The sequence below is a fragment of the Hypomesus nipponensis genome, chromosome 2, assembly GCF_054491055.1.
Source record: "Hypomesus nipponensis isolate SF chromosome 2, ASM5449105v1, whole genome shotgun sequence".
Lineage (NCBI taxonomy): Eukaryota > Metazoa > Chordata > Actinopteri > Osmeriformes > Osmeridae > Hypomesus > Hypomesus nipponensis.
The window spans coordinates 7520670-7592758 of record NC_140362.1 but is presented as its reverse complement, the minus strand read 5'-3'; the positions used below and the strand labels follow the sequence as shown (position 1 = coordinate 7592758).

The 72089-nt window shown below is 41.5% G+C and overlaps 2 protein-coding genes and 1 long non-coding RNA gene across 4 annotated transcripts in view; 2 read left to right on the top strand and 1 right to left on the bottom strand.

Moving 5' to 3' along the window:
- The first annotated feature begins 5706 nt into the window (after positions 1 to 5706).
- Positions 5707 to 11217, top strand: elovl4a (ELOVL fatty acid elongase 4a). Its single transcript, XM_084704031.1, has 7 exons — positions 5707 to 6001; positions 6991 to 7073; positions 7214 to 7401; positions 7752 to 7832; positions 8530 to 8701; positions 8902 to 9029; positions 9307 to 11217. The coding sequence occupies exons 2-7, from the start codon at positions 7007 to 7009 to the stop codon at positions 9625 to 9627; spliced, it is 957 nt and encodes a 318-aa protein (XP_084560157.1). The 5' UTR covers positions 5707 to 6001; positions 6991 to 7006; the 3' UTR covers positions 9628 to 11217.
- Positions 11218 to 21932: 10715 nt separating this feature from the next.
- Positions 21933 to 56313, top strand: LOC146300631 (uncharacterized). The gene is made up of 5 exons (XR_014729426.1): positions 21933 to 22720; positions 52914 to 52980; positions 55598 to 55782; positions 55901 to 56015; positions 56176 to 56313. It is a non-coding gene; the product is annotated as an uncharacterized LOC146300631 (long non-coding RNA).
- Positions 56314 to 71032: 14719 nt separating this feature from the next.
- Positions 71033 to 72089, bottom strand: part of echdc1 (enoyl CoA hydratase domain containing 1) — a 9180-nt gene continuing 8123 nt past the window's right edge. For both annotated transcript variants that reach the window (XM_084704022.1, XM_084704024.1), the window contains exon 6: positions 71033 to 72089. This exon is cut by the window's right edge and continues 570 nt beyond it. The gene's annotated coding sequence lies outside the window, so the exon portion shown is untranslated.

Below are 72089 nucleotides of genomic sequence, written 5' to 3'. Positions count from 1 at the left end.
ACTGGAAGGCAGAGTTGTGTTATATTTTATGAACAGCTGCTTAACCAAGGGAAATGCATGCAGGGAATCCATGGTCTTCACTGTATCATCAGGGAACCGCCGAACCTCTTCCTCCGCTATCCCTCTAGCAGCCCTGTTACTCTTCCCAAACACAAAGAACTCCTCACTGATTCATCACTCTCAGAGATGGTTTTCATTTCAGCTGCAGGAGGTCCCCTGGATTCCAAAGATGCCTCCTCCTGAATCATTATTTTGCACATATCCTTTTTTTCCGGAGAGAGCTAACACCAGCAGTGTTGGGTAACGTTACTTTTTAAAGTAACTAATTCCAGTTACTAGTTACATTCCTTGTAAAGTAACTAGTTACGTAGTACTAGTACTTAGTTACTTGCTGTAGAGAGTAAGCCGTTAAGTTACTTTTGCGTTACATTAAGAAAAGTCTTTTATTTCTAAGACAATTCACCTTGGTCACTCTTATGCCCAGAAGGCACATTTAATGGGTTGACCTCAGCAATAGCAAATATTGTACTGAATATTCAGTGTCACTCGCATATAACATGATGAATCTTCATTATACAGCAAGAGGGATCAAGGTAATAATCCACTATAATGAAAAGCAATATTTGCATAAAGAAACTAATCAATAAATAATGTTGTAAAATGTCAGGCAGAAGTCTAGTTGTTAGCTAGCTCTACAAGGGCTAGGTTTGAATCTAGGAGCAAAACGAAGTTAAGCTTTAGCTAGGAATATGGTAGCAAAATTGTGTTCACTTATGTACTGAACCAGACTATTTTACTTACTATAATATAACCCTAAACCGAAACCACTGAACGATACAGCAACACATCACACAAGCTTGAGTTCAATACATTATTTAATGTGTAATAATATGTAGGCCTGTACATGCAAGTCTTAAATAACTATTTAGCTGGTCGGCTCCATGACGCCGGGTAAATTGGGCTTGTGAGATTGCGCACCAACAGAACGAAGGGGAACCCACCTGTCAAGCTGATTAAGACGTTTTCGTAGGTACCTAGCGAAAAGTATCCTCAACTTTCCTAGACTTTTAGCTACATACTGAGTGCTCTCGACCAAAAGACTAAAGTTACTCATTAAGTTACTCGTTACCTAACAAAAGTAGTCTGACTACTGTAACGCGTTACATTGTAACGTGCTACACCCAACACTGGTCACCAGCATCCACACAACGCTCTTCTGGCGCTATACCAGCGACCATGGACAATTACCAACGTTTACTCTAACGTCATAGATAGCGTTGGTAATGAATAATCGATGATCGATTAATTGTCATTACGAATTCATTTGAATAAAAATCCAACCCTAATGAATAATTGTTGTATTCCCACGCATTATGAGATACAATAATTGTTGTATTCCAACATTTTAGCTACCTCAATGACCAGCCACCTCCCCTGGATTCAAATCCCACAGACTGGTGGAAAAACAACGCAGAGATACCCAAGACTGGTTAAATTGACACAGTGCAATCCATGAACACCCGCGACTTCCGTTCCGTCTGAACAAGTTTTTTCAGCTGCCGGACTGACAGTGAATTGACTGCCCCCCAAGGACACAACGTCATTTGGTACGGCGGGGAATCAATCCGGCAACCTTTTGATTATGAGCCCAACTCCCTAACTAACTCCTAACCCTCCCTCACCGCTCAGCCATCTGACTCCCAAAAACACATAGATGGGCCTGTGATAGGTAATGTATGCCCAGGCAGTCCATGATGACTAATATACTGATGTTTGTTAGCCATTTCTCAGAACCAACAGTAGGCTAGCCTGTAAGGTAGCTATAGCCTACTTTTCGCTAATAAGTTGCCACGACTGTCAGTTCAAAACAATGATCTAATATGGCATAAAGCCATGTTTTGAGTCTGATGACCAGTCAACTTTGCTCATAGTTTTACGTTAAGTAGAGTAGGCCAAGTTAAAACTCAATTGTCAAATAATTGGGCTTCCGCCAGCGTTGACTAGCCTGACGGTTAAACGGATGGAAGTCATTAGACTGTGTTTATTTAAGTTAGTGCTGTCAGTTTAACGCGTTATTAACGGCGTTAACGCAAACACAAATTAACGGCGTAATTTTTTTTATTGCACGATTAACGCTCTTTTTGGCCAAGCAAACTTTGTAGTTTTTTTCACATGCTGTTGCAACAACTACCGACGTTAGAAAAACTACAACACCACACCGGATATAGCTAGACCGGAAACAAAACAACTGGCATGCCACACATACTTGTTTGGCTTGCGAGCCGGCTAAAGAGTAGTAGCAGAGCCCGTTTACGGATATTAGACATTATCTGGTAGTAGGCTAACGTTTTGAGTGGATGGTGAGCACGAGACGCCGAAATGGATGCCAATAAGATTCTGAACGGTTTACTTTTAAAAAGTTGCCAAATGGTTCCATTGACAAGACCAAAGTGATCTGTGTGTTTTGTTGTTGTAAACTGAGCTATCATCGCAGCACGTCCAGTCTGAAATACAACTGGATGGCCAAGCACACAGCTGATGCAAATTCTCCGCCCCCTCGTCAAAGCCAGGCGATTGCAATGTTGTTTTCAACAAAAAAAATATTTGCACGAAGCAATAGGAACCACTTTTCCATGTTGATAAAAGCATTCAAATTTGAAAAAAGAATGGGACCAAAATAAATCAAGGGACATTTAGAATATATAAAAATGTGTGATTAATTGTGATTAATTGCGAGTTAACTATGACATTAATGCGATTAATTGCGATTAAATATTGTAATCGTTTGACAGCACTAATTTAAATATTTGCCAATGTTAATCTTATTTATTAATTTTTCAAAGGTCTATGCTGTAGCCAGGCAGTGATGCGTTGTAATCGCTACCTGTTAATCAGTCTGATGGCATAATGCGCTGTGAAAAATAAAGTTGACTACAAAATGGCGAATTTCCTTAATAAAGCTATTTTTGAGAAATATCAGTCCTGTTGTGTGCGTGTTTGACCTTAATGTGTAGGGGGTGATGGGTGGGGGAAAAACCATGAGGGAGTGGGGGGTGACATCATGCCTTAGCAAATAATTGATTCATTGTTCAATAACGTTATTAATAGTCGAACATGAAAACTTCTGTAAAGTCCCATCTCTAGTCATAGAACGTTGACCAGAACAATATGGTGTGATGGGGCCTTTAGCTCCTGTGATTCCCACACAGCAGTAGTCTAGTAGTTGGCTAGTGTGAAGGAAACTTCTAGCGGCACATTATGGATTTGAATAGTCACCATGGCTGTTTCAATACAATTTATTTAGTTTGTACAAACTTAAGTTTAACAGAGTACTCTGGACCCGTCATAGCAAAGGACATGCAAGCTGTAAGCTACAGATCGTTCGAAAGAGAGGTGAAGAACCATCACACATGCACTGCTTTACTTGAACTTAGAACAAAGGATCTACTAAATGTTCAATCAATCAATATAGCGGTCTCTGTGATTGGCCAACTCTACTCAGTGACAATTTAAGACAAACTCAAGCCAGTGTCCCACAGTCCTTTGATGTAGCAGCTCTCTCTCTCTAAAAGAAGGAGATGGTTAATGATACACAAACAGGATTTCTGACCTGGCCATCTCCTTGGCCAAAAGGTTAGAGCAGCTGGGTCAACTACAGGGTTGGGTTATCCAACAGAGCGTCAGCCTCTTACACGTCACTGTCTTTAACAAAGGAACTTATAGATCACTGCTTATAAAACACATACATACATTGTAACTATGTCCTAAAATTCCATTACACTGGCTAGCTCAGTACAATTTACCGGGGTCAGCTTCTCCACGCAGGGCTCTTTTGAATTACCCATTCAAAAGAACCCAGGGTCTTTTGAATTACCAATTTTTCCCAAAATCATTGTAAATCTTATTTATGTTTTTGGGGGCATATTTTCAGTCAGCAGATGGCACTGTTTGAATCGGGATTCCATCTGAGATAACAGTGATGTTGTTAGAATGAGCTTGTTTCAACGGGGGTTCTTTATTAATAAATGAATCCAATATGAGTAGGTTAAATGCTCGGAAATATCACTAGAAGGGAAAAACTTAAAGGACGTATAAGCCATTTTGTTTTACAACAGATTGCCCAATTTCTTCATTTTGATGCAACTTTTCAACTGAGGCTGCTATCCTATATCACAATTCCCTCTTGCAGGGGAAATTAGATGACATTAATTTATGCAATCTTCATAAATAATAAGTATGCATTTTTATATAAAAATATACAGAAATATTAGTTGTAAAAATGTCAGTTAAAAAACGGACCCTTCTGCAACTGACGCAAGCACACCACACAGAAATTGTACCCTCACTAGTTTAACTTTGAAATGCGTGTGTTCAGAGTGTAAAACAGACAGAGACCAAGGTCTGTTCCGTAGGTCAGAGTGTAGAACAGTACTGTGGGCCAGGGAAAATCAAAGTGGTGATTCCTGTTCCGTGTTGTTCATAGGTGTGGGTTTAGGGGCGGACAGAATGAACATGTCTCTACCAATATTATGCACAAGATGCACAATGCCTCACACAGAACAGAACTATGCCCAGAGCAGGTCAGATTGTATACAGCACTGGAGGTTGGACTGATCTGTCGGTAGATCTAACAACTCTGTCAGAGGGCTGTTGTCTGAGACTGTCTAAACGGTATAGCCCACAGGGACACATCTCAAACAGGACAGGTCTGCCTATAGAATAAGGTTCTAACCGTTCTCACAATCCCTGGGATGCCCCACTCGGTGCTGAGTAGCCTGTGGCTATGCAGGCGTCCCTCCTGATCCAGTTTCCTGTCCAGTACGTCAACGCCCACCACACTGGGGTTCATGGGATTGGGGTACTTCCTCATCGCCGCCTTGATCACTGTCTCCCATGGATAGCTGATAATGGACAAATCATGCAAGAGAATGAACAATTGTCATATCTGGATATGATTAGGATGCAATTAACTAATAGACAATGGCTATTTGGCTAGCCTCTTTGACAGCCTAGAGGGAAATGCAACATTGTACCATTCGTCTCTTGCTCTCTTCTCAGACTCAGTGACAGCTGTTATCATACAATGCAGCATCAAAAAAAAGAAGAGTCTTCTATGACATTCAGTAAATGTATCACGTTTTACTTCTACTCGTGTAGTAAAAATATGATCCATAAAAGAGACAGTAGTGCAGGTCAAGCTTCCCCGCTAAATGAAAAGTGGCCTTCAGCTAAATGACAATATTATAATTATAATTTAAACAACAGTACAAGAAACCGTTCTGATAGCATTTATGAGGCTATTTTGAATACTTTACACTGTAAAAACGATGCTGATCTTACTAAGTGCCCATGGCAGCTAACCTGAAAACATGTTCCGTGCTCCAGATCTTCATCTTGAATATACAGTAGGCATATACTGTCGATCCTTCAATAATGTAGCATCCAAAATATCTTTCACTTTAACATCCCGTTTACTGACAGGAAAGGCTTTTACACAGCCTTTTGCGCGACGGAGTAATCAATGGAAATATATCAATCAATCGTCCGAGGGTTTACGGCCTTATATCCAAATGTGTTCCCGCATATCAATTCTACGTAAGACTGCGCAAAATAATACAGCCCACAGAGCCATGTAGATAGAGAGTATAAGCCATCGGCAGGGTGCAATGTATGGAACACAAAAATTTCTAGTACAAATGCCGGTAACAGCGTAGTATCCTTGCTGCATCCGTCGACTTCAGTGCGCATGCGTACACTCACCACATATTCAGGCATCCATCAAGTGTCTCAAGCACCATAGGACGCAGTAAAGAGGGTTGCGCGGTCCCTCTGTAAGGGATTTATGAAATCGTGGGATATAAAATTGCTAATCTGTTTGAGTCCATAAAGTTGCGTAATAACGTAGTTCTATATACTTCACTATACTCAACACTAAGGAATATTTTATCCGCATGACCTTGCACTGAATGTCATTATAGAAGGATTGTTATCTGTGGACACGGTAAGATGAACAGCATCTTCATTCAATGAAAGTAGGTTTGGCTATTAGTACGCAAAAGGAATTTCCAGTCTTTTATTTCCGTTAGGTGAATTTGCTTGATTGTTTCATTTCGAAGCATTAATTTCAAGTATAGGCTCCATTCTAATAGGATCGAATGATTTATCATCGAGGCATACGGGCCATATGAGCAATGCTATGTTGCAAAACGTAAATCAGTCGCAATCAAAGTATATGAAATACATTTGACGAAAATAATACATGAAATTGTGATTTTTTTTGTTATGCATCCTCTTTATCATAATTACGTGGAAGGCTTTATTCATCGAATATTATCCAGCGCTTGCTGTGGCAGATGCTGGTGCATCGTGCATCGGTGGGCAAAAAGAGGAGGCGTCATTTTTTAGGATGATTAAATCACGTTGTATTATCTCGGCCTATACGGAGGGTTGGAGGGCTATATTGGAGGGTTTATGCATCTGTCTGGCACCTAATATACAATGACCTGTTATTATGTGAAGTTGAAAAAGCCTTGTACCGCTGAATGACGGTTACTGTTTCGTCAGCTTTGGCCAAAAACCTGCTGACACATGCTCCTTCTCTTCATGTGTAGCGTACAAGGACCTTTCCTTGGGGCTCCGCGGATATCTCCTTGTCTGTTGGCCTATATTTAAAGGCTATTGTCCTGCATCTGGCCTAATACAGAATGCTCATTACATTTTATCCAATATTTTCCATATACCAGTAATGCCATTAATTGGTAAATTAGTTAATTACATAATATAGGCCTAACAGTTGATTTAAGGGTTAGGGTTAGGCAGACATTATTCACACAATACACAACCCTACCCTTCATCTAAACGACATTCAAATTAAAACATTTTAAATGTACCTCAGCAATGGAGAAGAACAGTCACAGAGAAAAGAAGACAGTTAATCTACTTGGCTGTCGTCTGCATTTGACTGACTTCCCTTATAATATCTATCTGTAGGATACTGGCCACAAACATGGAGATTGTCACACATCTCATAAATGACACCATTGAATTCTACAAATGGGGCCTAACCATAGCAGGTGAGATTTGTCAGAAGGATGTGTGTGTGTGTTTGTGTGTGTTTTTGCATGCTTGTAAACATGCATGAAATTGAATGAGAAAGACTGAGAAATAGAAGTGAAAAAAAGAGTTCCCAATGGGGACATTCTATGTTCAACAGACAAGCGGGTGGAAAAATGGCCGCTTATGGACTCTCCTCTGCCCACGCTGGCAATCAGTTCATCCTATCTGCTCTTCCTGTGGTTGGGGCCCAAATACATGAGGAACCGCGAGCCTTTCCAGCTGAAGAAGACCCTCATTGCCTACAACTTCAGCATGGTCTTCTTTAACTTCTTCATCTGTAAAGAGGTAGGCTTATCATTGTCCTCAAGGCCAGAATTCACAAAATAAGCATCTCAATAAGCATCCACCTCTTGTCCATGTATCTTTTTCAAAAGGTTTAATCAAGGTAGATTAGTTCAATACTTTTGTTATTCACACAAACTCTTTTTTGAAGAGAAGCCCAGTGTGCTTAAAAAATAACCAGGTTTTGAACCTTGCGAGACCATAGTATCTTCTATAAAACTGTAGCTTCAGCAATATCCCTGCAAAATAAGCGTCCATTCGGAAAGACGTTTCTTTCATCATGAGTTAGTTTATGTTTAGTCTAATGTTTCAGATTGCAGTTTATATCAGTTGTGATTGTGTTCTATTTGCAGCTCTTCATGGCAGCACAGGCAGCCAGCTACAGTTACATCTGTCAGCCAGTAAACTATTCCGACGACCCCAACGAAGTCAGGGTGAGTATTTGTAAAAGAGGTTGTTTGGTGACTATGTCTGTTTCACTGAAATAAATACAGATGATGTATTTTTTACACTTCATGAATGGTAGTTTAAGAACTGAGTGAGATACTGTTGCCAGTGCCCAGTGCCTTTAACTGTAATTGGTTGAGGCAGTCTTGGATGCAGGGTGACCAAAATGTTAACCTGGATTGGATAATAACTAGGTCATGCAAGCCAGCTGGTCCAATCAGAGGCTGCGAGGATGTAATTAGAAACAAGTTGGTTTGGAAAAGACATGGAGAAACATGATCAGATGCCATTTGTCTAAACCAACCCTGCTATGAGATGCAGGTGGGGTGGGGTGTGGTCATTTTCTCTTCACTTCATGACGTTAACCCCCGACACATCATCTGTTTTGAATGAAGGCTAAGAGGTGAGAGATCATGTTAATTGAGTCTACAGACAGTTAAGATGTACTGTAACCCCAAATCAACAGCTCTCAAGTAGCAGATTTAGATTTTCTTTTTTTTGTTGGTACAATTCACTGAACAGGTTCTCAAATACTCCAAAGTACCAACATATTTCTTTACGGTTCAGTTTTGGTATCAAATCACAGATTTTAATCAATATGGACCAACATAGAGGCCAGAATCTTGAAGGTTTTGTCAACTTTTCCCATACCGCTTAACTTTTGCTCTTTCTTTCTTGAAACAGATAGCAGCGGCGCTGTGGTGGTACTTTGTGTCTAAGGGGGTGGAGTACCTGGACACAGTGTTCTTCATCCTCAGAAAGAAATTCAACCAGGTCAGCTTCCTACATGTTTACCATCACTGCACCATGTTTACCCTCTGGTGGATTGGTATCAAGTGGGTTGCAGGAGGGCAGTGTGAGTACATCACTTTTTTAATCTTTTCCTGTCAGGGTTTACTGTACCGTTAATGGTATGACACCTAATAAACACTGGAATTCAAAATAAAACATATTAAAAAACCTTTTAATGCATGATTTAACAATTATTTAATTTAATTAAATGTCGTTTTTACTCCATCTCCTTTGCTTATATTATCATCTTTGTTGCTCCTATAGCATTCTTTGGGGCACACATGAATGCCGCCATCCACGTGCTGATGTACCTGTATTACGGTCTTGCCTCGTGTGGGCCGAAGATTCAGAAGTTTCTGTGGTGGAAGAAGTACCTCACCATTATCCAGATGGTATGAGATCTGTTGTTTGCAGAATCTTACTGAGTCGGATACGTTCACAAACCTCCAACCTGCTATAAATGCTTCGTTGTTTTTTTTAGTAACACAATGATGCTGTAATGTTTACACAAACCCTGCTGAAGTTCATCATTCATGAGTCACGCAGAATAACTGCTGGTAATTACAGTATTACTGTAAAATAGCCTATGTTTCTGATAATCGGTTCCAATTATTGACTGCAATTTTCACTGTATTATTTTCTGCCAAGTAATGCGTTTGTGTGCTTCAGATCCAATTCCACGTAACTATTGGACACACGGCCCTGTCTCTCTACATGGACTGTGATTTCCCCCACTGGATGCATTACGCTCTCATCTGCTATGCCGTCACCTTTATTGTCCTCTTTGGAAACTTTTACTACCAGACCTACCGCCGGCTGCCTCGTCGCGACCGTGACAGCTCCAAGGCTGCCAAGGCCCTTTCTAATGGGGCTGTTAACGGGCTGAGCAAGGTGGCCAATGTAGCGCAGATGGCAAACAAGGTGGATGACAAGCTGGAGAAACAAGAGAACGGGAGGAGGAAGAGGAAAGGGAGGGCCAAGCGTGACTAGAGAGATGAGAGAGGTAGAGAGAGAGAGAGGGACAGAGAGAAAGACAGAGGAGAGAGAGAGAAAAAGAGAGAAAGAGATGCAGGCTGGCTCTGACTGGTATGGCTGTTAAGAGAGCTGGGGAGTATGGGACCCAGTAGTGTGTTGGGAGTTGAAGAAACATGGATGTTGCTGTGTGTGAGAGAGATGTCTGTGTCAGTTATCTGTTTCTTCTCATAACATAGTGTACAGCTATTACAGTTACTCTCTGGTATGGGAAACATGGTTCCTGTCTGTCCAGTGGTACTTTGCAGACTTTTTTGGGGGGGGATGTCTAACACTTTGGGTGTGTTTATTGAGATTGTTCTATGTGCAAGACATCAAACTGAATAAACTCTACATGGAAAACCATGTCAGATAAACTAAATTAAGCACACCGAATATTGCTGAAAGGAAACTTAATTTGAACTTCAGATGAGAACTGCTGTGGAGAAAGGAACACCACAGACCCATATTCAGTTATGACAGTTAGTCTTTGGGCTTTATATGATGTGTCAGTGTCAGTGTCGTATGTCTTTTTTTACAGAAAATGTCTCACAATAATGTGGATAATTTTTTGTCCTTGATCAGGTTTTTGTCCATGTGACATTTTGCCTATTCTATGCGATGCCATGAACTGAGAAACGGAGAGAGGGAGAAGGAGACTGAGACAGAGACAGGCAGAGTGGACAGATAAGAGAGAAGGAGCAGAAACATGCCCGTCAGTTACCTTGTGAAAATACTGGATAAATAATACAGTTTTATTTGAAAATGTCTGTGACCAGTTATTTTCTAATTACTCAGTAATAAAGTCAATCATGCTGAAGATTTCACCTCTTTTTATTAAAACACAACAATTACTTCTTAAACAAACTTCTCAAACTCTTCTAAAATCGATCTATGAAAGATTAGATTGGAATAGAACATCATAGAATATGATCTCTTTTCTGAGCTAAATATTTTTACATCGTTTCTATCTTCCTTGAGACGTGTCCCTATCACTGATGAAAGTTTCAACACATTTAAGTTATCCAACAAACCGTGTTATCCAACAAATATATTAGAGGTTTCTTTAGGTACAATTGCAAATTAAAGCTTCCGTGGAATAGCAATGTATCCATAGCTACAACAAAGATTGGTTATCCTCGACCCATAAAGAGTACAGAACAGCTGAACAGTACTCTGCTCAGTCTGCTGCATATCAATCAATTATCTATCAGACAATGTCATGAAATGTTATTGGATTTATTTTGTATTTTGGTTGTTTAACTGTAAATAAATACTATAAGTGTTAGTTTGTGTGATGTCCTTCAACATTCTTATTTTTTATTTGATTTTAGAATTGTACATACAGGATAATAAATGCTGTTAATATTCTATGACATTTTGTACATTGGGCATTTGGGAAAGCATACTTGTCTTAGGGAGACAGCGCATTTCTCTGTAAAACATCTTTTTTAGATGATCATAACTTCTTCAGACTCCAATAACAAATGAAAACCAATGCCTGTCCTTTTGTCATTGTGTTGACTCTGTTTTACACACATATGATGTGATTGTAACTAAGACAGTTTAATGTAATGTGTATCATTGTATTAGTTGGAGTTAGGAGCACAGCCAATCTTCCAATCCCAGTTGCATCACACATCCAGATCCCCATCCATAGATGACCATATGAGTCTCCTGCTTCTCTATGATACTTGTTTGTTTCAACTCTTGCATCTCATCCTCTATCCTCCTCCCTACCCCCTCTCCTGCTCTCCTTCCAGCTATCCAGGAAGTTCTCTGGTTTTGTTTTGGATGACTGATAAAAGGGTCCAGAGGCTAAATGTAAAGACAAAAAACACAAACCATCTAACCTATTTGCAGCTGGTCATTGCTATACTTCTAGTGAACACTTGATGGCATGATGGTCACGTGTTATTCTCCATTTCAAATACATGTAGATCTTTGAAAACCTTTATTTTATTTTAAAATACCTGATACTCACAGTTTTTAAATGGTATTTTTTTTCATATTTTATAACCCCAGTCAATCAGACTAACTCTTATGATAATGAGTCTATTAAATGATAAAATTGATAATCAGCATTACAAATCTATAATTTAGGCCTACGAGATGTTTTCTGTGGTCTAGAGAGGGCATCACTCTCTCCACCCACTCTTTCATTTCTCTGGCCAGCTTTCACCAATCATGAGCCTTCTTCTTATCCCTCTCTCCATCCATCCGATTAGTGCAGACAAAGGTTTCCATGGTAACAGTACACAGCTGCTGTGAGTCTAATGAGGCTCGGCGCCTCCCTGCACCAGGATGAGCTGGCCTCCACGGGGGCAAGAGAAAGAGTGTGTGTATGTGTGCATGTTTGTACACTTGTGTATGAGGATCTGTGTATGTGTGCTTGTGTGTGGTCACACAGAAGAGTTAATGAGTGGGTGTATTCTTATGGTAGAGGAGGGTATAAAATGCTATCTGTTTTAAAGTTTTTATCCAAAGCAACACATTCCTAATCCAATACAAAAGAGCAGAAATAACATGCATCCCATTGTTTATTTACACGTGTTTGATACTGTAATTTTAAAAAGAAACAAATTTGTATCTGGAGAGATTTTTTTGCTCTCATATGAAATAATTTGATTAATCGCAATTAAATATTTTAATCGCATGACCGCCCTACAAAAAGGTATATTTAATTCAATGTGTTTAGAGGGTGTCTGATTTTTCTATCAATAAAGTAAAGGTCTATAAAAAAAGGACCTCAACCTACGTAGCCTATTGTTTACGTCAATCATGGCGTGTCATTTTATTTTGATGAAGTGATGGATGAGGGAGCTGCTTACAGTTTCTCAGTTGTTAACACACAAAAAGCGCAAATTTGGCACAATTTGCAAAACCTTCAGTTCATGTATAATTGCTCAACCCAATTTGGCATTACTTCACACTCATCTAGCCTGGTCCTAACCAGACCCTCGTACATTTAATTTGTACAGAGGGTCTGGTATTGCCCCATTGACAAGCGTTAACTTCCTTGAAGGTGGATCCTCTGTTGAAGTTTAAAACTATTGGATCTGCCCAGAGCCACTCTGATCTGCCACAACCAATCGCAAGCGTTCGTCTTAGCCAACTCCTTCACCACTACTGTAACGGAGCTAACTGCCGTAGCTGGAAAATCTAACTTTTCCCGAACCCCGTGGGGAGGAAGGCTACAACATCATGGCCACCTACAAAACTCAGCAAGGAATGTTCTTGCTCCGGCTTCAACTTATGGAAATTCGGCAGCATTGCCACAACCGCAGAATAACTTTGCTCGCATCTTTCTCCGCCGCCATTACTGAAGTACTCCAACTAGTGCACGTCATCCTTCTCAGCCACTTCCTCTGTTCGCTGATTGGACCTACAAAATTTTTTTCTTCTGAAAACCGACTTCAAAGTCAAACTCCCAGACCTAGTACAGAGGGAAAATCCAAATTGAGCAGAAGTACGTAGGAGGGCAGAGCCAGGCTAACTCATCTCCATTAGACTCTGACTTTCCTTCTTTACACTCTGATGTCAATAACACATCACCTTGTTGTCAAAACACTACACACAATGTTCAGTTGCAGGGTTTTTCCTGCATAGAGAACATGTTGGCGCGCACCAGGGATGGAAATATTTTTTTTTGTCCACTGGCCACTGTGGCTGGTGGATTTCAAAATCTACCAGCCACTCAATGTTTTTACCAGCCACTTTCTTGTTTTTAACTGACAATGTGTAACTGCATGTGAACATTTATACTAGGCTACAAGATCTACAATACTTAAGCAGTTAATTTAATCTCAAGTCTCAATGAAACACTGACACTTTCTCTTTCTCTCTTATACATACACAAACCACGAACTGATATACATTTCATTAAATGAGTAGGGCAGATTAAACAACAAACTAACCCCCCCATCCTCCCCACTCCCAGTACAATTTACTTCTGCTCATCAGAATCAGATTCTCTGAGGTTTCAGAGGTGCTTTACGGCCTTGAGTGTTCTTCTTCCACAACAAGGCAAACCGCACCCCGACGCGAAACAGAGGAGTGTAGCTTTCCCGATAATGACAACGGCGTTCTGTACATTATCTTGCTTATTACACAGCTACTTGCCCAAAAAATAACTGAACACAGTGTATTTTTACAATTTGTTTGTACACAAAATCACCCGCATTTGGCTGGTGCGAATTTCCATCCCTGGCGAGCACCAAAGCCGTTCCAAGCGCCAATGACAAAGCCAGAGCGCAAGGCAAAAAAAAAAGTCTGCATAAAAAAAAAATTAACACAAATTAAAACAAATTAAGCAGTGTTCATCACGTGTGCAATGCATGTCAGCGAAAATGTTCTCTATAGTATGTTTCAAGTAGGCTACAGCTGAACCATCGTTCTGTTTTGATCAATAGTAATCGAGTTGATAAGCGTGTCTGGCTGATCAATACGCAACTGTGAGGTGCGCGAGTGGCCACTAAACTGTCGTTCCGCTGCGAGTACGGGCCCTACGTGCACGAATACACCTGTACAAATGCAAATTAAATTTCCACTCAAAATGCTGACAACGGTTAGCCTGTCTGCCAGCCCAACAAAAATTTGGGTCGGGAAGTTGGGTCTGGGGAACCTCGGATGGGGAAAAACCATGTCCGGACAGGAGCTGTTCGGACCAATCAAATTGTCAGGGCGGGCTTTATACAATGATGGACAGATGATCAACAGTAACGTAATCAACCACGTCCAGTGGCAGATCAGGGGTGGCAAGGGGTGGCAGCTGCCAACACAATAAAAAATACTGCCACCCCAAGTTTTTAGTTTTTTTTATGCATTTAGCAGACACTTTTATCCAAAGCGACTTCCAAGAGAGAGCTTTACAAAATTGCATAGGTCACTGATCATAACAACGAGATAGCCACAAACATTGCGGGTAGCCAAAACATTGTGCATACATTGTGAAAAAACAGTCCCAAAGGGAAGAACCATAAGAGCACTTAGTGAAACAATTTACAATTAAACATGAACCTTAATCTTCCCATGGAAAAATATTATTTGTACATTACAGAACATTTAAATAAATAATATTAATGTTACTGTTTAATTTAAACTACAATATTCTAGCCTAATAATTGACCATAGGGAGTACTGTACCCCCCTACTCTGGGTTTGATTCGCCTCCAGGAGGCCACCCAACAACTTCCTTCTGCCACCCCATTTCCACCCCAAATGAATATCTCTAGATCCGCCCCTGGCCACGTCACCAAAGAGCGCTTGGGTTTAATTTGTTTTCAACAAACAATATTATTATTACGTTGCTCTGATTGGTTGTAGGTCTATCCAATTCAGCGAAGAGGCATTTGTTTTACGAGTTCGGTTGAAACACGCCCCATACTCACAGCCCAACGGAGAGTTCTCAGACTCATATTCTAACTAGAAAATGATGAGTATGACAACGTCAGGCTGGACAAAAATTGGTTTACGATTTGGAATGGTAATATTGATGAAGAAAGTGTTTTGTCCGTCTCTTCATAAACGGAGTGACTAAGTTCAGTTGAGTTCTGGATTTTAATAAGTATTTATCAATCTGCAGATTGATAAATCTGCAGAAAACCAGACCTCTGACAATAAATGACAACACAACACCAGGCTTAGGTCTCAATCAAGTCTCTCTCCACTCTGAAGGACAGAGGACCATCTTTTATAGGGCACAAGAATGTAAACATAGATAGTGACAGTCAGGCAGTAATGACGTTACAACAGTCTCAGAGAAAGAGATTAACAGCTCCCAACACATGACCACTCAAACTACAGAGTTCATAGTTGGAGCTCTCCTTGTAGTCATGACAAGGACCATTTAGCCAGTACTTTCTCCTGATCTCAAACATCTATTAACCCTGACACATAGACACAATCTACTCTTATTAATAGCAAGCTTACATGAGAACATACTAACTAGTATCCAATGACTAGTTCTCTTGATAGATATTAGTGAATAATGTAAGCACACAGGAAATCTAAATTTCTTCCACAGTCCCCCCTTTTGACGTTTAACGTCAACACAGCAATCATTCATCAACTGTTTACCTGGGGCCTGCTGTAGTGCCTTACATTTCACAAGTTTCATAACATTTCAATACCTTAACAATCAAACAATACAGTATCTTTTATTACTCACTACAGCATACATGATTATAGGATTTGAAGAAGTATTAGGTAGTACCCAATCAGGTGAAAAGGTACAAAGTCAATGAAGTGAATAATGTAAGCACACAGGAAATCTAAATTTCTTCCACAGTCCCCCCTTGCTCGTATGCACGGGGGGAAACCTGCTGCCACAGTATCTAAAGAAAAAACTCACATAGGCGATAGGCCTCTTAAGATAACCATGCTGCAGGGTCAGTACACCCTGGTGTATTCTGGCAGACCGAGAGCTGGCGCTTTGGCCAAGGCCTGCTTAAGAGATACAAATGATTTATCAGATTCAGTTTTCCACAACAAATGAGTATCAGTCTCCTTCCTTTTATCAAGGAGAGGTCTAGCCAACACAGCATAATCAGGGATCTACTAACGACAATACCCGACTGAACCTAGAGTTGTTTTGGTGTTCTAGGCTTCGGTATCCATCGGATGGCCTCCACTCTATCAGGCGTCAATAGACGCTCTGTACCTTTGAGTGTATGGCCCAGATACTTGACCTCCTAAGACCATAACTGCAGTTTTGCCTTTGAGGCCTTGTGGCTCTTCTCAACCAGTGCCTGTAGCACAACAATAGTGTCCTGTTGGCAGGAGGCAAGATTCTTAGAACATATCAAAAAGGTCATAAATATACTGCACCAGAGTAGAGCCGGCTGCTAAGGTGACATCCTGGAGCTCCTCTCGTAATGCTTGACTAAACAACGTAGGTGATTCAGTGTACTCCTGCGGTACAACTGAAATGTATAGTAGACCTGGCGAAACGTGAATGCGAACAGTTACTGGCTCTCTTCTGCAATGGGAACAAAGAAGAAAAGCAACCAATAGTCATTTACAGAGCTAGAAAGTAACAGGGTTACTTGCTAAGTATCGTAACAGAGTTAGGCACAACAGGATGTATAACACAGGCATTACCATCTTATAAACCTATAATAAACTTCCAAGTATTTGATTAGCCTTAAGGGATCAAATTGACCTAAGTCTACCTATGACTCCTTGTTTCAACAAAGCATCAATAACTGGGACAATACCTTCCCCTACTTCTCTATCACTAGCATACTGAGGTCCGGTTTTCAAGAGTCGTACTACAAACAATGATAACAATATGATTAGCTTGTGTGGACCACAGGAGCTCAGGCCCAGCTTCTAGCAAGGCCACATCTGCGGTCGCTAAAATCTCTGCATTCCACTGCTGGGGGATGTGTATGGAATTGCTAGGCCAAGTGTTCTTTATCCTAAGGAATAGACAAGAAACATCAGTAGTGCATATCATTTCGGTTTAGTTTGCACAACAAATTCCTTTCAAACAGATTTATTCGACACCCCATAGTTGAAAAAAATAGAACTCTAACCTCAAGGATTTCAACCAATTTTTTTCTTTACTTTAGAGGATTCTAACCTCAGGGCCTCTAACCCTATTTTTTAGAGGACTCTAACCTCAGGGCCTCTAACCCTATTTTTTAGAGGACTCTAACCTCAGGGACTCTAACCCTATTTTTTAGAGGACTCTAACCTCAGGGACTCCAACCCTATTTTTTTTTAAGCATATTATTTTCTTTCCGTAAGAAATTCATTTGCAATGTCATTAATTTCTCAACTTTCTTTCCTGCATTCTCCTGCATCAATGTACAATTATGTTTGACATAATCCATAACCATATCAACAGTTTTTGTTCTCCCGATGTAGAACCTGTTTCTTAACTTCTACCTGGAGTTCAGGAAACAATCCACATATGAACACTTTACAAAGTGGCACGGGGAAGCAGTTGCTGTAATATCAGAACGTTTTTTTTATTTTTATTTTTTTTTACATTCTAGTAAGTCTTTCCAGATAATCTTTAGGATCATCATATTTTCTCTGTTTGCGATCATACACTTTGCTCCAGTCAAGCAACACTCCTCCAGTATTACTACCATTAAACACCAACAGAAATGTATGCTTTATGTTTTCTCAACATACCAGGCTGGAGTTCACCCTATAACCCTTGATTCAAATCAATAAAAGTAGGTATGTTAGCATTGATAGCTATTTGCAAATCTCTTAGAAAATGTTGCTGGGTCCTCTCATGTCAGGAAATCCCTTTCCTAGCTCCCTCAGCTCAGTCACTGACCATGGGCGATAAAGGTACAGAAGCTGTCATACATCAGGGCCTGGATGAACCATAGGGTTCATTGATACCTGGGGGTTCAATTGATAGTTACAGGCCTTCCTGAATAACCTCACCAATCATATTTGTTATGATATGAACCTCAACCTTCTCTTGTAAGTACTGTTCTGGCTGTACCTGACCCGCTGCTTCCCCTAATAATGCATTTTCCCTGTCTCTGGCTCTCCTCTGTATAGCCACAGCTATAGCAACAGCTTCATCTTCATTTTCGGTAAATAAGCTACAAATCTTAGGCAGACTCTCTTGTTTCACTTGAGAATTAAGCTACCTTCAGCCTGTTTCACAACTACTGACTTCTCACAATTAGTTTTGGCCCTGTTCGTCTGTTCAAGCAACTTCATGCTAACATGTTCAAGCAATGTCTTGAGTTCCCTCACTCTATGACTTTGTTCAGTCTGATCACCTTTTAATAATGACTTTTCTGTTCATCTCGTCTCTGTCTGAATAGACTAGCATTCTATCAGAATCAGTTTTAGCTTGATCTGACCTTACTTTCTTAAGAAAATGCCACATTGTCTCTTAGATTCAGTTAACCATATCAACATTTGCCAGCTTTAATATTGTTTACACGTCCGACTTGTTTCCTTGTCTTTCAGAATGGCCTTTTAAACTCCAATATCTTTACATCAAACGTTTCCTCCAGCGGAAAACAATGTCTCGAGTCATGATTAATCCACGCATGCAATCTCTCAATACTTGAAACTGCTTGAATTCCATGTAAATCACACATATATCGGGCTGGACTAACAACGTCTCTATCGCTCCCATACTGGAAGCTAGATTACCCATACTGAATTACAATGTATCTGAATACAAAGTATCTGTAACAAATCTCATAAATGTAGGCTATGTCACCAACTTTTATGATTTACTGCAACAAGAATCACACAGCACTTTAGAATAGTCGCACAATCTGGTAGCACTGTAAAACGGTCACAATATTAAAGGTGACATGACATGCTGTTTTTGGATGCTTTTATATAGGCCTTAGTGGTCCCCTAATACTGTATCTGAAGTCTCTTTCCCGAAATTCAGCCATGGTGCAGAATTATAGCCACTACAAGTAGTCCCACAATCAGCTTTCCTCAGAACGCGCTGTTTCTGTGTCTGTAGCTTAAAATGCTAATGAGGAGGAGAGGGGCGGCAACATGCGCTAATGTTTACAACGGATGTATCGCAATGGCTCGTAGCCCCCGTTGCTGTAAGATGCATCAAATTTAGCCATTCTCTTCTGATCACCCTGGTTTGCAGAGGTGCACACTCATTCATTTCAATGTGGGGAAAGGCGGATATCGCGAGCCATAACACCAACAGCAGAACGGTTATCCAAATAACAAAGAAGTGTACAACACTGGCGTTACAGCGTTTGTATTCACACACACACTTGATGCCATCTACCTTTACATTAACGACAGTAACTCAGCTGGCTCGTAGCCCCGTTGCTGTAAAATGCTTCGAATTTGCCCCTTCTCATCTGATCACCCTGGTTTGCAGAGGTGCACACTCATAATAATTTCAAAGAGGGGAAAGGCGGATATCGCGCACGCCATAACACCAACAGCATAACGGTTATCCAAATAAAGAGGTGTACAACACTGGCGTTACAGGGTTTGTACGTTAGCAACAGTAACTCAGCTGTTAGCTGCAGAGCTAATGTTACAGCCACATTCGAAGGGTATGGAAACAATGTACAGTAAAGCAACACAATTATATAGCGTTAGTTAACTTACTTGTCCAAGTTTTGTAGCTTGACCAAGGAGATTTAGTAATGATCCAGAATTTAATTTCAGCAAGGCCAGCTTTGTGTTGGCTCAAGTTGAGGAAACAGTAGTGGCTGAAATGTTTGGCGGAGACATGCAAAACTTTGGGAAGTTGTGTCGGCGCATTTCCAGTGAAAATAAAATTGAGATATTGGTTGTGCAGAGGCTTGGGTGAAGGAATTAAATAAAGATTTGAGCTTGCATTTGTACATTCAAGCACTGAGCAACTGTTGTGCTTCGTTTGTTTGCTCGCCATGATGTCTCTCCAGGAAAAACCGATATCGCACTTGCCCTTGCACGGTGGTACTGTAGCTCAGTTTCTCATGGGCGGGCAAGATGATCTGGGCGGGCAAAGCAGAGAGAGGGGAGGTAACCTTTCTCGTATCTACGTCACTTGGAGGAGATTTTCAAACAGAGCGTTTGAGCCTTCATTTTGTCAAAGGCGGAGAAGAACACCCAGGGCTTTGTTTAGACCTATCGAAAATTCTAGCCACTGGGGGACCAAAGGCAGGCTAGGGGAACTCATATTAATGTTAAATAACCTCATAAAATGAAGTTTTCATGTCATGTCACCTTTAAAGTATAAGAGAACTACAACATCATGTGGTTGTGAACTACAAATATGGCCCTTTTCAAGCCAAGCTATCCTCACCCTCCGGGCGCTCCATCATGGGACGCGCCTACAGAGACCCAACTCTTTGGGAACGTGCATACAATTATCTCCACAACTCCGTTACCTCATAAGTAACAAAAAAACACAATTTGTGCTTAAAAGAGACGAGTTAATTCATAAACTGTCTGTCTGTCTTTCCCTTAGTATTTGATTGTGTCCCTCGCTGATCATTAAATGCCAAGCTTGTCAGTTAAAAGCCTAACTGTCCCTTTACATTGTCAAAGTATCCCTAACTTGTATAAAACCACTTTACCCTTAAAGTTGGTCTCTCGCATAAAGCCTTTGACCCTAATACATTATGACCGCCCACCTACTGTGCTTGGTCTTAAGAATAGCCCAAAACAAAACTTAATACAGTTACAATATAAACAAAAATAAAAGTCCCAATAAGATCTCTGTTCAAAAGAGAAAAGCCCAACACAAAACGTTTTACAATCCAGTTCAACTTAATACAATTCAAACAAACATAATATCTCTGTTCAACTAAAATTTTCAGCTGTAAACATGCATAAAAAATAACACATACCTTTCCTTGTTTGGTTCACCCCTGGTCTGTATCTGTAAAACCATAACTCTCTGTTAACAGATCCTTTACCTCAGATCAAGAGTATATGGTCCGTATTCTCTGTTAACAGATCCTTTACCTCAGATCAAGAATACAGATTCTGTTACATACTTTTTCAATACTTCCCGCGACCAGGGTTCTTGTACGCTATCAGAGTTTGTCAACTCTGACCTAGACAAAGTAAAAATAGCAAGTCAACAAATGACCCAAATTTACTAAACCAAAACTCTAATATTATCGTCCTCCTGTTGAGGCCTAGCAGACTCTAGTCTGCTAAGACCAGGCTCCCAACTGAACGTCACAATAAAAGGTTCTTAAATGGTTTACGTTACCAGCATCGCAGAGGGACAGCAGGCGCACCAAGCATAAAGCAGTCCATGAATGGGGTTTTGGAAAAGGATCCCCTTACCATTTTCTTTTGTGCACCACGGGTTCTGCTTTATACTGGTGCCGCCGTGGGTCTCTCCTGGATCTGGTTCTGCAATCCTGCTGCTCGACAACGCCAATTGATGAAGAAAGTGTTTTGTCCGTCTCTTCATAAACGGAGTGACTAAATTCAGTTGAGTTCTGGATTTTAATAAGTATTTATCAATCTGCAGATTGGGAGAGAAAACCAGACCTCTGGGGGAGTCACGTGGGATCGCCGAGTAAGATGGTCGCACATTAGAAGCTATCCAGAAGCCCCACCGAATTAATATCAATTCATCCGTTTATTTCTTCATATTTGTTCATATTTTTTGACGAATTTTTGTTTGAGAATACTCCATCGTTAATTTCAACCAATTTATACCGACTGACGCACAGAAAATATAAACTATGGCTTCCTCCAAATACTTCAAGTCCACACGTGGGAAACCTGCTTCCAGTGACCCCAGTGGTGCTAGCCCAACACGAGTTGAGCAGGATGCTAGCCTGGAAACCCTTTTTGCTGAAGTGGGTAAAATTAGCGCCACGCTACATAAGGTCGCTTCAGATGTTTCAACGATCAAAGAAACTACTGCTGAACTAAAAAATGTAGTAAACGCCATGCAAGAACGGCTGACTGAGGTCGAAGGCAGAGTATCGGACATTGAGGACACTAAGCAGCAACTGGTGGGCAACAGCGAGCTACACGACAAGCGCATAAACACCCTATGGGACCGTGTGGAGGATCTGGAGAACAGAAGCCGTCGTAACAATGTGAGACTGCTAGGTCTATCAGAGGGTCTCGAAGGGGACAACATGGAGGCATGCATTAACAAGATCCTGTCAGAGGGGCTGGGCTTGGACGTTGACAGTGAGTTCGAAATTGAAAGAGCACACCGCTCTCCTGGATCCCGCCCGACTAACGTTCAATCGCCGAGACTGGTCATGATGAAATTCCTGCGTTCTACTGCGAGAGACAAAGTTCTCAAAGCTGCTAGGGAGAAAGGTGGAGCAGTGTGGTGTGGATGCAACATTTCCCTTTTCCCAGACATGACAAAGGAGCTAGCTGAGAAGAGGAAGGCCTTTTCAAAGGCGAAGCAACTGCTCCACCAAAAGAAGGTTAGATTCAGTCTCGCTTTTCCGGCGACACTAGGATTTACATGGAGGAGGAGGAGCAGAAAGTTTCATGATGCGTCGGAGGCTGTCAAGTTCATCGAGCAACAAATGACTGTGACGGAGCACAAGGTCGGAGACAACCCGGATGGAGAATAAAACGATGATGAAGATCTGCGAAAATAACAAGGAGAATGAGAGAGGTATGTTGGGGCTGGACAGTGTTTGTGTGGCTATCTGAACTAGGGAGCTAGTCGGACATTCCACAGACCAAATTGTTTTTTTCTTTTTTCTTTCTTTCTTCCCTTTGACTGTTTTAAAGGGGAATGAGTCTCAAGTTGGTATTCGGAGGCCTGTTTATGTTAATGTGTTCTCCTCTATTGAAGAGGATAGGTTTAGGTTGACCAGTTTGGTCATGTTTGTTTACTTAGATATTTTCATTATACTCAGTAATGGTACACACGTCTTTGATTATAATATTGGTACAAGAAGGTCAGATAGAATAAGACTGCTGCTATTTATCTATGCTTGCATACATTTTTTATTTTCTCATTACGTGAATGGCAAATAATTCATATGTTAAGGTAGTGTCCTGGAATATTAATGGATGTGGGAATCCGGTTAAACGGAAGAAGGTACTTTTATATCTTAAACATAAACAAACTGACTTAGCATTCATTCAAGAAACACATCTTAAGGATGAAGAGGCCAAAAAATTTAAAAGAGACTGGGTAGGGCAAGTTTATTTTAGCTCCTTTTCCAGTAAGAAAAAATGGAGTTCTTATTTTGGTTCATAAGAGGCTGAATTTCTCAGTGGTGAAAGAAACCAAAGATGACAATGGAAGAATTGTATGTCTTGAAACCATCATAAATGGTATGCAATTAACACTCTGCAATATATATGCCCCCAATAAAGGTGACCCATATTTTTTTCACGAGGTCAATAGCATAATCGGGAATGCACAAGGTCAAGTGATTCTGGCTGGAGATTTTAATCAGGTTCTAGATGGTGTACTGGATAAAAGCAAACTTTTAGGAACCCGAACATCAACACCTAAAGATAGAGCTGCCATTCACTCACTGATGGAGGACAATGGTTTGATTGATATATGGTGGTTGGTTAACCCGAGAGGTCGAGAATATTCATTTTACTCCCACTGCCACAAATCCTACTCACGAATAGACGTTATTTTGATATCTCAAAACCTGATTAATGATGTACTTGATAGCAATATTAATGCTATGTTCCTGTCAGACCATGCACCTGTTGACCTCTGTATAAACATACAGTCAGATAGATCAAGACGAGGCAGGTGGAGAATGAATACATCCCTGCTGCATGATGAGGTATTAAATAACGAACTAGCAGCGGATTTGTCATCATTTTTTGAGATCAATATGGGAAGCACAGACAAAGTAGCAATGGTTTGGGAAGCATCAAAAGCTTATGTTAGAGGCAAGATCATTGCACAATCTTCCAAGAAGAAAAGAGAAAATATGAATGCCATCAAGAAATTAGAAGCGGAATTGAGTGAAATGGAAAGAGAACTGGCCAGACAATATTCTGATAGCTTGTTTAATAACATCTGTAAATGTAAATTCAATTTACATGAGATATTTAATAAAAAGGCTGAGTATGCTTTGTTTAGATTAAAAACAACCTTCTATGAGTCAGGGGAAAAAACAGGCAGGCTTTTGGCTAGACAGCTCAAAGAACAAAGCTCCGCATAAGTAATTCCAGCAATAAGATCAGAGGGTTCTCTGGTGACTTCCTCCAAGGGAATCAATGAGGTCTTCAAAAACTTCTGTACAGATCAGAAGCTACACCAAACAAACTATCAGTGCAGAACTTTTTCATGAACATAAATCTTCCAAACCTTTCGCCCGAACAGGTAGCCCTCTTAGACAAATCAGTGACTCAGGAAGAGGTGAAAAATGCCATTCTATCAATGAAAACTGGGAAATCTCCCGGAAGTGACGGGTTCCCGGTAGAGTACTATAAAGAGTATATAGATATAATTGCCCCTATACTGACCAATGTATTTGATGAGGCTTTTCAGACTGGCTCACTCCCACCAACTCTGAATGAAGCACTTATATCACTGATTCCTAAAAAAGGTAGAGATCATACAGACCCTGCTAATTTCAATTAGCCTCATTAATGTTGATAGTAAAATATTGGCCAAAGTAATGGCCTTACGGCTTGAAACGGTTTTACCATACATTATACACACAGACCAAGTGGGCTTTATAAAGGGTAGATCTTCAACTGATAACTTACGAAGGCTTTTACACTTAATGTGGCTGAACTCTTCCGACACGGCACCAGTGGCTGCTATCTCATTGGATGCTGAGAAGGCCTTTGACAGGGTTGAGTGGGGTTTCCTGCACTCGGCCCTGTCAGGGTTTGGTTTTGGCACTGGTTTCAGCAAATGGATAAAAATAATGTACAACTCCCCCAAAGCAGCGGTCATGACAAATGGTGTAACTTCATCATTTTTTGATCTCTCCAGAGGAACACGACAAGGGTGCCCCCTTTCGCCACTCCTTTTTACAATTGCCCTGGAACCTCTGGCTGCTGCAATTAGAGCAAACCCCTCCATTAAAGGAGTGAAGGGTGGTGATAGCGAGCACAAACTAATGCTTTATGCAGATGACATTCTTTTTCTGACCAGTGATCCTAAAAACTCATTGCCTGCTCTGATGGACACCATAGGTGAATACTCTAAGCTTTCGGGTTACAAAATCAATTGGACCAAATCTGAAGCAATGCCCATATCAAAACACTGTCATCCACAAGTAATAACACAACATAACTTCAAATGGATTACTAAGGGCATGATCTACTTGGGTATTAAATTAAGCTCAGACCTACATGAGATGACTACTCTCAACTTTGATTCACTCCTTCAGAAAACCAAAACAAACTTAGGAAAATGGGGGAAGTTAAATTTAACTCTGTGGGGTAAAGTAAATGTTGTTAAAATGATAATAGCCCCACAATTTAACTATGTATCCATGATGCTACCGCTCAGCATACCTGATCACATTTTTAAAAAGTATGACAATCTCATTAAAGACTTTCTATGGGCTGGGAGGAAGCCCAGATTTAAGTTGAGTAAATTGTATGCACCCAAGGATAAAGGAGGGCTGGGTTTGCCGGATGTTAGACTATATAGTTGGTCTTTTGAAATGGCCAAGATAGCTAAACATTGGAGTGGGACAGAGTCTGGTTTGGAGTGGGCCGCTATTGAAAAGACTCTGGCCGAGCTGTTCCAGCCTATAACTGTAATATCTCAGCAGTCAACTGACAAGGAGAGAGACAAGAACCCAATAATTAAATACTCTAGGGAGGTATGGGCAAAGGTTCATAAAATACACAAGGTTTCACATTGCCAGCAGCAATATGCATCACTTTGGTTAAACTCCGAAGTCAAAATAGGGAAACAAACTGTATTTTGGAGGGGATGGTTAGACAAGGGAATACATACAATAAGTAATCTCTATAAAGATGGTGTATTTAAGTCATTCACTGAATTAGCCCAAGAGTATAATCTACGAGATAAAGGGGATTTCTGGAAATACCTGCAGATAAGACACTGCTTCACAAAAAAGTGCCGGCCAAATGAAACGGGCAACCCAGTAATTGACTATCTTCAAAACCCACTCAACCATAAGGCATCATCATTCTACAGTAGTTCAATGTATTTAACCAGCAGCACGTGTGACGATTTGAGGATAATTTGGCAGAGGGACCTTGACTGTCTGATTGACGATGATACTTGGAAACAGATTTTGACTGATAATGGTAGATATATAAAGGAAACCAGAGGTAAATTCACTCAATATAAAATTCTACACCGGTACTATTGGACACCGTGCAGGCTTTTCAAAATAGGATTAATAAGTACCGACACATGCTGGAAATGCAAAACAGAGAGGGGCACATTTGTACATCTCATATGGGAATGTTCTATGGTCAACCCATTCTGGCATAGAGTATTGGATCTCTTAGAGGCATGGGTAGGACTATCTCTGCCATTTTCCCCACGTTTATGCCTTCTGGGTGATAAAACAGAAATTCCACAACTGACAAAAAGTGCCCATTCAGTTTTGATGGTTGGGATAGCCTCAGCTGCCAGAATTATACTGAGATATTGGAAAGCTCCCACATTACCGACACTTAATGAATGGAAGGCTCTGATGAGTGAAACTGCTTCATATGAGGTTATGTTGGCGAGAATTAGGGGCAGAGGGCACGTGGTTCTGGGAAAATGGGATTACTTTATGGAATACCTGACATCTCACTAGCGGACTGCGGGGAAAAAAGAGCGGCCTTTGCACACATGTTCCGATCCATTTTGTTATCCTCTTACTTTTATTTTAATGCCGTGGTGTATGATCGGTCGTATACCTTTTGTAGCTTGTCTTTTCTGTATGTTGTTTTCTTTTAACCAGGACCACGCAACCAATATGTAATTTTTGTATTCTTGACTTCTTTTTTTTTCTTCTGCACACTGTACCTTATGAGATATGTACCATGTATGTTCATAAATAAATAAATAAACTTTAATTCCAAAAAAAAAAAGAAAACCAGACCTCTGACAATAAATGACAACACAACACCAGGCTTAGGTCTCAATCAAGTCTCTCTCCACTCTGAAGGACAGAGGACCATCTTTTATAGGGCACAAGAATGTAAACATAGATAGTGACAGTCAGGCAGTAATGACGTTACAACAGTCTCAGAGAAAGAGATTAACAGCTCCCAACACATGACCACTCAAACTACAGAGTTCATAGTTGGAGCTCTCCTTGTAGTCATGACAAGGACCATTTAGCCAGTACTTTCTCCTGATCTCAAACATCTATTAACCCTGACACATAGACACAATCTACTCTTATTAATAGCAAGCTTACATGAGAACATACTAACTAGTATCCAATGACTAGTTCTCTTGATAGATATTAGTGAATAATGTAAGCACACAGGAAATCTAAATTTCTTCCACAATATATAGTGCAGTGTTTCCTTCATGGCTAAATTTCTGCCGCCACGGTATCAGAAATCAGGGCGTACAACATTTTAGGCCGTCTATCAGCAGTGATTGTTAGAGGGTATGTTTTTAAATTTTTTGCAAATTTAAATCAAGTTAACTGGTGATTTTCGCTGTAGGCCGTGTGGCGCCCCTGGGGGGGGGGGGGGTACTGTCAGGGTTTGAGGGGTGACCTAGTGGTCACTGCGTGTCATTGCAGCGTTCTTTATATTTTCCTTCTCACCACCTGTTCCCTGTTTGCATTGATTACACCCCTTATACATACCCTCTGTTTTCCCTCCTTCTTTGCCGAAGAGTTTTGTTATGCTCGAGACCTGTTCTAGATCCTGCAATATACTTTTTACCAGCCACGTTGAGCCGCTGCCGTACCCCTCCCTGGACACTGGATTGCCTTCCCGATCTCGGACCCTGCCTTTCCTGACCACGTTTTTTGGATCATCCCTTTTAGTTCCTTCTACGGCTTGTTTTCTGTTTTGGTACCAAAGCTTTGCTCGTGAGTTTTCAGTGATAAACTTTCCGTTCCGCACTCCGTTTTTGGGTCCTCCTTGCAGCTAGCCCTGACAGTACACCAGTATAAAGTGAGTCTATATAAAGAAATGTCATGAACAATGGTTAATTGTCAGCAAAATGTTTTAATTTCCCATTGTTCTCTATTGTGTGGCTCAACCATTGTATTTTGTTTATTTTCTTTCATTATTCAGAAGAGAGCCACTACTCAGGGCCGGCCCAAGGCATAAGCAATCTAAGCGGCTGCTTAGGGACCCTGTGGCTACCAGAGGGCCCCCAAAAGCAAATGAAATGACAGTTTAATGTATTATGTAAAAATATATATTCTTTTTTAATTGGCAACGATAAGTGACGCAGAGGGGCCCCAAAATCAATTTTGCTTAAGGCCCCATAAAGGCTTGGGCCGGCCCTGCCACTACTGTTGCTTATACTGTTGCCTATTTTGTGCCTATTTTAGCTCCTCAAACCTTGAAGATTAATGCTGTTGTCAGAGTGCAGTCAGGGAATAAAAACCCACAAATAAATATAAACAATCATTACATTCCTGTGTCCGGTCTGACTATTACCGGGCCACAAATACATTGATGAAAAAAAATTATATATATATATATATATATATATATTAAGGGCTGTCAACGAATATTCTAAATTCGAATATATATTCGAATAGTGGTAAAAAACGAATTTCAAATGTGAAAATGTATATTCGAATGTTAAAAAAAAACCTCAGCGGCAGCGCGTCTGTCTGCTTTGCGTGTGCGCACGCGCCTGAGCGTCACTGCTGACAGTTGACTTGCGTGGAAGATTTCAGAAAGTACAGAACCCAGCTTGACCGCAGCAGAGAAAGTGATTGTAATCCCCCAAAATCTAAAGATTAATGGTAAACTTTTTGAGCCTACAGCTAAAGTAGTGTGTAAACTATGTAAAGTAGAGTTAGCTTACTATTCAACAACTAGCAACTTGAGGCTACTCGGAGCGTTCAATGTCGGTTCTATACTGTAAACTTTTAGTGTAATTAATATTTGTTTCAATCACTGAATGAAGCCTGCCATATTTGGGACAAGAATTGCGACCTTAAATTGCTCGCACAAAACTCCTGATCCGAGGGGTGTTCCATCAACGTCGATTAAGGGAAAGCGAGACTTATTTCGCCAAGTCTCACTTACTTTAGGGAGAGTTCCGTTCCATAAAGGTGGATTATTCTAGTTCTAGCTACGTAACCAAGGTTCGGAACTAGCCTGATCCTTTTCAGGCTAAAAGTCAAGCAAAACTAAAATGTGTTGCAAATAATTTCAAACAAGCGGAAACAGAATCTCAAAAGACAGTTCCGTCGAGTAAATTCCTGAGCGCAAAGCACTTTAGTTCAGGAGAACTAAGGGTGCTTTCACACCTGACATGTTTGGTCCGTTTCAATCGGACCATGGTCCGTTTTCTCTGAAAGTACGGTTCGTTTGGAGAGGTGAGAACACGCATTCGAACTCTAGTGCGGACCAAACAACCGAACCATGGTCCCCCTAAAAAGATGGGACTCGGTCCGGTTCCAAGTGAACCATGGTTCGGTTCGGTTTAGGTGTGAACGTAATTGGACTTAATATTGACCTATTCCAGGAAGCAAACCTAAATGTAGTGCATTGTGGGTTGAAAAAGGAATTTACACTTGGCGGAGACAACCGTGCCACTCTTTAGCAGCAAAGTGAGTTGAGGGAAAACGTGGGCGAATGATGAAGTGAAGGAACGGCAAATATGGGCTGATGATCATATTGCAGAGATACTTGTGAAGACACATTTGAGTAGCGAGGTATTTAAATTATTTAGTGATATACTGAAATAAAGCGTTGTTATTGCACAGTGGACCAATGTTGGTTGAAAGTTAAAAACGTAGACAGCTAAAAGTGCGTGATGTTCTATGAAAAAGTGGTAGCTCGTCAGACAAAAACATATAGTTCCCATGGTTTGATAACCTGGATATAATCCTGAGTAAAAGACCAACGAGCAACCCAAAAAACGTGGTTGTCTCGTCTCGTCTCGTCTCGTCATCTTCCGCTTGTCCGGGGATCGGGTCGCGGGGGCAACGACCTAAGCAGGGAGGCCCAGGCTTCCCTCTCCCCGGCCACTTCCACCACCTCTTCCTGGGGGACCCCGAGGCGTTCCCAGGCCAGCCGAGTGACATAGTCCCTCCAGCGTGTCCTGGGTCTTCCCCGGGGCCTCTTCCCAGTGGGACGTGCCCGGAACACCTCACCAGGGAGGCGTCCAGGAGGCATCCTAATCAGATGCCCGAGCCACCTCAGCTGGCTCCTCTCGACGCGGAGGAGCAGCGGTTCTACTCTGAGCCCCTCCCGGATGACCGAGCTTCTCACCCTATCTCTAAGGGAGAGCCCGGACACCCTGCGGAGAAAGCTCATTTCGGCCGCTTGTATTCGCGATCTCGTTCTTTCGGTCACTACCCATAGTTCGTGACCATAGGTGAGGGTAGGAACGTAGATCGACTGGTAAATAGAGAGCTTCGCCTTTCGACTCAGCTCCTTCTTCACCACGACGGACCGATGCAGAGCCCGCATCACTGCGGACGCCGCACCGATCCGCCTGTCGACCTCGCGCTCCATTCTTCCCTCACTCGTGAACAAGACCCCGAGATACTTGAACTCCTCCACTTGGTTCAGGATCTCCTCCCCGACCCGGAGATGGCACTCCACCCTTTTCCGGTCGATAACCATGGCCTCAGATTTGGAGGTGCTGATTCGCATCCCAGCCGCTTCACATTCGGTTGCGAACCGCTCCAGTGAGAGCTGAAGGTCACGGCCCGATGAAGCCAACAGGACCACATCATCTGCAAAAAGCAGCGACCCGATCCTGAGGTCACCAAACCGGACCCCCTCAACACCCTGGCTGCGCCTAGAAATCCTGTCCATATAGGTAATGAACAGAATCGGTGACATAGGGCAGCCCTGGCGGAGTCCAACCCTCACCGGAAACAAGTTTGACTTACTACCGGCAATGCGGACCAAACTCTGGCACCGGTCGTACAGGGACCGGACAGCCCCGATCAGGGAATCCGGTACCCCGTACTCTCGGAGCACCCCCCACATGAGCCCCCGAGGGACACGGTCGAACGCCTGTTCCAAATTTCACAAAACATGTGTAGACTGGTTGGGCGAACTCCCATGTACCCTCCAGGACTCCGCGGAGGGTATAGAGCTGGTCCACTGTTCCACGGCCAGGACGAAAACCACATTGCTCCTCCTGAATCCGAGGTTCGACAATCCGGCGGACCCTCCTCTCCAGGACCCCCGAATAGACTTTCCCAGGGAGGCTGAGGAGTGTGATCCCCCTAAAGTTGGAGCACACCCTCCGGTCCCCCTTTTTAAAGAGGGGAACCACCACCCCGGTCTGCCAGTCCAGAGGCACTGTCCCCGATGTCCACGCGATGTTGCAGAGTCGTGTCAACCAAGACAGCCCTACAACATCCAGAGCCTTAAGGAACTCCGGGCGGACCTCGTCCACCCCAGGGGCCCTGCCACCGCGGAGCTTTTCAACCACCTCGGCGACCTCGGCCCCAGAGATAGGAGGGCCCCCCCCGATGTCCCCAGACTCTGCCTCCACGTCGGAAAACGTGTTGGTGGAATTAAGGAGGTCTTCAAAGTATTCCTTCCACCGATCCAGGACGTCCCCCGTCGAAGTCAGCAGCGCACCGTCCCCACCGTATACAGTGTTGACAGAGCACTGCTTCCCCCTCCTGAGTCGCCGGATGGTGGTCCAGAACCTTTTTGAAGCCGTTCGGAAGTCATTCTCCATGGCCTCGCCGAACTCCTCCCATGCCCGGGTTTTTGCATCCGCGACCGCCAGAGCCGCGTTCCGCTTGGCCTGCCGGTACACATCAGCTGCCTCAGGAGTCCTACCAGCCAATAAAGCCCGATAGGCCTCCTTCTTCAGCTTGACGGCATCCCTCACCTCCGGAGTCCACCACCGGGTCCGAGGGTTACCGCCGCGACATGCACCGACCGCCTTGCGGCCGCAGCTCCGGTCAGCCGCTTCAACAATGGAGGCCCGGAACATGGCCCATTCGGACTCGATGTCCCCGGCCCCCCCCGAGACATGATCGAAGCTCTCCCGGAGGTGGGAGTTGAAGCTCCTTCTGACAGAGGGTTCCGCCAGCCGTTCCCAGCAGACCCTCACATTACGTTTGGGCCTGCCAGGCCTGACCGGCGTCCTCCCCCACCATCGGAGCCAACTCACCACCAGCTGGTGATCAGTTGACAGCTCCGCCCCTCTCCTCACCCGAGTGTCCAAGACATGCGGCCTCAAGTCCGACGACACGACTACGAAGTCGATCATCGAACTGAGACCTCGGGTGTCCTGGTGCCAGGTGCACATATGGACACCCTTATGCTTGAACATGGTGTTCGTTATGGACAAGCCGTGTTTAGCACAGAAGTCCAACAACAGAACACCACTCGGGTTCAGATCGGGGGGGGCGTTCCTCCCAATCACGCCCCTCCAGGTCTCACTGTCATTGCCCACATGAGCATTGAAGTCCCCCAGGAGGACGTGGTTGTGCAACACCAAATCATAACAATTAAAGATAGTATTGCGATCGCTGCTGTCCATTGTTGTTCGTTACAAGGAAGTGATTTTCCCTCACACATTTTCTGTCCAATAGATTAACAACCTGTATGACCGCATGTCATTGGTTTTTTTTTTACCTTTAGTTGAGTGAGTTCTAAATATTACCGACACTGCCACCAGAGTGAGTTATATTTTCTAAACGAAAGCTAGCTAGCTTTAGTTAGCTTCCGTTACCTAGCAACCTAGCATAATACTCGTAGCAATGCTACTACCTGCTAGTGTTACTTGTTAGCCTCCTAATTGTAAATTTTGAAGCCATACTATAGCGTTTGTCATATAGTTTTTGTCTATCGGAAAATAGTCGGTTGGAATGTTCAGAATCACATATTTGTGACGGTACTCTGAGGGGCCCGCTTTCGAACGATCACATATATGTGACGCTACTAATTAACGGGTTAAATGTCAGGTTTTTTTTCAAACGTTGGTTTGCTTAAAACGGGACCGTGTGAACACTAACCGGACCTAATGAAAAATGCAACAAAGTAGCAACTCATCCACTGATTCGGACCAAGCAAACGGACTTAAAGTTGTGAAAGCACCCTGAAGTTCGGAAACGTAAATTTAGACTTTTTGAAGTGCAGATATGAATGATTCACGTGTTTAGGCCTACTTCATCTCCAAAATATATATTAATTTAAATTAACAAATAAAGAAATAATGTCACTTTATCTGTTTTCAAAAGCCAATTGACATAAAATAAGGCCTTAGAAACTAAGCAGAGCCTCAAGAGAAGTTACAATCAATTATGGCGTATCCGTTCTTTGACAAGCCTGTGGTGGATGAAGGTGTTCAGATTTTACAAAGAGAAGCAAAACAACTTCATGTTTGGCCAACAACAAGAGGCTGAATGGGGATTTGAACTCATGAGTGTAAGGTTACAAGTCAGTCTCTCTATCCTCTCTGCTACACACCAACTGTTGAGATCTTATGAATAGAAAGGGCAGAGTATTACCTTTGGTCAGCTTTGTGACAAACAGTTGATATTTCAAGGTGAAAATGCACATGGTATATCAGAATGATGTCATCCTGTTTAACAGATTATCAAAATTATGACAGGCCAAAAGACTGCAGCTGGCTTTGAACCTGTAACCTTGCAGTACATTGTCTGAGCTTACTGAGCTATTCTCAGTGTTGAGAACCATTGTGGTCAGTTACTGCATAGAAAAGTAAGCTATTTGTTCTGTGGCAAGCATTACAATATTTGGTTGAAGTTTCAACAGCTGTAATTCTGTGATCTTCTGAGATATCAAGGCGGAGGCAGGCAGGCAGGGCAGGCCAGCTGGATGAAGCTGTCTTGGGGGCAGGGCTGAAGAGAACCTGTCTAGGTAGAGAGGGGTAGTCCAGCAAGGGGTCTGTGTTGCTCCAGCATCCTCTGTTACATCCTCTGTTGTTTCTCTCAGCATGCTCTGTTGCACTCTGTTGAGCAGGCCTCTGCAGGACCTGTAAAAGTGAAGAAATGATCCATGTCAGTTGTAAAAAATGAAGCTTTTTACATCTACACTTGACACAGACTTCAGTTTTGACTGTGAAATGCAGTGGCATCACTTGAACTTGAATCCAAATGTGTTGAACTGATGGAGACCCGGCCATGCAGTCACTCCAAACATTTGGCTCGATTCCAGGCTCTGGCAAGAGTATTTAGCTCTAAACTGGTCAATATACACATCTGACCAAAGACCAGCTCGACCTTTGCCTGTAAACAGTGATTCTGACTGTCAGAGACCTTTAAATAGGCTGACCGAGTGAAACTAGCCTGGCTAACGTAGGTCGCTTTCTCAGGAAAATGACAAATGAAATAGGCCTGTTTTGAAAGATCCTATATACTGGCTATCTTCAGTAGACTCTTGTCTACAAAAAGCAGCCCTCCCTGTTTTAGGACTAGAATTTTGTGAATTTCCATATCGTTTACACACTGCCAGTGAGTGAGCGAGCCGAGTCTGTCACTGAGGCTAAGTCAAAACAATGTACTGCCGGGACGCAGTCTCACTCCACTTGCAAGTTTTCAACAAATCCCCAAAATAATCGTAGCATCTGGCTACAAGCACAATTCCTACATCTCCTAAAGGCTTCCCTCCTCGAGGTTTGGTAACAAACATATTCTTGGTCTCGACCGAACTGTAAAATGGTGAACTTATGAACATGACGCGACCAAAACATGGCTGCCGCCTAAGCTTATGCGGTCTCCCTGGCGCATTGGCTTATTACAAAGACTTTCTCGACCCAAATCAAAATTCTGAGCCGACAGGTCTGTGGGGAATTGCTTGTTCTCCTAAAAGCTGCCCTCCTCTACCGTTTTGATGAATTCGCTGAGATGCTACATGATTCAGTAATTACATAGAGGGAAAAAGCTAGCTACTTTTCGAGTTCAGTTTTCCGTCACTTCAAACTCACGATCTAAAGGTCTCAAAGTGCTCAAACCTTCAACATAATTCAAGAGTAGTGTACTTTCACGAACCCAATCATTGATTATAGCTTAAAATGTGTAAAAATAGGACTTACCGAACGTGGCTGCCTCCAACAAGGCTTTCAGGTGATTCCAGTTGATAACAACAATGGCCGCCGGAAAATTATTTATATTCCTAACGGCGATCTGCGATTGGAAGCGAAATGAGGGTGAGGGTGGGGCTTGGTCAGCACACCATTTCCAGAAAGGATGTGTGTGCGTCTCGCCAAGCTCGCGCGTGTGTCAAGTAAGTTGACCACCTGTCCCTCTTTGCGCTGTATAGCACAGCATTTTCAATATGCGACGTGCGGAACAAGGGGTGAAAATGCTGTGCGACACAATGCAAAGTGGTCACCCTAGTGTCAAGGGGTAGGATGAGTCTGTGAGAATTTGGAGCGCGCGCACTGTGGAGCAATTCAATTGAATTCAATCATATATTGACATACCAAGGTGAAATTATTTTTGTTTCTAAAGATTGATGTCGTCTTGAACCCTATTAGGTTTGAAATACAATCAGTCAAAATTATATTTGATTTATTAACCAAAAAAATATTGAAGCAATTTGTACATTTACATAAATACAGTTCTTTCAGCCATTTTGTATTGCATTTCTTATTCAATTTGACCCTTTATAAAAACATGTATTCCACCCATCTGTAACAAATTTCAAGTCGATTGGATCTATGGTTCATGAGAAGAAGGGTTTTGAAGGTTGTACCAAATTTGGACAGTACAGCCAAATCCATCACGGCGGACCTTATGGGTTCTTGAGGCTGTTTTGTTCCCCATGAGAAATAAGGCATGTATACCAATTTTCAGGCATTTTGGAGTAATGGAGCGCTGGGGAAATCACGTAGACTTTGGGCGTGTTTTATAGCGCCACCTATGGGCGCACATGGGCCACTAGCCGTGTGGGAGTAGTGAGGGAGTGATGGCTTGGCTGGTCGTGTATTGCATGCCGCACTATCTGATCAAAATGACAGTTCTCTCTACAGTCAGAGTTCGCGCAAGAAGGTGGAACGTAAGGGAGATACCCTTTCCTGAACTTGTAAGGGCGTAATAGTTGGTGAAAGACCCAGAGAAACACGAATATCCAACGAGGCAAAATCCCGGACGCATTTTTTTAGGTCTCGAAAAGAGGACATGTCTGGGCAAAAGAGGATATTTGGCCACCCTATATAATAGGCAAAGATGAAGGCAGGTAAATTGCATTTTATACTAGAAAATGTGGTGTGTGTAGCAGATCTCAGTGTGTCAAATTGTTGTGTGTGTGTGTGTGTCTGGCCCTGTGCCACACAAGTTGTTAAGGCCTCTCAGTTATATTTATTAAACTTTATGTTTATGTTTTATGTATAAAGATGTATTTGTTTAGCTATAATGTAGCTCCCATCACTGAGTAAGTCTTTCTAAGTTTACATATGTTTTATGTAGGAGAGAGAGAGAGCACACACGCGCATGTGTTAATAAGTAAAGACCTATTAGGGGGGGCACATTCACTGGACCTTTTAAGGGGCCCAGCAATTTCTATGGGCGGCCCTGGTGACAAATACAACCTTTAACTTGCACTTGAACATCACATAAATTCAACCAGGCCAACTAATTATCACTGATCACTCGACCTAAAAGGCAGGAGTGTGCACCCTTGGCATACAATATGGCACAATTGCTTTTTGCTTGGACATAATGTGCGTTCCTGTTGCTTTCCTAATTGTGTTGATTCTGACTGCACACGTCACTGCTGTTGCGTGCCCTTATAAGGAGCTGTTGGGGCGTGTATGTATGCAAATTTAGGAGCACGAGGACGCGCTTTCAACTTAAGACTCTGATTGGGTAGCACAGCTCAGAAAACTTCTGCTGTGTAGGAACACATTTTCAAGCGTTCATGAATTTGGCCCAATGGGTTTCCTTCTCGAACATTTTCAGAAGTTTCTTCTGAAATGTTTCTTACTGGCTTCGGAAAAACAACGAAATTGGTGTAGTAAACAGACAGGTGGCTACCAAGTCTGGTAGCTAATAGCCTACGACAGGTAACACTTTACAATAAGGGTGCATGAATTATCATTCATTAATACATTAACTAATGCATGAATCATCATCAGTTAATACATAAAGTACTTAATGATGCACTGATCATGAACACATCATTTGGTAATAGGGAGTCACATATGATTTACTATTAATTAAATCTGGAATCATGTATAAATTCCTATTTACATTAACACATTAACTGATAGGTGAGTTAACTACTTTAGTTAACCGTGCAAACTATGACTGTTAGTTAACTGTGTGAACCAAAACCCTGAGTTAACAGGGTAATTCATGTGTTAATTTCCACAATGGCGGTATCCATGGATTGAGACGGTAATTCATCATTTGTTAATAGTAATGTGCCTCCTCAAGTAAAGTCACAACATGAGTTACATTCACTAATCATTAACTAATTATTCACTCGACAAATACTTACTGTTTTTTTCAGAGAGACAACTTTTAAATAAACTCTATTATGAGTTGGAATCCTGCATTACAGTCAATAACTTTTTGACGAATTGATGACTACCATGCTGTTTGCAAAACGTTTTATTTCACTTGAACAACACATGCAAGGCCACCTTTCTAAGAAGAAGTCCACTTGAAATATCGACCAGATCTTCCGTAGAAAATGTCTGGCTGCAACAGATCCTGGACCGATTCATGACGGTGAACTTCTATCTTCGAATGTTAATTTTCCACTATCCCCTAAGCTCAGCATTATACATCAACTTGAAAAGGGTGAAAGCTAACAGAGAATAATTAAGCATTTGAATGGCAAACTACGTGGAGCTGACTGACCTCACTCATACAAACTTAACAATGCTTTTTTACCCATTATAGTTAGACCTAGACTAGCTAGCTAGTCAGCCAGCTGACAGGCTCTAACCTATCTATTAAGAGACGCTGAGGTGATTATCGAAATGATCAAAAACAGTATATACTAAAATGAATGTGGCAAGCAACTTCGCCAAGCAAAAAAAAATGAAATAAGTTGCAGCAGTTTGTCTTTACTACAATTTAAAAATCCGCGATGGGACTGAATTTAACCCTTCGTAGGTTCAGAGACTTTTTATAGTACAACATAGCTGTCAATCAAAAGGAGATGCAGTCTTTCCACACACCCTCCAATCATCACGCAGAAGCCCAGCGTCCAGGCCAGCCCACTCCTCTATTCACCTCCAGAGACGCTGAGCGTCCATGGCAGAACATAATCGCAGCATTTATCCAATGAGCTTATAGTTTTGAAACACTGAAAAATCTCTTCAGAGAAGCTTCACGATGTCCATTGAAGCTGGCCTTGAACAGGGAAATGCACTGTGAAGCTACGGGAATGTATGAGAAGGAAATTAGTTCGTCGACCTGCTACTATACGCTAGCCTGATGTTGTCATACTCATAATTCTAGGCAGAATCTAGTCTGAAAACTCTCCGTTGGGCTTTGAGTACGGAGCGTGTTTCAACCGAACTCGTAAAACAAATGCCTCTACGCTCAATTGGATAGACCTACAACCAATCAGAGAAACATATTATTTTATTTGTTGAAAACGAATTCAACCGAAGGGCTCTTTCGTGACGTTGTTGATTACGTTACTGTTGATCATCTGTCCATCATCGTATAAAGCCCGCCCTGGCAATTTCATTGTCCCGATTCTGGGTTTTCTGTAGTTGTCCCCAATACAAGTCCCTCCAGACCCAACTTCCCGAACACATTTTTTTGTTGGGCTGGCAGCCAGGCTAACTATACGCAGCTGATTCTGAACTAATTTGTCTTCGAGATGAAAGTGTTCTAACACATCTAAAATTTTAACACTATAGTAAATATTTTACCATTCATTTTTTGATATTTTAAGGGAAGCTGAGCTTCCTTTTCAGTCTTGAAGAAATCGCCACTGCTAGAGGAGTTCACCATCATGAATCGGTCCAGAATCAAGGATCTGTTGCAGCCAGGCATTTGGAAGATCTGATCGATACTTCGAGTGGACTTCTTCTTAGAAAGGTGGCCTTGCATGTGTTGTTCAAATGAAATAAAACGTTTTGCAAACGGCATGGTAGTCATCCATTCGTCAAAGTTATTTTGACTGTAATGCAGGATTCCAACTCATAACAGTTTATTTAAAAGTTGTCTCTCTGAAAAGACAGTATTTGTCGAGTGAATAATTAGTTAATGATTAGTGAATGTAACTCATGTTGTGACTTTACTTGAGGAGGCACATTACTATTAACAAATGATGAATTACCGTCACAATCCATAGATACCGCCATTGTAGAAATTAACACATGAATTACCCTGTTAACTCAGGGTTTTGGTTCACACAGTTAACTAACAGTCATAGTTTGCACGGTTAAATTAAGTAGTTAACTCACCTATCAGTTAATGTGTTAATGTCAATAGGAATTTATACATGATTCCAGATTTAATTAATAGTAAATCATATGTGATTTCCTATTACCAAATGATGTGTTCATGATCAGTGCATCATTAAGTACTTTCTGAGTTATGTATTAACTGATGATGATTCATGCATTAGTTAATGCATTAATTAATGATAATTCATGCACCCTTATTGTAATGTGTTACCCTACGACAAACTGCAAATGTGGACTTCTTGTTGACCTCGACCTACGGTCTCGGTTAACAAACGTTTTAACAAATCTCGGTTTACAAAGGCGTTTGCAGACCTGTCGAGGAGTAAACATTTGCTGTTTGTAGATCTGTCAAAGCCCATATTTGTTTTTTTATACAATACAACAACACGTAGGAAAATCCCAAATCAAACACGACGAATCTGGAGCAGACACCATGTTGTCAACATCTCCGAGGCAACCGCTTGCTAGGTCTGTAAACCGTTTGCGGACCTTTTGCGGACTTCTTAGAACGTCTCTGGACCAATAAGAACAGCGTATTGGTCCAATTATAATACTAGTATATAAGAAACCTTTTTTACCACCTGAAGCAAAATCACTTGTTGGAACATGCAGAAAATGTGAGTTTGCGCCATGGTATTGATAGGTAGGCTATTGATAAAAAGCAAGGTTTGAAAAAGCTTAAGTTACTTGACAGGTACATGCTCCCTGGCCGCAAACATTTCTCTCACACCGCTCTGCCTAAACTTTATGCCGAGTGTAGGGGAAAAGTTGAGGAAGAGACTTATTTTGCTACTGTTTTGGTCTCGGAAACCCGTATTTTAGACATACATTATGTTGAGGTCAGATCAGGACACAAGCCTCTGTAAGTAGCCTCTGGTATGACACCAGGCTGTACCCAACGTCCACTTTGACATAGAACTAGCTGAATCATTTGCCTGTGCAACAACATTCTCAAACATTTCCTGTGATAAGCCATTTAGTGCTCTCATTGACGTCATCCTCAATAAAATGCCTTGTCCCGAAAAAGGGTTCTCAGAGTTTGGACGGTACAGGGAGGCAGGTCACTCTGGCATCAAAACTGCCCATCCAGAGTAAACTGACTCTGGGGACTCGTTAACAAGGCCAAACAAACATTCTTCCCATTTGATTCCTGAGATTACCAAAGTATGATTGTCAATGTGACCAAAATATATCTGTATGACGTTTAACTCTTTGTATAAATATCTGTTGGAATCATGTTTTAGTCAGACTACCTCGGCTGAGATTGTCTCGCGCATGTGTTCCCAGACCCGTGCAATAAATGAGCCTTTGTATCCGATCTCTGACTAAAGCCTATTCTTGAAGTTTGTGCCGTTTTTGTCCACAACACTACTACTACAGATCTGTGGTCTATCGTCTTAATTATCATTTTCGAATGTAAATATAAATATCTATATAGATAATTTTTTACCCATATTGCCCAGCCCTACTTGAAAATGTGTTTTGTGGAAGAAATTGCGATTTCCTGTGTGCTTACATTATTCACTAATCAATAGAACTAGTCATTGGATACTAGTTAGTATGTTCTCATGTAAGCTTGCTATTAATAAGAGTAGATTGTGTCTATGTGTCAGGGTTAATAGATGTTCGGGGTCAGGAGAAAGTGCTGGCTAAATGTTCCTTGTTATGGCTACAAGGAGAGCTCCAACTATGAACTCTCTAGGCTGAGTGGTCATGTGTTGGGAGCTGTGAATCTTTTCCTCTGAGACTGTTGTAACGTCATTACTGCCTGACTGTCACTATCTATGTTTACATTCTTGTGCCCTATAAAAGATGGTCCTCCAGCCTTCAGGGCTGAGAGAGACATGATTGAGACCTAAGCCTGGTGTTGTGTTGTCATTTATGGTCAGAGGTCCGATTTTCTCTCCCAATCTGCAGATTGATAATACTTATTGAAATCCAGAACTCAACTGAACTTAGTCACTCCGTTTATGAAGAGACGGACAAAACACTTTCTTCATCAGTTTCTACACAGCAGAAGTTTTCTGAGCTGTGCTCCCCCGCTGTGCTCCCGAGTTTGCGTACATACACGCCCCGACAGCTCCTTATAAGGGCATGCAACAGCAGTGATGTGTGGAGTCAGAATTGACACAATTAGGAAAGCAAGTTATGTCCAAGCGAAAAGCAACCGGTGCATTATCATACCAGTAAGATGAGCAGTGGAATTGTTCTCCACTGGATCTAACAGTGTGCACACTAAGCAAGATTAATTATTATCATTATTTAAATCCGAGGATGTCTGTTATGCCAAGCCGTTTTATCATTTACGTAACCAATGAATTCTTGATATCCAGAATTTGAATCCTTGATATCAAGAATTCGAATTTTGGATATCAAGAATTCATTGGTTAAATGATAAAACGGCTTGCCATAGTCTGTAGAGTTGATGTGAACGCAATCACCAACGATTTCTCATAACTTCATTAACACTTCACAGGCAGTTTTCTTAAATGCGATTCCTTTGATCCTTGTGTTTTTTAAGGAATTGCATTGAGACAACTCTGGCCGATTTACCACTGCTATTTCGAGTTCGGAAAGTCTTCTGAAGTTCAGAACAAATCCCAGATGAGAAAACTTTAATGAATGGCAAATGTTTTCCTAAATCCAAATTCAGAAGAAATTCCTTCTTAAATTCTTCTTAACTGCGTTTGAGAATGAGGCCCATTGTTTTTATACTCACAAATACACAGTAACAAATATATTGTATTTTTCCCACATAAACAATGTACATCCCAACCAACACAAAGTTGCACATACAATGGTCTACATACAAAACAACTGAAGAATTTACTGTATGCGGTTACATAATAATTTTTCTTTGTATTTGCCGTAATATTATGGCGTTATTTTCAAGGACCATGTTCATGATTTCCGTTTCCTGTTCAGGAAACAGAAGACGTTCACGACTACCTTGTGTTGGTAATCTTTCAGTTCTGCCAAACAAATAGTAAAATACTTTATTATATGGCAACAACGGTACGAGCTTTCTGATTGGCTAATGGGTAGTCATGCCAGACGCGAATTGCCCTCCTCAGCGGTCAATACGGCTCCGTATTGCCCTCTGACGTCATCTTCAAAATGAGCGACGAGTCAGCTGCTGAGTTTTACTATCCAGATGATGCTGAAAAGATTGTCATCGAAAGTGAGGATGAAGACTAGACTCTTTTAATCACTTGTGTCGTTATTTTGTGTTGAAATTAAAGCCATTTTAGCAGAACCATGTTGTCCGCTTTCTATCAAAAGTAATGAGTTGCTAGGCAACACATGAAACACAGCGTGAGAAGACTTGAGAGCTAGCTACAATTAGCCCAGAGGTACCATTTATTTTCGTTTTCAAAATGAAAAGAAGCTAAACATGCCATATAATAAACTACTTACTAACCTCGACCGTTCGGTCATGCCGGGAAATATCAAACTGAGGCTGTAACGTATCGACCGAGCGATAGCGAGGTTGATACGGCAAAGCCTCAGTCTCGGTTAGTAAGTAGTTAGTAAATACTGTGTATGAATACAAAGTAGGGATACGTTTCCCAAATACAGCTGCAAGCAGCAATGAGGTGTCCAAGCCGGTAAAGCAGGTAAAATGAATGAAAAACATTTTACACATCCTCAGAAGAGGGTTCTGAGTAAATGCAGCTTTGAATCCATCAAAGATTTGCTGAGATACGACCCAACTTCCTGTTTGCCGGCTTTGCCGCAGACTTTGATTGGCTATACCGATCAAATCGTTTAGAAAATCTAAAATAATTTTGATAGTTTGTGTGAGGATTAGGGATGAGATAAGATTTTAACAATTCCGATTCCTTATCAATTTCAACTTTTGATTTTCTTTTGATTCCTTATTGATTCTCTTATCGATTCATATTGGGCAAGGGGGGGGGGGGGGGAGAGCACAAACGGGTTTATTGTTGGAATGCTGCTTCAGTTTATGTTATTCTCTGCCCTCAGCGCATTAACAGGCATAGTTGCACCATCACCGTGGCAACCACACAAACACGCGCCAGTCTCTTACACAGGTGATTGGTATTAGCTGATTAGTGGAGACACAAGTCAAGCTATTCAGTCAACCATCTCATTATACAGTGCGTATACTAGCTGCTGTAGCTAGATGGCGCTAGCAATATACTTCAAATACAATCCAGTAGTGTGCTCTGTTAAATTGTTAGAGCTAAGCTAGCCTAATTCTACTGGCCAGGCATGCCTCTTTATGGATAGACCTGTAGCTACTAACTTATATATATATATGGTAACCGATTGGTCGCTCCATTCTACAATTTTAAAAGCTATTGTAAAACCACAACTGGGAGAACTGCTATAAAATAAACCAGTAGCTATAGTAGTAGCTCGAGCTACTACTGTTCTTAGTCCATGGGCCCAGACCTGAAATTTCACATATCGGTACCATCTGGGTGGGCAAAGTCTAGTTAGTATTTTTGTTGTTGTTATACATCCCAAGAATATGTTTTGATGTGATAACCCTTTCAGAGTGGCAGCTTATTAGTGGTTTTACCTCTTTAACAGTGAGACCCCTATCGGGCTAACCTGGAAAGATGAATCATGTATAACTGTACTTTATACTATTATCTCGTCTCCATTGAAATAAACCCACCAATAAATACTTGTAATGGCCTCTAATGTACTGGAACAGTTCACATTATACATTTTATAAGGACATATAGTCTACTTTTGCAATATTTGCAGTTTCAAATAATAATATTTAGTGGTTCTTTCTGCAAATAAAATATTAGGTTAAATTTGACTAAATAAATTAATTGTATATAAATCAACCCACAATAATTATGATGAACAACACATGATACAGTTGTGGCATGTAAAATAGTTTTGTTTTATTTTTCTTATTAGCAGTACTTCAAAACACACATTACATGTACTTTTGTTTAATTAGTTGTCTGAAAGTGCATATGTCTGGATGATGCTACACCATGCTCACTTAACATTAATTGGCATTTTTTATGACATTCTAATACCGATGGCTTGAATATTAGTGCTATTTAACAATAGCCTGGCTGCCAGCCCAACTTCTCCCTGCCCACAAAAAAAATTGGTCGGGAAGTTGGGTCTGGAGGCCCTCGTATTAAGAACAACTACATAAAACCAGGATCTGGGCGGACCAATGAAATTGCCAGGACGGGCTTTATACGATGATGGACAGATGATCAACAGTAACGTAATCAACAACGTCGCGAAAGAGCCCTTGGGTTGAATTCGTTTTCAACAAACCTACCAATATTACGTTGCTCTGATTGGTTGTAGGTCTATCCAATTGAGCGTAGAGGCATTTGTTTTATGAGTTTGGTTGAAACACGCCCGTAGTCACAGCCCAATGGAGAGTTTTCAGACTCATATTCTGACTAGAATTATGAGTAACCCTCGACAATGGGTTCTTCCTCACTGGGTTGATTAGAGCAGGTTTGGAGTTTGCACATATCTGTGCACTTCAGGCCATTGGTGAGACATGTGCACTCTGGCAGTTTGCATGACCTCATGCACTTGCAGGTGAGCAACTGCAACACTGCATCGGGTGCTGGTGAGCCACTCATCCACTCAATTGCCAGCTTCCCTTCATCATCTGTGGTCCACCCACTCTCCTTTGGATCCGGCACGGAGGGTTGGGTCTTCAAAGACCTCCTCCATATTGCAGCCTGATAGTTGGCACGCATTGCAAGCATGAAAAGGCAATCCTCACACGGTGGGAGTTGACTGGACTCTACTTCGCCACGTCTAGCACAGAAGAGTTGGTGACGAAGGGTGTTCACATTTGTTGTAGAATGCACATCAATACGGCATGTGATCTCTTGCAGCTTCTCAAAAAGCTCATCGGAAACATGCCAACAACGTCCAAGCTCACTGAAGGCCTCTTGGTAGGCCTTGTCAGACTTCAGTAGCCTCAAGGCACCCATCTTCCCACAGCCTGCAAAGGCACTGACGGTGTCACAACCAGTGAAGGCATGCATGCCAAGCAGGGCATCAGAGACCCCACTTCCTAGCGATTGGCCTAGCTTCGTGTCCAAGAACCTGGTCCTATTGGGTTCCACATTTCAGATAGATAGGACAGGGAATGTTCTTGTTGAATCCTGAGCATAGGAGCAACACATCTGTGTCTTCAGCAGTAATGACAAATGCTTTGTAGCCAGACTCTGCTGCATGGAGAGCATGTAACAGCATGTGAGTGTCAGTTTCTTCCTGGGAAGATTTGAGCTCTGTTACCTCTTCCAATTTGTCTTTGTTTAGTTTGAAGCAGATTTCATCACATGTGACATACAACGTCTTGTTCTGGAGTTTTTCCCAGTGTTTGAGTCCCTTCCATTCATCGACCAAGAATTTGATAAGACTGGCTTTGTTGGAGGAATTGCAGAGCAGTTTCCTCCATTGTTGGATGTTGTGACCGGGTGCTATGTTCTTGAACTGAATGACTCTCTGTACCTCTGTGGGCTCTTTCCAAGTATTTTATGGATGTCTCCTTGTACACATCAAATACAACATCAATGCGTTGGCTCTTGGCTCCTTCATGGAGGACCTTGAATAAGGCTGATTCTGCCAGCTGTGCAAGTCTTGTCATCCCCTTTCATCTGCTGCACCAAGCTCATCCCATCAATGATGGTTGCTGATGGTTCTGGGATAACATCTATAGGGGCAACGCTTTTCTCCAGCTCTCTCGCTAGAGCAGCTTAATTGGTCTTGCGCAGAGATCCATCGCCATTGGCGAGGGCCCATGGCAGAGGGCCCAGGGGATGAGCCAAGACATCACTAATGCGAAACTGTCGACTCTCAGCCACTAGGATCATGTGGCCAAACAAGTTCCTATCAGCCTTCAAAACTGCTTGCTTGGCTTGTCCAAGGTTGCGTGGCTTTTTTCGTATGTCTGAGAACATTTTCAGCTTCTTTTTTGTCATTTTGTCATGGAACTTTGTTGTTGCTGGATTTGCTTCTAGTCGTTCTTGTTTGAAAGCTTGATATGCTTCTTCTCCTATCCTGTGAGCGCCAAGGAGATCTGCTACTACATCTGGTGGTGCAACAGTTGCAGCTGACAAGCTGACAATATCTGAGTGGTCTTGACTAAGCGGATTCAATCAACAGATATCCATGAGCTCAACAAGGGACTGGACATCAGCCTCATCTCTTCTGATCCTAGGCAACTGTAGATCTGGGTGATTAAGATGTGAATCACTTTGACCCACCATGCCCCTCAGCTTTCTCAGGTAGGCACTCCGGTACTCTGATGTCATGTATTACTTGGTGACAGCTGCAGATTTGAGGCTGAAGCCCTTTGTTCCTCCAGGTGTTTGTGTGTCCTTATTGACAGTCTCCTCAATCGGCTGGTCCACAGGAATTCTCCCAAAGGGATTTCTGCTACCAATCTGGGCGCTAAACCACCTTGCAGAAAATGTGCATGTACTTCAGGTTGATCGATAGCTAGTCTTGTCATTGTTGCATAGTAATAGGGCAGGAAACGGGCATAGTTCAGCTTGTCATATGCAAAGCACCAAGGAATCATCTGTCGGATGGATGCAAGATGTAGCATCCAGTCCCCTTCTCTAGAAGCGCAAAGTAGTCCCAGTATGATCTCTGTCATGTCCAGGTAGGATATCCAGAACGCTGAAAGACCTTGCCCACCTCTGAGAGATTCCAGGTAGGCTTGAAACAGCTCCATTATGCGGTTGCACGATGCATTCTCCATGAGCTCTGAATGTAACGCCTGAGACACATCTTCGTGGAAGCTGCCAATGCTCTCAAGGGCTGCTTCCAGGTGGTGAACCTCTCGGGGATGCTTGGCTTCTAGCCATGGACGGAAGGCTTTCCAAGCAAGCCTCATCATTGCTTCATAGACAAGCTTGTGGAGTCTGACTGCACGGTTGTACTTCCGCACTTCCATCACACCTGTTACTGACCCTACAGCAATCACACCTGACTCCACACAGATCCCTCAGACTTGCATCCTGGAATCGTTTTCCCAGAATTGAGAACAAATTGCAGATTGTGTGAAATACCCCCATCCTGATTATGATGTTTTCTTCTCGTGCTTCCATACTATCTCTGCAGCCTTGGCGTAAAGTGCTTGGTCGAACACACAGACGATGCTGTTTAACTGCAGATTCCTTGATGCTGAGTATCCGGTTTGACACTTCATGCACCGTAGCCAACTCCGTAGCGGGAGCATTAATGGTTGGCAAGTAGCTGACAGTGTCCTTGACCACTGTGACATTGTTGCGGATCTGGATATTGAATCCAGTCCAGCTGCTGATGATTTGTACCTCGCCAGACAAGGTTCTTTGCCTTTGCATTCCAAACCTGATAAGTAGTATTGACGTTGACACTTGGAGTGGTTGGGGGGCCCACCCGCTGCCCAGCATTGTAGATGGGTAGCATCAGCGGTGCAGGGCTTATGCTCCTCTTTTTTGATTTGAACACTGCTGGCATGACTCGTGGTTGTATGGGCCCAATAACTTTAGCCTGAACGGCGATGCCATTAACACAAAGGGAAGTGCCTGTTCCACTGACTGTCTCCTTGAGTCGGTTGATGTTGTCCCACGCTAATGTTGTGAACTTACATGGATAAATGTTTACTGGAAGTGTGATGTCATCCTTGGCAAGCTCCATCTTCTGGAGACACAGTGCTGTATCAACCTCTAGGACCTGTGAGTATGAAATGCTATGTCCAAGCCGGTTTAGGGTGTGGATGAGTTCAGTGTTCCCAGTTAAAGATTTCACGGCAAACGGAAGAAGAATGTGCTTAGCTGGTTTAGCTGGTTACCAAAAGAGGTGGCAAGTCGTTTTACTTTCTCAGATGGCTTTGTGCATTTAACCCTTGTGCTGCCTTCGGGTCACATGACCAAAAGGTTCATAACGAACCATCGTTGTGTTTACCCAATTTTACCCAATACAAAGGCAAATAAAAATAATTTTCTTTTAACCTTCGCAATGTGGGGGGTCTGAGACAGCCCAACAGTTAAAAGAAAATGCTTCACTTTGTTTTTGTATGCGGTAAAATTGTTGCAAACAAAGGTGGGTCACAATGACTGATGGGTCAGAATGACCCGAGGAGAACACAAGGGTTAAAGTCCCCGGTCAGCTGTGTTTGCAGGAACTGAGTGACCAATTCAGGAATAATGTTTTCATCCTGCTCTACATTAGGTGGCCACCGTTGATTGATGTCTTGCTTCTTGATCTCATTCCTCAACTGCAACCCTACCTTCTTCACAGCATCCCCAGCTTGGATGGCCCTGGCATGTTGCAACTCCATTTTCAATGAGTATGTGGCTTTGGCTAGCTCACTCATAGTTAGGCAGTCTGGGTACAGAAGTAGCCTTCCCTTGTCGTCAGATAAGATGTGGATGGACCCTGCCAGCTCAGTCTCCAATTTGCGACGAAGATGTTTCTTGGTCGAGTCTTTGACCTGGCTGAAACCAAGAGAGTCCATTGACGACACTAGTCTTGACGTCAGGTCTGTCATGGGTATTATCTCTGGATTAGAAAAGAGTTCAATCCTGATATATGCAAGCAGTTCTTCATGGGCATGTTTCTCTGCTGCCTCATACTGTGTTTCTGCATTTTCTCCTTCTTCCATTCTACCAGAACTTGCAACAGACTCTCCACGTGTGTATCCACGGTAGCAGGACCTATGGTATTGCCCCTCACCAGCAACAACTTCTCTACTCGTGATAGCAAGTATCCTCTGGTCGAGTTTGCTGGTTGCAGCTTTTCTGATACGATCATCAGCGCGCAACTCTGAACATCGTATGAGCAGTTCCCTGGTGTTTTGACTTTTCTGGTATTTACTTTTTTTCTGACAGAATATACAATGTTCTTCAAGTACTCGGGGCATCTCTAGATGATCTTGTTGCAAGTTGTTCCGCAGACTCAACAGAGGCAGCTTTTTTGGTGATTGAGTCCAGGAGCTTCTTCATGGTGAATATGCTACGGCATTTCCGATGGTATTGAACTGGGGGGATCTCTCCCTCACCCAGGCCTTCGGCAAGGTCCAAAATTGGGGCATGTTGCCGGATTTGTCCTGCCTTCAATAAAGTCTGCCACGATTCTAGATTCTGGGGTGACACGAGGTTGGTGTCATCACTGGAGCAATGGATGATGCACGTCATCCCTGCCTGCTTCTTAGTCACACTGCTGGTTTCCATCATTCCTTCAGGACTGAACCAAAATTGTATTTTCTCTTCTGTTAAAAGCTGAAAGTAAATGCTTGACTGCGCATGATTATGGTCAACCGAATACAACAATGTACGTAGGTGTATATCAAGACTGATCTTGGTGCCATCTAAGAATCAGATTCTCAAGTGATATCAACAAAACATCTAATCTAAAAAAAAATCAAAAAAATCAAAATGTATTCTTTTCAATAGTTGCAACGTTTGCCTCATACAAATTATTTAGTTAATGACCAAAATTATATCACTGTTAAGTTGATATTAGCACGTTAGCGATTTGGGCGAATTTCGCAAAAGCACTGTTCAATGAAAACGGTAAAATAGCCCTAAAATATGAAAAGGTGCTCTTGTGCATGGGTTATCACATATTAATACACTTATATCAGTCCTACTAACAACATAGCATAGGTAAAGTTTTGCCCCCTCGGATGGTACCAATATGTGGTCTGGCCCATGGACTATCTGTACAAGTTAGCTCTAGCTTTGTCAACTGTAGCTCAGTATAACAGAACATTAGCCAGATTTGCCATAGTTTGCGAGCTACGACACAAACGTAACAAATACCCTGTGTTCCATCATTTTAATTAAATATGACTTGTTGCACATAGTAATGTTATTTACATTATCACGCTTACCTCAATGTTGAACAGCTCTCTTCAACGTCGCTGTCCGTTGCTCATGTGTTCTCCCACCCCTCGACCTCGGCTTGAGGCAACAGCCCCGATGGATGTAGGTGGTATTGCATTTCCGATTTTCTACCCGACTCGTCCGGTTGTTTTTATTCTATTAACTCCAGTCAACATATCTAAAACTATCTCCCCTAATAATTTTTGTTCGATTCTCAAACCTGGCTCATACTAGCTTTTTCATAGAAGAATTTTTCCTGATTTTTGCTAAGATTGAAACCAATCCGAAATGGGTAAACTAGAAGCCCATTTATTTGCTTACGTCAAGAAAAGTTGCTTGGAAACGTGCTCGCGGATACGAACAATGAACGAGCACAAAAGGGAGCATCAGCAAATCGCTGACTTACCTGAGCTGAATGAGAACAAGAACAAGATTTGATAATCTACAGCTGCCTGCCTTTATTGTAGCACGTTTTACAAATGGTTGCACATACATGACGGTTGTTTGTAGAGTTCATTTCAGTTATTTTAAAGCAGATTTAACCATTTTGTAATGAACGCTATTATACTCATGGAATGACAAATGTGATTATATCCTAATATAATTAGTTATAATATCGTGGCATGTTACGGCGTCATCATATATTGTTGACATGTTGTTCTGAGACAAAGACAAAGATGAATACATCATGTCTGATAACGTCAATATTGTTCCGTCAGTATTGAACATTACTACTATCTTTAGCCAGACAGGATATGGATGAGGATTGGCAACGGCAACTGTCAATTACTTGAAATGACCATTCAGAAGCAAGTTGTCACTTGTGAATAGCTAGTTTTCAGCAGAGCCATAGAAAAAGAGAGTTGCGACACTTCCATAGACTCCCATTGTTATTGAGGAATGCGGAAGTAAAGCGTGCCTCACGCGAACTATAGTTCCAAACATTGTATTTTCCACCTTTGAACCCCATTCATTTTCAGTGTCTCCGAAGCAAGTTACCTGGCAAATTGATTAAAATCATGCATTTTTTCATATTTCAACCACCACATATCAATTGTTATGAGTAGTATTTCATATAGACAACTTTAGATAAACATTTTCATAAGATTATAGCTTGTTAGATTCTAGATGCAGTTAGCACTAGACTGTGGGTCTAGTATCTAGAGCTAAGCAACACTTACTGAGGCTAGCTAGAGAGCACCTGTATCATAACCAGAAGTTTGTTGGTTTATAGTCTGTCAAATTAGTTCTAGTTATTGGTGTTCGTTGGCATACACAGTTTACAGAATCTGCTCTTATTAGCCTATAGCACAACTGATTAGAGCTAGCAACAATGAATTGCAGATTAAAGCCTTGGGTCCCCTATCGTCCAGCAACGCTTGGCAGGAATTTCAAGTTCACTCAATAGCTAGCTAGTTAGCTCAACTAGATGCATCTACTACTGTGGTCTAAGGTTTGTGAAAAGCAGACATTTAGATCACCTGCTCACTACAAACAAAAGGAGTGGAAGAACACCTGACATATTGTACAATAAAATGTTTTATTGAATTGCAGTTGGTTGCCTTGAATATTCTGTTCTATTGTTTTCTATTGAACAGTTGCTGGTGATCATGGTTAAATTCAACTTGCATCAAGTACTACAAACATAAATGTTCTTAATGTGGTAAATTGTAAGATGGCTGATGAATAAAAAAAAAAGTTGAACAAGTCCCATTTACTTCAACAGTCGAAGGTTAAACGTTAAGTGGAACAATATAGACTACTGCTAACATAGCCATTTCTAGCTCTGCTTCACAATATTGCGTTATGTATTATAAGTTAATGTTATACATACATGCTAATAAAGTAGCAGACATACATGATACAACACACCAGTAACCAATTGACATTGTGTTAATATACTGAAAATATCAGTGAAATGAAATGGTGCTGCTGTCTGTCCCGCCGAAAACCATTCAAACAGGTTGACAGCAGTGGGGCTTTTTTTAATTACAGTGAGCTACCGGAACCACTTGACAAAAAAGCTCTAGCTTTTTTCCTGCGTTTCACTGGCAGTGAATATTCACAATGTTGTAGTTCACTCCATTTTACACCAAAAAATGTCAAGGAGGACTGCCTTATGTAGATACGAGTCAGCTGAAGATAGCCATAATATCGGATTTCTTCAACCGAGCCTGTTTCATTTGTTATTTGCCTGAGAAAGCAACTTCCGTTGGCCAGCTCCATTGAAAACCATTTTAAAAAGTTGACAGCAGTGGGGTTTTTTGGAACTACAGCGAGCTACATCAACCACGTGATCACGTGTCGGCGAGATGAAAGCGTGTCGCAACTCTCTTTTTCTATGGCTCTGGTTTTCAGAGTCAATCAGCCAATCAAAAATCATGCACTTTCCATTGTATTTTATTATTTCACCATATAATTTGTAACGGCACTTAATTAGTTGATTCTGATCCGAGAAATAATATCTGATTGTATTCAATTGTTAAAACGTGATCTTAATCATGTAAAAAATGTTCTTTCAGTTTGAGGTTTACCTGGAATACTGTAACAGAAAGAGGTCACATATCACGTCTTCAGCACAACAGGAAGGTGAGTCAAAACAAACAAACATACAATGTGTCACAATATTTATGGCACCCTTTGGAAACAATGAGTAAAAAGTGTTAACTTGTTTTGTTTTTTGTATTAACTTTGTTGTTATTCAGATAAATATCTGATACACACACATACAGTGGAAAATAAATAAAGATCAGTAGAGGGCTGGGGTTAAAGCCCAAATGGACCCTAAAACAAGTATTTCTGTCAGAATCTATTTTTGAGAGAAGATGAAAAGGAGGCAACGTCCATTAACAGACTCCGGAGTCTGGCGGAGGGCAAGCTTTGCATTAGAAAAACGACTCCATGACATTGCAGACGACTCTCATTTAACAGAACAGGCGGTAGAAAACAGGGCAGACCCATGTGACAACACCAATGACAGCGATGGCAACCATGATTGTGACTCTAACGTTACTCCTAAAATGGAGGATGACAATTCAGATGACCATCACACAGACATAGAAGGGGGGGAGAAGAAATGGTTTCAGAGTCTGATGCTGACACTGATGAAGAGCATGTGAGCCTTTTGGACAGCTTAGCCAATTGGGCTGTACAGTTCAGTATTTCTTTGGTCGCGCTCACAGCCCTCCTTACCCTGTTGAGGGTGTACCTCCCAGAACTGCCAAAAGATGCTCGGACTGTCCTCAAAACAGAAATTAATTACAAATTACAAGAAAAATGTTGTGGGTTGTATCATTATACAGGTATCTTGGCAGCGCTTCGTAACACCTTATCTCAACATATACCCAATGTTATTGATGGCTTTAAATTCAAGCTGCAGATTAATATTGATGGGTTACCACTGTTTAAAAACACACATATTCAGTTTTGGCCCATTTTAGGACTTCTGTTAAGTGTTCCAATGAAGAAACCTGTTGTCATAGGCATTTTTTGTGGCAGTAAAAAACCTTATCCAGTTGAAATTTTTTTGCGAGACTTCACACGTGAGTTACAACAGCTACAGAGAGGTTTTGATTTCAGTGGGAAAAAAGTGTTCCTTGAACTGGTTTCTGTTGTGTGTGATACACCTGCTAGGGCATTTGTAAAAAACACAAAGGCTCACAATGGATATCACAGATGTGATAAATTTTCCCAGCCAGGTGTTTACATTAACAGACGAATGACTTACCCTTAAAATAATTACATGTTACGGACTGACTCATCATTTTCAGAGAGAGCTGATGAGGATCATCACCATGAAGGACCTCATGGATTTTCTAATTTAGATGTTGGTATGGTATCTCGGTTTCCCCTTGATTACATGCACCTTGCATGTTTAGGTGTAATGCAACGATAGCTAAACATTTGGCTGAGGGGCCCTCTGATGTTTCGTTTGTCCTCTAGTCTTGTTGACAGGATTTCAGAAAGTATAACTCAGATGCGTAGGTATATACCAGCAGAGTTTGCAAGGAAACCACGATCCCTTCGAGAATTAGATCGTTGGAAAGCTACAGAGTTCAGACAATTTATCTTGTATACAGGCTCTGTTGTTCTGGAACCATATTTAGACAGTAATTTATGTTAACTTTATGTTGTTATCTACAGGTATTTCCATCCATGTCAGTCCACAGCTCTGCTTTATGTATAGTACATATGCAAACACGCTGCTCACCACATTTGTTAGTCATTTTGGGGAGCTGTACGGCAGAGATGCCTTAGTGTATAATGTCCATTCCCTGGTCCACCTGTCTGCAGATGCAGATGTGCATGGTTGTTTGGACACTATCTCTGCTTTTCCATTTGAAAATTACCTTCATAAACTGAAGAGGTGTGTTAGAAAGCCTGAATTTCCTCTTGCTCAGGTAGTAAGAAGGTTATCAGAGGTTCAAAAGATCTGCACCATTGGTTGTCATGAGGGTCTAAGAAGGCAACATTATGTTGGACCTGTTCCTGATGGCCTTCAAGCTGAAGCACAGTACAGAGAGCTACATACTAAAGAATGGACAGTGAAAGTTTCCACAGGCGATAATGTTTTTGCTATAGGCAGAGATATCTGTGTTTTACATAACATCACTCAATCTGTGGAAGGAATTTATGTAGTATTCAAAGTTCTCAAAAATTGAAAAGTTCTTTAACTATCCCATGGGCTCAGATTTTCCTAGAACATTTATTGTGTCTCTACCAACAGGACCTTTTAAGGTAGCTAAAGTGTCAGACATCTCCTTTAAGTGTGTCCTCTTACCTTATAAAGACAGGTTTGTTGTCATGCTTTTTTTTTTTTACACATGCATAGTGACAGGGCATAGTTGGAGTGGTGGGTATAAGGAGGGAGGGTGGGGAGTTTGAGTAGTGGGAGACCAATGACTTATAATAAGACAAATGACTGCCAGACTAACAGAAAAACAGCACATTTACTCCAAATGAAAAAGGGCCCAGAAAGGGTTCTGGATACTTGTGAATTTTAATGATGTAAGTATCTTCAACGAAAATGGTTGGTAAGACATACAGAAACGAACTACAATAAGTGCACTCAGAACGTGTTGAAAGTCAGACTATAACAACAATACAAACGACTACAAAGACAGACAATTAATGAATGGAAAACATTTTGGGTTATTATTTCCAAAGAAATTATGCTAATTTTAATCCATAGTATTTTATTTTTCAGATGTATATAGTTGTGGAATTTACTGAAACAAAAACAGTAAACATTATATCAGACTCGTGGTTTGAAGATGGTGTGACTTGGTGGCCAAACTACAAGTGATGAACGCATCAATAGAACTGTCCAAAAACGGGGGGAACCAAGACCAGACTGGAAACAGTATGATGTTCGAGTCCTCTTAAGAGCTGGTACGGAACCATATAGAAAGTTAACTTAATAAGGCATTGAAATTATTAAATCATTAAATATTTGAAAGTTTACATTTTATTATTTACTAATAATTCAGATTTTCAAATCTTTTATCAGGTGACTACATGAAGGCAAAAGAAAAGCTGAGGGTCTCACTGATCAGTAACACGTCAGAGTTACAAACTGATGACGAGGAACAAGTGATTATGAGGAAAAGAAAAAGTAAGCCAAGGTAAGGGAAAATCTGAGGGCCTCACTGATCTGTAACACTTAAGAGTTAAAAACAGATGATGTTTTTAATTAGGATAAGTAATTAGCCAATGTTGTTCAATTCTAAACTAGTTTTTATGTTGCACATACCAGATTGTTAGCTGTTTTGCTTTGCTTGTTAGGATCATTTTTGGTGATACAGACTCTGACAGTGAGGCAGATGAGAGGAAGACGCACCTCCACTCCATTGCCTCCTATTCCTCCACCCACTCTCAATGTAGTTTGCCAGACCACTACTAGACCTCTGCCAGGCCCGAGGCATACTACAGATCCTGCACCACTTGTCCCTAGCCCTCCACCTTACATGCTTCCAAGTCCTCCACACCACTTCTCTGCTGGACATCGTCCAGATTTGAGGAGGCAATCTGACTGTGGTTGTGACACAGGTAGGCCTACTTCAATAAACAATTTTATATCACAGGTCTTATCAAATGTCTTTGTTCTTAATGTGCTCAATTTACCTACCTGATCAGCTCCAATGTCACTGGTTGACACCCCTACGCGTCTGCCCTCAAGTCCTGTGTGCCGGATCTCTGCCACCCCTGAAAATGGTCAAGACCACCTTTTCGCCCCTAGCTTTAGACTGGGGAAGACCGGCACTGGACCTGTTCCTTGCTCTGGTACAATCATTTTAAAACAGACTGCGACCATATAGATGGTTAAATAAGTCAATATGAAAACATATTTGTACTTACATTATGTGCACTTTGAAACTATATTCAGGGGTGTCAAACCCTGGTCCTCGAGGGCCGCTGTCCTGCATGTTTTAGATGTTTCCCTGCTCCAACACACCTGATTCAATTAAATGGGTTGTTATAACGACCATTCATTCGAATCAGGTGAGCTGGATCAGGATATCCTGGAATGTTCTATCAAAGCTTTTCTTTGACACAGTGGCCAAAATAATGAATTGGAAAGGAGTAAATGGCAAAAAATGCTTCAAAGAAATGCTCACGAGAACTCTGTTAATCAGTAAGTATTGTAAAATACAGTGAAGTAGCTGTCAAAACAATGGAGAATTAGCTGGAATAAGTGGAACATTCAGAATATCTGTTAGTGACAGTTTATTAAGTGATGGACAAACTCCCTCAACAGAAGCTGTAAGGAAGAATCATCAGAGTGCACCGGACAGTGAGATTGACTCCTGCGCCATAAAATGGTTCAACCTGGCATCTGACCGGGGAGGCGGCCACAAAGACAGGGCAGGGCGATGGCCAAGGAGACCTCTTAAAGTTTGTGTCTTCTGTCTAACTCATTGTTCATTCCTGTTTTATGTGTGCATTTAGTATTGTTAAAGTGAATCATTAAACTAGGACATGGTTTTCTTCCTCTTATGCATTTGATTTGATTTAATGAAAAATGTTTGTTATTATTTGTATTTTTATAAATGTGTGTTTTTTGTTATGTAAATTGTTTTGAGAATGTACATATTTAAACTAATGGCTAGAAAATAAATAAAAGTTTTAGATTTTAAAATCTTTTTTTTTTCTTGCTGAGAACTATATTGAGCATTAACTAACATATATGGGGAATATAACCTAAATAATCATTGCCGTTTTGGAAGTGGCCCAGTGTCGGTCCGGATGTGAATCACATCCGTAAAACGGATCCGCGCCAGTATTGGCCTATTGTGCCGTTGGACACCGGCCCAAGTCCGTTTTACGGATCTGGCCCAGACTTTATGGAGGCTCTGGCCCGGATCTGGGCCAGATGATTTTTGCTATCTGGGTATTTAAGCTCTAGCTTGTTGATGCAGTTCCCAAACAGCAAAATGTGTTTGGGCCAGATTTGGACCAGGTCTTCATTAGCATTTGGCCCAGATCCGCTAAAAGGACCTGAACCGGGGTCATTCCAACGGCCCAATACCGGAACAGGTTGGAATTACGGATCAGAAAGATCTGGCCCAGAACGGTTATTAATGCCATGACGTGTGGTGCGGATCTGGCCCAGATCCGCGACTCATATCAGGGGCTCATCTGGCCCTGGTCTCTGATTCATACTTAGGCTATCAGACAATTAAGGGCAAATACCCACACAATTTGTAATTTTCAAACGTTTTATTTTTTATCTTAAACAGGCACAAGAGAACATTACAGCATAAAAAACATCTGTTACGGGAATATGTACCAGTTCATTTCAATTTTATTTCATAGCGTGTTGATGTTGAAGACTTTGTGTATAATACAGTGAGACTTTAGATATGGTACTGACGTACAAACTAGTAAATATATTTGGAGTTGAGAAGTCGGTGCTAGCAGTAGGTAGCAGCGATCACCGCAGTATAGTAATTAGTACTAGCCGCTAATTACACATGTAAACGGAGTAATCGTATTATTGGCATAAACTGACAATGGCTATCGGGTTTCTCATGGTCAAATGAACAGTGGCGTAGTAGAACAAAACAGTAGCATTAGCATAGTAGTTAGCAAAAGAGATATTAGCAGCATTTGCAGAATTACTATAGTGTGGCATAAGATATAGCAGTATCGGTAGTAGTAGTTAGGGTTGCCAACTTCCTCAACCACAAATGCGGGACACTTTCTCCCCCCCCCCCCCCCCCCCCCACTAATGTATGCTAATTATGTGCCTGATGTGATGTTAGTTAGGGACTTCCATGGTTAATGCGAGCGCATGATTTCAATGCGATGGCTGATTTCAGCAAAAAGTAGTTTTTGGAGCTTGAAACAAACAAACATAGCCGTTTGTCCAATTGGTAAAACGTTGTCTAGTGAAGGTAATTACGTTTACGTTTCTTAGCCTGGTTTTCCATCTATATATTGTCTCAAATTAGCTTTCGATCTGTCAGTGTCACTGTTGTGTGTTTGCGGCACTAAGAGCTGCATACGGTCATTTGAAATTTTCCACCGGAGCTTTAGCTAGCAGGCTAAAGTTGCGTTCTCTCCTCCTGTGTTCAATGACTCAATTCATCAAGCTGTAGCTAATGTTAGCTAAGTCTATGTCAACAGAGCTCCTGGGTATCTTAACTTAGATATACCAGAAAATATAGAAATGATTGAAACCATCATTCATCAGGTAAATCGCCGAGGCCAGGAGTGCTTTCAGCCAGCTTCTGATGGTCGTCTGCACTAGTGATGCAAGGCCCTTCGCGTTAATATTTCTATGCACTCGCGCTCCCTTCTGACACGCGCACCTGTTCGCAGTTCACTGAATATGAATACCGGCCGGCGAGGCTGTGATTGGAAAACGGGACTGGAGATGTCCCGGACGGGACAAATCAAAATCACCCATAAATCGGGATGTCCCGGACAAATCGGGACGGTTGGCAACCCTAGTAGTAGTTGTGTTGAGGTGGTTTTAGTCTTTTAATGAGACGAGTTGACTGAATAGCTTGTCTTGTGTCTCCACTAATCAGCTAATACCAATCACCTGTGTAAGAGACTGGCGCGTGTTTGTGTGGTTGCCACGGTGATTGTGCAGCTATGGCTGCTAATGCGCTGAGGGCAGAGAATACGAGAAATTTAGCAAGAATCCACACCTCAAACAAGTTAACCTAGACGCAAAACTACACGTCCAAAAAATAAAGATATTTTCCGAGACCCAAGACTCTGCCGAAACCAGAGATGTCCTTTATATGTCTGTGTGGTCAATACGACCGTGTGTGCAGAAATACGACTCTACCGGCAGTTTCTAAATCTGGTTGTTTTTGCCTTTTCTGACGAATTTGTCACCAGATTTGCATTGGACTCTATGGGGCGAGAGTTGGACTTTGTTTCGTTTTTGTGGGGCTCTGAACAAATGTGTAAGTCTTTTGCATTCCACAGACAACTGTCTATGACCAGCACAAAATTAGCTATCTATTGATCCAAAAACGAAGCATGAAGAGCGAAAATTGTGGCAATGCTGGCAAACTAGAAATATGTTTTCAACGACTTCCGAAGCTCCCCTCCACTAAGCGATTCAGTCTGCACTCTAGGCTTTCTCGTACACACCCATGTAAATCTCAGAAACGGTTTGAAAAAGTCATGAAATATAATCAGTGACATTGAAAAAAGTTGAATATCAAAAAGCTGAATTATTTAAAAATAGTTTATGGTTTTGTCAACCTTTTCAAGTTTAAATGGTGGCTCTAGCTGAAAGATTGAGGAAGAAGAAGGATTTGGAAGTTGAAGAAGTTTTAAGAAGTTTGAAAGGATTGCTTGCTGAAGCAGCATTCCAACAATAAAGATTCAAAGAACAATACTTGGAATGCTGAAGCAGCATTCCAACAACTAGAACATGCATTTCCTGCTGAAAATGCGTTGGAATGCTGAAATCTGACATTTTTTTATGGCTGAAAATACAGAAATGAGAAAATACCTGAAAGCTGAAGTTAATTTTTAAATGTATGATTCACACAAAAGAGGGAGTGTGGAAGCTGAACTGCATCATCTAACAAAGCTAAGTGCTTAAATACAATGCGGGAGAATACGTTTGAACATTGTGAAGCAATTGAAGAAATTCTTGAATTTCAAGAGGCAGTGTGGAAGCTGAACTGCATCAACAAAGCTAAGTTTTATAGTTTTAATAACCTACAATGCGGGAGAAGCTGAAAGCTGAACTGTTAAACAGAAGAAGAAGTAGGCTAGGTAGTCGTAACAAGAATATTATAGTTTTAACAGCTGAAATTATAGTTGGGATAGTAATAGCAGTAGCAGATGTAGCCTATCATTGAGTGCATTTACTCGGCTTTCTTAGTACGATTCAATGTGTTGATTGAATGAACATACAGCAGTAGGGGCGATACAGGATAACACGGCACTTTGTTGCAGAAGGATGATGGTGCAAGTTTTGTCCGTGGAGCATACAACGATTCATAAAAAGAATCATGTAGACGTGTTAATCGACGAGTAATCGCATAACTAACTAGAGAGGGTACAATTTCTGGGGAAATTGTAGGGTGTGCTTGCATTGGTTGCAGGTGGGTCCGTTTTTCCTTCTAGTGATATTTTCAAGCATTTAGCCTACTCATATTGCATAACTCATTAAGAACACCCTTTAAAAAAAGCGAACCCCCTTTGAAAACAAGCGTACCCCGTTTGGAACAAGGAAGCCCCCACCCCCCGCCCCTCGGCTTGAAGCAACGGCCCCGGTGGATGTAGGTGGTATTGCATTTACGGTTAGGTTTCCGACTCTTCCGGACTCTTCTATTAACTCCAGTCAACATTTACAAAACTATCTCCCCCAATAATTTTTGTTCGATTCTCGAACCTGGCTCATACTACTAGCTTTTTCATAGAATCATTTTTCCCTATTTTTGCTAAGTTTGAAATCAATCCAAAATGGGTAAACTAGCACCCCATTTATTTGCATACGACAAAAGTTTTATGCAAATGTGCTCGCGGATTCTAACAGGGCACAAGCACAAAAGTTCACATTGGCCGATAGCCGATTTACATGGAGCTGAATGAGCCATAGACTTAATATTGAATGAGCACAGGGAGAAATGGCTCGAGTTGCCTGCCTTGTTGTAGCAAGTTCAGCAATCGTTGTCACACATACATGAAATGTTGTTAATATAGTTTATTCCCGTTATTTTAAAACAGATTTGCTATTTCGTAAAAACTTTCATGACATGATGGCAAATATAGTATGTTAAGCGCAAGCTTATTGTTGTCATGTCTATCTGGAGCAAAGACAAAGATTCATACTGATAACTACAATCGGAAATGATATATTTTTAATAATATTAGTCTTGCCTTCAGAAGCTTTTGTTAAAAACACCCATTATTCTTTTTTTGATTGTGTCATCAAGCCAGACTGCTTTTGTGGGACAATTAAGGTCCTCAGTGACTATGTTCCACCCCCACTTACCCCCACTTACATCTGATGGAAACGTCTTGTAGCTTATATGGTTCTGTGAATAAGCCCCTTTCAAAGGCAAATGTTCAATAAAGTATATTTTAGACACAGTTCTCAAGCTTTTATTTATTACATTATTACCAAGTCTTGTTAGATCACGTTATATCCATTAATAGGCGTTTGGTTTTGTAGGATGAACATAACACTGTCCACATTTCTACACTGATGATAAATTGAAGGCAGTGTGAATTTTGTGGCATTTCGTTTATTTAATCCAATACAATGCGTTGGAAATCATACTCATATCACAAAGAAAAAGAGTAACATATGCGATGAGTTCCATCTAGAATAGCCCTATATTTTAGCTTTATAGCCTATTTCTAAAAAACAAGTGGAAGGAATACTATACAGTGACAGAATACATTTCCGTTAAGTTTGCATCATGTCTCTGATTCTTATCGGACTTTCTGCCCATAGATTCTGCCACTGCAATGCCTTCGCTCACACGCTCGTAACCACATAAATCTATGCTCGCGACTGGTTGTCGCAAAGTATGACGTGTACAGCTAGTTGCAAGCGGTCTCAGAGCTAGGGAAAAAAAGAGCCACTGTTTAAAGTTAGACCGGAAGACACGGAAGTGGAAATATGGCCGCGTCCAGTCTTGCGCTCTCGCTTGCCTCACTGCGCCACTGAGCAATTTTCATAGAAATGAATGGGGACGCCATCTTGGAAGACAAAAGTAGCTTACTCTAGTTATATTAACTCTATGGGAACAAGCTACTGTAACAACGTTGTCACTGGCAGTATATCAGATGGAATTGCGATTCAAACAGTACCGTATGCTAACTAAATATACCCCCCAAAACGTAAATATGTTTGACATTAATTTAAGGGGACATGGCTAATTCAAAATAAGTTTGCTAGAGGCAAGCTAGCTGCAGTTGCTAGCCACACTTCACTGATTGTTTGAAAGCGCCGGAAATGAGAACGTTTCTGACATAATACATTTTAGCCATAGCTGTGGCATTGAAGGCAGTGGCTTAGCTTACTACTACACACTGCCAGTGGGCGAGCCGAGTCTGACTGAGGCTAACGTCAAAACAAGACAAGTTCTCACTCAAATTCCAAGTTTTACACAATTCACAAAAATTTGCTGACCCACTGGCTGTCTTCGCAATCCCCATATCTTTATATCATAACACTGCTCTCCATTTTGATGTAGAATTGACCCAGGTACGAAATTAAGAAAATACTCATCAGGCGCAGATCGACAACAACAGCTGCTGCAATCAGCAAAAGACTGACGGGGCTCTCACGTAGCAAACAAATCAAAGCTTTTACAGAAACCTACATTAAAATCTCACCACCTGGCTGTCTTCACATTAGTCATATCGTCATAACATTTCCCTCTTTCAGTTTTTTTTGTGTAAAATTAAACTTAAAAATTCCGAAAATACCACTATGACGCTTTCTAGCATGGCTGCCGCCTAAAAGACTAGGCGGTCTCACAGGCGACGCACTCGCTCAAATTACAAAGACTTTTACGACCTAAATAAAAAATCAGAGATTGCGGTTCCACTCGAAATCGCTTTCTCAACAAAGCCAAATGGTTGGAATTCTTTTGGGGTGGTATTTTTCACTCATAATCCAAGCTCAAACTTGCGTGCTAGAACATCTCTATCATGTTGTATCCATGCGTCGTTGCTAACGTGTGTTGACGTGGTGACGTAGCTAGCACAGAGTGCCCTTCGTCGACTAAAGGCACTTTTCGCCACAAAAACATAACCTCCTAAACTGTGCAGCGGAACATAAATCCCAATACAAGCAACTCAATTGCTACCAAGACGAAACTTTGGACACCGACGTTATATATGTAGTCCAAATATTGAGTAAGCCTTAGGGGGACAAAAAAATTAATACATTTTATATATATATATATATATATATGAGATAACAATGGTTGTGCCCTTGCCGAAGGCAAAACACACCCAATAATAAATATAGCTGCAAGCAGCGATGCGGGTTCCTCCGCAAAGTAGCAAAATATTATACAAATGTACACTGCAGAAGATCGAGACTTTGGACAACAAGAGAGCAAAACAACTTCATGTTTGGCCACAAACAATTCCAGACTCTCAGTCAATGCACAACTAACTGAAATCATGTTGGCATCTGGGCTAAGATAGCGTTCAAATTTAGCTCATTGCAAGAAGAACCCGTAACAGTTTAGCAGCCGACTCTCTGATCTGATTAAACTATACAACATACACAATCAGGGTGAACAACAAGATTATATTAACTAACCAACAATAACATTACAAACATGTAAATGAACAAACACAACAAGTGAAATCCCTCGCAAGGCTGTTGTAACCAAACTATTTTCCACAAGTCTTTGCATTTTTGGACATGCCGCACTGCATGCTGGGTACCCAAGGGTGCTGACGCTGATTATCTGGCTGTGCTCCGACTGCGTGATATGAGTATTCGTTTTTTGTCAGCTTTGGGACAAAGGTTAAGAAAAGTTTGACATTTCAAGGTTAAATTGCATGAAATTGCGCATGGTATTTCAGAATGATGTCTGCCTGTTTAACTAAACAAGTAATCAAAATTATGACAGGCCAAAAGACTGCCTGGATTCGAACCTGTGGCCTTATGCTTTGCAGTACAACGCTTCAACCCATTGAGCTACCCGCAAGGCTGAGAAATTCTGATTAGTTTCTGTCCCCCCCAAAAAAGATGTATATCCTGTAGCATGGCTTGTTTGATTCGGCCAAAGCTTAAACAGCTGTAACTCAATGATTTTTTGACATATCAAGGTGAAATTGCGCATGGTACTTCAGAACGATGTCATCCTGTTTAACTAAACATGTATTCAAATTTAAAACAGAGTCAGTGTTCCTGGATTTGAACCTACGACCTTGTACTTTGCAGGTCACCGTTCCAGCTCGTTGAGCTATTCTCAGTGTTGAGTATTGGCATGTTCAGTTACTGTACAAAAAAAAGCTGTTTCTCCAATGGCAAGCATTGTCAGATTTGGTCCAAGTTCAAACAGCTGCAATTCAGTCATATTTTGACATATCAAGGTGAAATTGTTTATGGTACTTCATGGGCATGTCACCTTAAAGCCTACTAGGTTTGAAAACCCATCATTCAAAATGAACTTTGATTTAGTGACACAAACATATTGAGGCAATGTGGAAATTTACATAAATACACCCCTTTCAGCTATTTAGTATTTTATTCAATTGCTATAAGTAACGTTTTTAAATACGTCAATGATACATATCTGTACAAAATCTCAAGTTAATTAGACCTTTGGTTCAAGAGAAGAGGAATTTTGAAGGTTTTCCCAAATTATCACTGTACAGGAAAATCAATCAGCCAGACCTTATGGGTCCTTGAGGCTTTTTTGTTTGCCATGAGAAATAAGGCATGCATACCAAGTTTCAGAAGAATTTGAGCAATGGGGTGGAAATGCTATCACTTTGAAAATCGGACATTTGGGCGTCGCCTGTGGCGCCCCCTATGATCTGATGTGGGCCAGTCTGTGTTTGGGCCGTAGTTGAGGCATGTTGTATCAATATGATACCTCCTGACGGAGGAACCCTAATAGTATATATTTGAGAGAACAAAGGTTGTGCCTTTGCCGATGGCAAAGCACACCCAATGAGCAGCATGAGTGGTCAACATAGTGCAATAGTGCAATCAGATACTGGGTTAAATAATGAATGAATGTCAGTGGGAGTCCTTGGCCTTGTTGAAAAGGCCAGTAGCATATGGAATGAAACAGTTCTTATGGCTCGAGGTTTTGGTCCTGATGGACCACAGCCTGTCAGACTTGAAGTCTGTGATACACCTGCAGGTGGACTCGGTCACGTTCAGATGGAAGAACTTGTCCTGAAGCAGGGCGGGGATAATGGTGTTGAAGGCAGAGCTGAAATCCACAAACAGGATCCTGGCGTAGGATGCTGGGGAGTCCAGGTGCCGTAGGGTGAAGTGGAGGGCCATGTTAACGTCATCCACCAACCTGTTGGCTCTGTAGGCAAACTGCACTGGGTCCAGGAAAGGGTCTGTGATGGATTTGAGGTGTGCCAGCAGAAGACGCTCAAAGATGGTGGAGGACTTGAGACAGGCTGGCACATGGCATGTCTCCAGGGAGGTGTTAAAGATGTTGGTAAACACCGGAGACAGCTGGGGGGTATTCGTCGTAGCTCGCTAAGCAGTTTAGCGAGCTAACCTTCAGGCTAAGATAAAACACGCCCCTCTTTTTGGTTCGTGGAAGCAAGTTTAGATAAATCACCATAGTAACATATCAATTAGCACTAACCTGCTCGAGAGCAGGCTAACGTAAGTGTAGCTGGATAAGCTTGCCACACCCTCGGAAAATAATTGGCAGCTCCCTTTTTGAGAGACCCAGCTGACCAAGGAGCTATATAGTTCGATTAGCTTTCCATACCGATAGTTTTTCGCGATCGCCAATCCTTTATTTCACACGGATTAGTTCTTGTTTGAGCGATATCGATTCAGCCGACAAGGACTCATTTATTTGCAAGACCTTCTCGGGCCGTAGGCCTACATTGCAAATATCACAAGCCGCAGCAAGCTATGCTTTATGAGCTTATGCTGCTGTGTGAATATGTAACATTATATTTCAAGAAATGTCTAATCCGTTGTGCCTGTGCTTTATTTGTTTCACTGTGGGAGAGTGGGAAACGTCATATCGATTCCTTTTTATGTCTTGACGTGAAGAAGTTGACAATAAAGCTACTTGAAACTTTTACTGTGCTTTAGACTCTCTGCATAGCCTTGAGGTTTTTCGCGTCAGGTAGGCTACATTTTTATACAGTATAGGCGATGCAGAAAACATTGGCAAAGCCGCAGCATGCGTTGCTGTAAGAAAAGTGTAGGCCTACTTGGTGCTTAACCAGCTGGCATGTCCCAGTCAATGAAATCCAAGACAGATTTACACATAGGCCTACATGCATATACATATAGGGTGATATCAGGTAAAATGGGCCATCATCTGTGTCCCTCACAAACACACCTACACATGTGTTGGAGTGTGTGTGAGTGTGTGTGTGTGTGTGTGTAAGGGTGTGTGTGTGTGTGTCACACCATGACAGTTAGTATGGCGAACGAGAAGGAAGCGAGAGGAGAGGAGAGGAGAGAGGGAGAAGGAAAGGGAGAGAAAAGAGAGGATGGACCAGAGAGGAAAAGATACAAAGATAAAACAGGGATGGAAAGGAAGGCCAAACAATTACAATCTGTGGAAAGAGGAGAGGATGAAGGGGGCCTTAGATGAATACATGGAGGGAGAGAAGAAAGGAATTACAGTGAGTGTGCACCTCTTATTAAGAGCATGGGGTGTGCCGCGATCCACACTGCAAAGACGCATCAGTGGAAAGGTGACTGGCAGTGAACATGTGTCAGGGCGGAAGCCCTACCTTCCACAGGAGGCGGAAAGGGAGCTTGCTGCCACCCTCAACACATTGGCGCAGAGGGGGTTTCCCTTCACAAAACGTGATGTCCAGCAAGTGGCCTTTGATTTTGCAGCCAAGAACACCATATCTGGTTTCTTCAAGACAGCAGGGAGGGCCGGATATTACTGGTTTAAGAACTTTCTAAAGCACAACCAAGAGCTTGGGATGCACAAGCCAGAGGTCCTGTCTGCAGCACGGGCTGCTGGACTCAACAAAGAGGTGGTTAGCCAGTGGTTTAACCAGTATGAGAGCCTTTTGGTCGAGCTGGGTATTGAGGGCCCACCGTCACATATATATGGAACTGTGACGAGTCTGGGCTTCAGGATCATTTTTTTTTATTTATTATGGCACATTTGAATATGTTTGTTTAATGCAGTTCAAATGTTATGTGGCTGTATAAGCAACTGTGTTTTAAAATTAAAATTGATGATAAATTACAATATCCCTTTGCAGTTTCACTGGCCCATTTTACCTGAACAGCTGGTCCATTTTACCTGAAACTGCTCGTGCAAAAAAAGTTGGCACAGCTGATGTTTCAAGAACTGTAGGGCCTAAATAATTATATTTTATTACATAATTTCAACAAAAAAATCAAAAACAGTCATAAGTAATCATAAAAACACATGGAAAAGGTATAGCCTATGGTATTGTATTGTTGTCCCAAAGATTTACCAAAAAGTGGCCCATTTTACCTGATATCACCCTACATATATCCTCATAAGTGTCTATGAATTTGTATCAATTAGATACTCTTTGGCCTTGTTTTTATACTTATTCTGAAAGAGTTGATATCATTATTCTCGCTAGCAAGATCTCAATCGATGATTAATTTCCATTAAGCCTACTGCCAGCAGGCACACAGAAATGTGATCTGATTGATTGGGGTAATAAGGCACTAAAGATGAGCCTATACATTTTACCAAAATACGCATTTAGTTTATCGGCAATTTTTTTTGCCAAGATGCCTGTCTTGCTCTGGCAGCGGTGGCGGTGTTTGACTTAGCTATGATAATATGCTTATTGTCTTCGTGGAGACTCATTTTAATAGTTTGCTCAGATGGCGAGAATATCACCGCTCTAACTTTCGTCTTTTCCGCCATCATACCGTTAGAAAATCACGGTTTTGGTGATCGACCTTTCCTGCCTTTTGAAGTAGGACGTGCTGGTGCACTTGCCCTGATAAGTTTAGCCTGATTGAAATTAACCACATGATTTGGATGCGGATCAGCCGTCGACGAACCGATATTTGCGGTTCTCAATTAGCTCGCTAATGTTAACGGGCTAAAGGGACAAATGATTAACTTACCTTCAACCCTTACGACGAACGGGCCCCTGGTCTAGCTCAGGATCCTGGATCTCAACACCTCCATTTAAAACTAGATCCTGGACTTCCTGACAGGTAGACCCCAAGTGGTGAGAATGGGTGACCTCTCCTCTTTTGGCCACGTGCAACATCATCCTATCGCAGACGACACCACCATCCTTGGCCACATCTTCAACAATGATGATACAGTCTAGAGAGGAGGTCAACAACCACTCTCTCATCGTAAGAAGATAATTGTGGACTTCAAGAAATCTGTGTGAGTGTGTATGGAAGGGAGGAGGTCAAGTCCCCATTCACATGGATGGAGCTGAAGTGGAGTCTCCTGCCTCACGTTCCTCGTTGTGTTCAATAATAAGGACCTCTCCTGGTCCAGGCAATCGAACACGGCAGCACGGCATCTGTCCAAAAGTGCCTTTACTTCCTGAGGAGACTCAAGAAGTTTGGCATGTCCGCCAAAACTCTCACCAACTTCTACAGGTGCACCATTGAGAGCATTCTCACTGGTTGCATCACTTTCTGGTATGTCAGCTGCTTATCTGCTGATCTAAGGCCCTTCAGAGGCTGCCATCTTCCATCCGTGAAAGGCATCTACCGTCTTCTCAACCGACAGTAACCTCACTGCACATTTACATTTAGTCATTTAGCATATGCTTTTATCTAGAGCGACTAACAGTAAGTACAGGGACATTCTCCCTGAGGTAAGTAGGAAGTGCCTTGCCCAAGGACACAACTTCATTTGGCACGGCCGGGAATCAAACCAACAACCTTCTGATTAATACCCCGACTCCCTAACCGCTCAGCCATCTGGCCCCAAATTTATCATATGATCACCCATATGTCTACTATAGTATGGAGGACCAAACCTGCCATATTTACAAATGAATGAATGAATAAATAAATGTCCACATCCATGCATTTAGACAGAAATAAACGAATATATATATTAATTAATGCACAATTGTCAATCAATAGTTACATATATTTTACATTTATGTATTTATTTATTGATTGATTGATTTATTTATTCATTCATTCAGTCATTTATATATTCATTTATTTATTCATTTATTCATTTATTCATTCATTCATTCATTGTTCCCAATATGATAATGAGAGGAGGCCAGTAGGCGTGGAAACTGATGTTCAGACATTCAGACATCAATCCAGAGCCATAGATTCAATCTAGCTAACGCTTGGGACACACTGGCTGCGAAGCGCCCTGGAGCACCACAATATACTACGAATGGCGCGATGCTGTTCACACTAGACGCGCATTTCTCCACGCCGGTCACCAAGCCTTTCACCTTCTCTGAGATTTTCTTTTCTACATGTAAAGCTGACATGTACATAAACATGGCATAGGTTACAGGCTATTTAGCAACTTGTTGCTCAAACAATAACCGTTGCAACGGCATCCCATTCCCAATATAACGTGGCAACGTTTGGCTTTTGTTGCCGTAGTCTTTGTAAAACATGTGCTATGGGGCATACAACTCCATTTAGGACTAAGCTACTTTTCATCTTCGATGATTAACTTTGTGTCGTCAATCTTCACAAATTTCTCTTCTGCTTGATTGGGGGCTATATGCCAGATTGTCTATCTCGCTCTTACACACAGGACAAATATGTTGGTTTGACAATCAACAATCAGGATTTTTTATTTTAAAATGTTTACGTTTTTATCGGGGTAAACACATGGTTGGCCGGTCAGCGTAGTGAAGTTGGGTGTTAAGTGATAGCCCACAACTAACGTATTAAAATCTTTATAACATGTTTGTTTATCCAAATATCATATGGTGAATTAAATCTTTGTTTTCAACAAGGTCGGCCAGCCTGTCCATGTAGGCTATGTTGTCCATGACAGCAAGGATGGATGTAAGGCTACATAATCGAATACAAAGCGTGGAAAACGATTAGCCAATGGTGTGTCAAATACCGCCTACCTATTTTGATTGACACATCTTATTAACATATTGAGAAGAAGAAATACAGGAATGAATGAATGAATAAATGAATGAATAAATGAATACATGAATGAATACATGAATGAATAAATAAATGAATAGATAAATGAATACACAAATAAACACATAAATACATGTAAATTATAAGGTAATATTGATTGACAATTGTGCATTAATTAGTACATGTATTCATTTATTTATGTCTAAATGCATGGATGTGGACATTTATTTATTCATTCATTCATTTTTAAATATGGCAGGTTTGGTCCTCCATACTATAGCAACTTTAACTTAAAAGTACATATACACAACACTCTACTTTTAAATTTAGTAATACTTGTGATGAAACAAATGTTCTGTTCATCTTCAGTCAATTCTCAATTTTAAAACAGCACTGGAACTCAGCAGGGTTGATGCAAAGTGTTTTATTGGTTCTCAGGTAACAAAGATTCCCAATGGAAGGTGAGCGTGATCCCGGGATCAGACTAAAGTTTTCTCCGGACAATTTAATTTATATAATCTCCCCATTGTATGTTAATATGGTACGATATTTGTTGGTTACATAGACATTAGGTAATCTTACCAAGCGGGTCCCTTGTCTCGGAGGATTCAAAACAGGTACTTTCCTACATCGACACATCTTCCAATTTAGGCTCTTTCTGACCTTGAACAGCCAGCTGCATTAGGCTTCTGGGCGCAAGGCCACAAATATGTCTCATAAGTTATAGCTAGGCATCCTGGTCCTTTATGTAAGCATACACATGCTCTTCTCCCACACTCATCCTTTAATTATTTAAACCTTTATATTTTGGGCTTTATGTCTCCTACCATTGTTTAGGGATAACAATAATCAGCCAACAGCTTTTCATCTGGTTTCCACTAATATAACTTGAAATGCTATGGTTTCCAATAATACAGCATATACCAAAAAGAGTGATTACAAGTATCTTTAAGTCCATAATCATTAACCATAATTACAACAGTATGTTTTTTCCACATCACTTGAGCAATATTTCATTGCTATACATTTTTTATTGCTATACATTTTTCATTGTGTTTCTGTTGCTTGCTGTGTTATACTGTCCACATGATAATAATTATCTCTAACTTTGATACAAATGCTGTGTTAAAGGTTGAGCCTTTACATGCAGGTAATCACAGGCACTAAAAACAAACTCTACAGTCATGTTAAAAATAGAACCCTCTTTTTTGAACTTCTACAGAGGAGCAAAAAGAAAATCACACTATAATTGGCAAAACAGTCAGTCATATTCATGATTAATCCAAGCCTCTTTCTATAGCAAGACACTTTACTTTTTAACACCCACCCTGCTACGATCTACATGTGATCATAATAAAGAGGTTGACGTTGTTAATTGCAAATTGAGTCACATGATCAACATCTATAAAGAATATAATTTATTTGACACAGTTATACTAACGTCATAATCGCTTGCATACCACAT

What these genes read in the sequence shown, in the direction of transcription:
- elovl4a (XM_084704031.1), top strand. Translation starts at nt 7,007, where the DNA reads ATGGAGATTGTCACACATCTCATAAATGACACCATTGAATTCTACAAA. An exon ending in ATGGGGCCTAACCATAGCAG is followed by an intron (nt 7,074 to 7,213) that starts GTGAGATTTGTC and finishes TATGTTCAACAG; the next exon opens with ACAAGCGGGTGGAAAAATGG. An exon ending in ACCTCACCATTATCCAGATG is followed by an intron (nt 9,030 to 9,306) that starts GTATGAGATCTG and finishes TGTGTGCTTCAG; the next exon opens with ATCCAATTCCACGTAACTAT.